Source organism: Triticum aestivum, chromosome 6D, assembly GCF_018294505.1.
Source record: "Triticum aestivum cultivar Chinese Spring chromosome 6D, IWGSC CS RefSeq v2.1, whole genome shotgun sequence".
NCBI classification, from domain to species: Eukaryota; Viridiplantae; Streptophyta; class Magnoliopsida; order Poales; family Poaceae; genus Triticum; species Triticum aestivum.
Window position 1 is genome coordinate 384,744 of NC_057811.1, and position 72,089 is coordinate 456,832.

Sequence of the window (72,089 nt, forward strand, 5' to 3'; positions counted from 1 at the left end):
AGTTCGGCATGCCCCTCTAGTTTCAGGATTGGTGAATTTTGTTGTGTTGTATCCTCTGTTTGGGCCGAGCATCCTTTGTCTCTCTGCTCCGGATGTCATGTCCACGCCTTCCTATGTTTGTGCCTTGTGTTCTATTCCATTGTACTAAATTCTATTTCCTTGTATCAATGAAATCATATGCAAGCTTTGGTGTATTCGCAAAAAAATCTCTACATGCTAGAATGTTCAGTCGGGGTCAGAATCCGGTGCGTCGAAGTCAAAACTAGACATGGATAGTGGGAAATCGGGACATATGTTCCATTAATTGATTTTTACCCCTACAAGTGGGAACTGAGCCAACCCAACTAAGAAGCCTTTTCCATCGTTGTGGAAGGCGCAAATGCATTAACCTGACCACATCAGTGCTCCCAACACTACCGATTGTTGGCCACGCACTACACTCATAAGACCACTATGGGGCTGCTTGGTAAATCAAACGACAAAGACCCACCAAGCATGTGTCGACATCGTTCCTATAAATCAAGGCCGCCATGTTGGAGGTGAGCCAAACACTCCACACACCAAACCTGCACACACACATGCATTGTTCTCGCTCCTCTCTCTGCCCTTCGGTGCCGGTAGCTAGCTAGCTCTTCTGTTCCGGCCAGGAAAGCAAGCGCTAGAGTATACGCACGGAAGAAGAAGAAGGATAAGAAATAATCCCTAGGTACGTAATTCATACAGCACGATCCATGCATGCATTTTATTTATTGTTTTGAAACTGATCCATGCATGTATTGATGAATATCTATCTGGAGTGTGACATATACTTATCAACAATTTTAAAATTCTCTGTGTTCTTATGTATGTATGCATAGAAAGAGGATATCGAAGATTCAATGTGCAGCTGGACATGATTGGAAAAAGGTGATTATGTCGTCAGTGGCAGATCCTTATATGCAAATGAGACAGATCGGCTAACGCTGCTTCAGTTCAAGGATGCAATCAGTCTGGATCCACACCAAGCCTTCATGTCCTGGAACAATAGCACCCACTTCTGTAATTAGGAAGGTGTCTTGTGCAGGGTGAAGACTCTGCCACATCGTGTCAGTTCTCTAAAACTTACAACTCGAGGTTTGGTAGGACACATATCTCCTTCACTTGGGAACCTATTGTTCCTGCATTCTCTAGCCCTGGTGGAAAACACACTCACCGGGGAGATTCCACCCTCCCTCGGTCACCTGCGTCGTCTCCAAACCCTCCACTTGAGAAATAACATGCTACAAGGAAGGATACCAAGTTTTGCAAACTGCTCAAAGCTCAGGGTGCTGGATGTTTCATACAACAATCTAGTTGGCCAATTTCCTACTGAGTTGCCTCCTGTCCTTCAGGTGCTGCGTGTTGGGACTAATAACCTTACTGGCACCATCCCAGCTTCTCTTGTCAATATAACAACACTAACCACCATTAGCTGCCTGAATAATCAAATCAAAGGAAATATCCCAAGTGAGTTTGCAGATCTGCCCAGCTTGCAGTACCTGTATGCAGGTGGCAATAAGCTGGCAGGCAGTTTTCCACAAGCCATCTTGAATCTTTCTACTCTCATTGAACTTGACCTTGGTCTCAACGGTTTAAGTGGAGATCTGCCACCAAATCTCTGTACCGCTCTCCACAATCTCCAGACACTTTTTTTGGGTGGCAACATCTTTCTAGGCGGGCACATTCCTAGTTCATTAAGTAGTGCTTCCAATCTATACGAAGTTGATTTTTCAGGTAACAACTTCACCGGATTGGTGCCCACCACTATTGGCAAACTTACCCAGCTCTCGTCGTTGAATCTTGAAAAGAATCAACTCCAAGCACATAGCAGGGAAGAATGGGAGTTTTTGGACAGCTTAGGCAATTCCACGGACCTACAGATGTTCTCCGTTAGTCGGAATCGCCTATCAGGGCATGTCCCAAATTCATTAGGTAACCTTTCCAATCAACTCCTGGAGATATACTTGGCAGAAAATCAACTATCAGGGGATTTTCCTTCCGGCATAGCAAACCTTCGCAACTTGTTTATTCTAACATTGGGGATGAATCAATTTACAGGTGTGGTTACGGAGTGGATTGGATCTGTCAAGATTTTGCAGCAATTAGTTTTAGAAGCAAACTTCTTTACGGGGGTCATTCCGTCATCCTTGTCAAACTTGTCTCAATTGGGAGAGCTCTATCTATCCTCGAACCACTTCATTGGTCACATACCAGCAAGCTTTGGAAACTTTTCGACGCTTCAAAATTTGGACATTTCCAACAACAATCTTCATGGTAGGGTTCCTTTGGAGATCTTTAAAATCCCAACAATATTTCAGATTGATTTTTCTTTCAACAATCTAGATGGCCAACTTCCTACCGACATTGGCAATGCCAAACAACTCGTACATTTGGTACTTTCATCAAACAAACTATCTGGTGATATTCCCAAAACTCTGGGTGATTGTGAAAGTTTAGAAGACATTGAGTTAGACTCAAATATTTTTGGTGGCAGTATTCCCTCTTCATTAGACCACATAACCAGCCTCAAATTTTTGAACTGTTCTAGCAATAACTTAACTGGGTCAATACCACTATCTCTTGGCAACCTACAACATCTTGAGAAACTAGATTTGTCATTCAACCATCTTCAAGGCGAGGTTCCAGCAAAAGGGATATTCAAGAATGCAACTGCCATTCGGATTGAGGGGAACCAGGGACTGTGTGGTGGGCCATCAGAGTTACTCATGCAAGCATGCGTTGTTACGCCTTCAAATTCAACTAGAAACAATGAATCTTTAGTGCTCAAAGTAGTTATCCCAATAATCAGTATGGTTTTACTTGGTATGGTCATATTTGGCATATTGATATGGAGAGGAAAGCATAAGAGCAAATCTATATCTGTACCATCATTTGCTACAAAATTTCCCAAGATTTCTTTTAGTGATCTAGCCAGAGCGACAGAGGGATTCTCAACGTGCAACTTAATTGGCTGCGGGAGATACAGTTCTGTATATCGAGGAAATCTAGTTGAAGATGAAATTGAGGTTGCCATAAAAGTCTTCAACTTAGAGACAAGAGGAGCACACAAGAGCTTCATTGCAGAATGTAATGTGTTGAGAAATGTGCGGCATCGTAATCTGGTCCCTATCCTAACTGCGTGCTCAAGCATTGATTCTACTGGTAATGATTTCAAGGCCCTGGTGTATGAGTTCATGCCACGCGGAGACTTACATAATCTGTTATATTCAACTATAGACTATGAAGGCTCTTCAGATTTGGACCTTCTTACAATGAGTCAAAGGATGTGCATCGTGGTGGATGTAGCGGATGCAATGGAGTACCTACACCAGAACAACCAAGGAACAGCGGTTCATTGTGATCTGAAGCCTAGCAACATTCTATTGGATGACAATATGACAGCTCATGTTGGAGACTTTGGCTTAGTAAGATTCAAAGTTGGTTCCGCGACGTCATCTCTTGCTAACCCAAGCTCTTCTTCGGTTGGACTAATGGGAACGATCGGATATGCTGCTCCAGGTAATGGCCTTTTTTGTATCTTGTGTTGCTTTAGCTTTTCTGCATATGTGTTAAAGGAAAATTAACTCTTTTGTTATTCATTCATTCTGTAGAATACGCAGGCGGTGGTCAAGTTTCAACTGCCGCGGATGTTTACAGCTTTGGTGTCGTCCTTCTCGAAATATTCCTTCGGAGAAGGCCAACTGATGACATGTTTAAGGATGGACTGAGCATTGTGAAGTTAACAGAGATCAGCTTCCCTGATAGGGTAATGGAGATTGTCGATCCTCAGCTCGTACAAGAGTTGGAGCTTTGCCAAGAAACTCCAACAGCTTTGAAGGAAAAAGGTGTACGCTCTCTGCTATCTATGCTAAACGTTGGCCTTTCTTGCACGAAGCCTTCTCCGCATGAACGCACCAACATGCACGAGGTGGTTGCCAAGCTACCTGAATAAGTAAGCTGTCGTATGTTTGATGTTTTATTGCATTGTGTGTGTAATGACATGTACTTTCCGGCGACACCCGACGACGAACAATGACGAAGCAACACTAGATGAACTTGGTTCCTGCCCCAAGTCGGCCTAGCCCGACGAGATACTTTACGCCGAGATGCGCTATCTGTAGCTAGCCTGATTTACTCTAGCTAGCCACGTCCAAGCTAGCTAGCTAGCTCGATATTGCTGATGGTTTCTTGCCGCCAGCCGGAATACAACAACGCACACACGCGAAACAATATTGATCGCCACGGTCGCTCCCGTAATTACTTTATTTTGCTTCTCAGGGTTAGAATTGTCAAGGGGTACAGGGATATTTATACTAGCTAGAACAACTAGTACTAATCCTATTGGGTGACTATGCTGAAACCTACACGGACACATACTGCACCGTACAGAGCCCACGTGTGTACTCGTGTGTAACTCCAACATGTACTGCAGCAGCCCAGATATTGCGCTGAAAAACAGAGATGACAATCGTTTCCATGCACCAATATTATGAAACAAATATTATAGAGTCCCGCTTCGGTACAACCCCGCCCCTCCTAACACGTATATTGGGTAGTATGGTTATTTCACATGGACGTATAGAATACCCACCCGCCTGCGTATGCCATACCGGTCACCCGTACACTAGCCCCCGTACATGGTCGCCGTATGCCCACCCGTGTTGCTGTACACTAGCGTCGTTACTTGTGAAAAAAAAAGCCCGAGCATGACTTGTTGACGCCTCATGTCGAAACCCAAGTGGCGGTAGCGTTCCAGTCGCCGCATTCCTTCCCGGCAGTCGTCGTCACCCTCCACGTGGCCCTAGTCGCCGCCCAAACAACACGCCGCGCGTCCCCTGCCGCCGCCCACAGGCTAAACCCTATTTGTGATCGTCGCTGCAGCCACCGTATTCCTTGGTCGTCGCCCGGATCGCCGTCTGCCCGTGAATCTTCATCGCCGTGGGTGCATTCATCCCCGGCCTCCACCGGCCATCATCCTCACGCCGTGGACGCCTGCCTCCGCCGGCCATCATCGGCACCGCGTGTACGCCTTCGTCTCCGGTCAAAATGGATCCATCTCTCCTCCTCGCCGGTGTCGAAGAGGTCGGTTTGACTCACTAAGTAGGTTACATTAGGTTACTCACTAAGTAGGTTACATTAGGTTACTCACTAAGTAGGTTACATTAGGTTAGTCATTCAAATGATATTATAAAAATTATCTATTGACTCAGTAACTAAGTGCTAGTTTAATGCATAAATTTGTGCAACGTACTGTTAAGCAATTTCACTGTGCACATAATTTAATTATGAAATATTGTAATTGATGAACTGATTATTTTAGGGATGATGTTATATGGTGTTCGGATTGATCTAAGAATTTGTTTAAACATGTATAGATGATGGAGGAGACTGATTATGATGGCGATGATTACATGCATTCAACCTAGCTCTTTGCATACACTGATGTGTAGTTCACGTTAAACTGCAATATCATGGCACAGCAAATCTCACCTTACTCTTCTAGTCCTTGTCTGTCGTAGCAAAATTTGAAGGTGGAGAGGAGGGACCATGCCACGGTCACCTGCATCTCATATGAGCCAACTTTAAGTGTCCCATGCCTTCTACCTGCTTTCTCGGACCACGCAGCCAAACCTAAACATCTAAAGACTTGAGGTCCCACCCAGGACGCCTGCCAGGTATGGGCACCCACCAGTCCGGCGTGCTTCTCAACCAGGACCCCTGCCGGGTATGAGGCCGCCGCAGCCACCTGCCACGAATCCATCTTCAGAGCTGTACTGCTGCATCAACCTTGGCCAGTCCAACTGCCGCCGACGCCACCATGACACCAGGCAGCGTCACCCTCCTGCGCGAGTCCATCTCCGCTCATCAGGCGCCGAGTCTCCACTGCGCCACGCCGCCGAGATCTGCCGTCATCAATGGAGCAGATGAAACACCGCTCCTCCTCTTGTCCCCTCCAACCAGCACTTGCTCCAAAACGATGCCCCCATTAAGGAGAACGATACCGATAGCACCGTCATCGTCCGATCTGGTAGACCCAGATCTAGGGTTTCCCCCGGAACTTCCCGATCAGGTTGATGTGACCTGCAACGACGATGCCTCCAGAAGGAAACGACGTCTGAGACGCCGCCATCGTCCGCCATGACCGCAGTCTGGCGTGATTTTCACCGGAAGCCACGTCTTCCCAACCTCGTGGCTTGCTGGAACCGAGCGGAACCAAGCCACGAAGACGTATGTTGTCGTCGGTACTCCGGCGGAGATCCGGCATCTCCTCACCGGTCCCTCCACGCGCCGCCGGTCGGCGAAAGGCCTCCCCGTCACCATCACGAGCAGGAGAGCCCACCCCACCGGATGGGGCGCTGCCACCGCCGCCGTCCATGCAGGGCCGCCGCTCCGCCGGCGATGGTGATCGGGCCCCCGCCGCACAGCCCGGATACTCCGTCCTAGCCGCCGCCGTTGGATCGCATGAGAAGGGCCGCCCCCGCCGCCTCAGATGGGATCCGCCGCCTCCCCCCGCCCAGAAACTTTGGCACCGGGCCCGCCGCCACCGCGGCCCACGCCGGCGGCAGCGGCGGCAGGAGGGGGTGGAGGGAGAGGTGCTGGCGGCAGTAGGGTTGGGGCCCCTGGCGTCGCCCGGGGGGAGGCGACGCGAGAGCTTTGGCTTCTTAATCTTTGCCATCTTGGTCCGACGGAGTTCGACGCAGACAACGCGGCGTGAAAGCTTGACCACATTGCTATGGCCGTCCATCGGTAGTAATTTATTGTCTTCAAACGCAAGCAACGTGACTCTCATGTGGTCCTGGTTTGTGTAACAGAGCGCTAGAGAGCTTAAATCTTACTCCCACGAAGCTTGACCACATTGCTATGGCCGTCCATCGGTAGTAATTTATTGCAAGGCTGCATGCATGCTGGCTTACTCGTGTCCTCGTAGGAGCCGCATTTTTTGGCGAACATGTCGTTCCAGAAAACACGGTAGAGACGAGCTTCGTGGGCGTTCACGTCGGTGCGCGACTCCACGGGCTCCGTCTCCATCTCCATCTCTTTTTGCTGGCGAGCCTCCTCGCCACTCCTCACCGCTGGCGCCTCGGCCTTGGTCCTCGTCGCCGTCGTGGCCGCGCTGATATCGTCGTAAAAAGGCGAGCCCATATCCGACTTCGCCGATGGATGGATCAGCTACCGGGTGCACCGTCGACGACCGACGCCACGTAACGATATAGCAGCTAGGGAGTCTGGATCCTCGATCGATCTCCAGTAATTTCTATAGATTTTTACAAAAGTCAAACATTACAAACTTTGATCATGTTTATAAAAAAAAGTAGGTACATCTAGAATACCGAATGCACATCATTGGATACATCGTGAGTTATATTTTTAGAATGTACATGTTTGATATTGTAGATGTAGATAATTTTCTTTATACACTTGGTCAAAGTTGGCAAAGTTTGAATTTCACAAAAATCTATAGGCACTATATTGTGGAATGAAGGGAGTAGTAAGTAGCAGCTCCTGCTCCGCCACTGGCCGTCTCATGGCACGGGCATACCTCAACACCGCCCCCTTCCACGACAGCCTGCTTGCCGGCATCTCCATGTTGAGGTCCATAATGTGGGCAACAACGAGATTGCCGACATCGATGGCGGGGGAATGCCAGCACATGCGCCATCGTTTACATCAAGGCCTCCGTGAGATGTCGACGGCGCGGGTGACGGCAACACCGAGTCGTCGGCGGCGGATGGCAGTGGCACAACCTTCCCGACGACCTCATCGGCATGGTTCGCCACATTATCTCCTCCCCGCGCGACTGCATGCGCCTCGCTGCCGTCTGCAAGCCATGGCACGACGCGGCGTCACGGCTCCCGGTGCAGCCCGCCGTCCCAGCTCTCATACTCTCGCCGTATGGACGTAGCAAGAAGCAGCACATGTGCGGCCCCTGCGGCAGTTGGGTCCTGCACGTCCCTGGCAAGGCTGTCAAGAAGCGGTTCATCGGCTCCCACCATGGCGGCTGGATCGCCGCCATGGATGACCACCAGCTCGTGATTGTGAATTTCTTCTCTGGTGCCGAGGTGGCGCTCACCGCCAAGCAAAAGATGATCGCTTCTATACCCACGGTCAAAGGCCCACACAACATCAAGAAAAATACGATCGGGCGGCGCTAAATCGAATCCCTCGGGCAAAATAAGAACATCACCTACATTCAACCCTCCCTTTTTTCCATTAGCAAGAACTTGTTTCAATTGCATATCATAAGAAATTCGAAGAACTGCTTCAAATACAGTATCAGGAAGCACTCCTCTGATGGCTGCATCCTTGCTGCCATTACACACGAAGGTAATAGTATTGCTGTGTGCAGAGTAGCTTGCCAGGACGGTGGATGGTCTGCACATCTTTGGCGCGGGAACTCGTTTTGGGACATAGCCTTCTACAACGGTGAGCTCTTATGGCCTCACAATGCCCTCTGAAATACTCGTCAAGGTTGAAATTGTTATTAAGGAAGACAAAACGCCCGAGATCATGGCTACCCATCCAGTCGCGTGACTGGAGTTGTTACAACCCCATGTACTACGATGCTTACATCGTGGAGTTGCATGGCGAGTTGTTGATTGCGGAGAGGGAACGATGGTTGAGCAACGGTAAGTATTTCTTCAGGGTATTCAAGCTCGTCTATGCTGACAATGGCGAGTCTCACAAGCAGAAGTGGGCACACGTGACGAATTTCGGCGAGTATGCATTATTCTTGGGGTTGTCTAAAGCAGTACATGTGCCGGTTGGTGGGCATCATGGTATAAAGAGAAATCACATCTACTATTATAGCCCTACAACTGAAGAAGAATTGCCTGATGACAAGGTGGTGTACTCTGTACGGACAGCCGATGGTGATCAAGTGTACTGCAGGGAAGACCAAGGAAGGACAGGATATTATTTAATGCATTGTTATAATAATCCCACATGGCGGGGACGTTGTAATTCTGCCAGGTGGCATTACCCTCCGGACTTCTAGCTCACGTATTCCGTGGCCTCTTCGCCATCTTGCTAACAAGCTCATATGTAACTCTTTGTCAGCGTTTGTAAAATCTTATTATACATCATTTTGTGGAATTTTACTCATCCATTGTAAGATATTTCAACTTTTCTCGACTCAAGAGATGCGTACCTAAAGTTTACAGGGAGCATGGTGCATAAAGGGAAGTCTCGACCATGGTTTTCACTTTCAGTGAGGTTTCGCTGAAATTCACTGAATTTCATTAATTTCAGCAGACACTGAAATATTACATTTCGGTCAAAATATTTCAGCAAATTCACTAGTACACAAGAAATCAAATGTTTTTCAAGATATTTTTTGAAAATTTCAAATATTTAATTAAATTCAAATGAATATTTGGCCTTTTGGCTGAAATGCAAACTGAAATAACTGAATTTCACTGAATTTCAGTGATTTCAGTTGGTGCTGAAATTTTGTTGAGACTGAAATTGAAAACCATGGTCTCGACTCAAGAAGTTAAGAACAGCGTTGCATAGACAAACTAGTACATATGAGAGGTATCATTTCAGTTAGTAGTTGTTCTCAGAGGTATCTATGTTGCATTACTATATATTGTACAAAATAAATGCAGAACAAGTTGCAGAGAGTTTCAGAAATCAAGCCCATTCCCAAAAACTGCACATATGCAACCAACAATGTTTCATGCTTCAGGTTCTAGAGAGTTTCAGAAGTTCTTTTTTCATTACGATTTTTTCTAAGCAAACAAACATGATTCTATTTGTTTATATTACGAGGATGTAGTACATGAGATGAGATCAAGAACACTGAATAGACAGATCCTTCATTCATTAATTACTAGTGATCAGGCAGAACAATCTGGAGAGCATTTGTTTGTAGAAGTACAACTATCTAAGAGCATCAGTACCATTGCTTTTGCGTCCGTATGAGAAAAAAAAGAGTAATTTAAAAACATCCGCATGTTGTGCAATAGCAACTGGCTAAGAGGACGTTATCAACAATCGTTTAAGTAAACATTTCGTTTTTTGGTTACAGCAGCCATTTCTTTGGAACCGTCCATGAAGTAGGCTGGCAATACGGGCCAATTAATGCATTTTACACCACAAGTGATTTGCTCGGAACCCGGCCACGACACCGGGGGGGCGGCACGCTGGTCCGATCTAATCTTCCTTGATTTGCGTATGCAGAACGAAGAGATATACACGCACAAGGCCTGTACAGGCAATCAGGCATGCAGCAAGAAACTGGAAGATGCATGCGTGATTCCCGCATCAGCTGGGAGTGGGTCATCTACACCAACCGCCTGCACGGATCTACATCAAGCGCTCCATCGCAGAACCGAGCGACTGTAGCGACCTCAACATGCATTGTCCACACCGGTGTGGAACCAGATGGCGACTGTAGAAGAGGCTTGGAGTACAAGGCAAGATATTGTGTGTTTAAACTAAGTCTATCTCTATCTCCTTATCTCTAGCTAATCACGTTTATACTTCTAACAAAAAGAAGATTTAACATCAAATGGAAAAAATTCTGTAATGTTGCCTCCATGTGTACAGTTTTGATAATGGAAAAACAAGTACACTGCTTCATTTATGAAACTCTCTAAAACTTGCTCTAGTGATGCAAGAAATCCGGACACTACCAATCCTTAAACATTTCTGGAAACCACATTGGATCAGTATCGCGGTGCTTGTCAATCATTTCATCTTGCTCTAGTGATGTTATTGCAGAACACCAGGGTTCTGCATTTATTTCATACAGCTGTAAAGACATAGATAGCTCTGAGAACAATTACTAAATTAAACAATGCATGCATTTATTATTATATAGAATCATGTCTCGTACCAGCTGGTTTACTCGAAGTTGTTCTGAATTTCTCGAGTTGAGTCTTCTATTGTCCTTGATGCTCCGCTATAAACTTGAGGTAGTCGTCTCTAATAGTGTGCATCTCTGCCACTGCATCTCTCGTCAGTGCTCGGTCTCGAGGCTGTTGCTTTGAGCATGAGAGGCCAAGCCTGAAGACTGAAACCAAGCACTCCTGCATTCTAATACTGGTAGTGTTAACATTCTTTCCGTTGTGCAGCCAGATTGTTGGGTCAGCTATCTCCATGGACCTATCTGGAAGAGCATCCTCGACAAACTTATGCAGATCCAATAAATCTCTGAATGTTCCTTCTGTTGGGCTCTTCCCGGTGAACATCTCAAGCAGCAATATGCCAAGACTATAAATATCACCAGCTGTTGAGACCATGGAGCCTTCTCCGTACTCTGCAGTTATGCGAACTATCATGGTTAGCAACATAGCCTATGGAGCCTTCTCCATATTCAAGTGAAAACTGAAAATATAAGATTAGAAGAGTTTCGGTCACCTGGAGCAACATAGCCTATGGAACCTCTAATTCCAGTTGAGCTATATGAAGTATGCATTCCCTCGCTTGTATTTTCTTGAAGGATCCTTGAAATGCCAAAGTCTCCAACTCGTGCGCTCATGTCTTCGGTAAGAAGTATGTTGCTTGGCTTAAGATCGCAATGGATCACCAATGGTTGACAGTAGTTGTGCAGGTATTCTACTGCGTCCATGATATCAACAGCAATATCAAGCCTTTGGAGGAGGCTGAGCCTGTTGTTTGTAGTGGGCTCTTGAGATTTTGTATGAAGCCAACAATCCAAGTTACCATTTGGCATGAACTCAAAAACCAATGCCTTGAATTCGTGACCTTGGTGGTTGACGCTCGAACAAGAAGTAACGATCTTAACGAGACAACGGTGTCGTATCCTTCTCATAGCCTCACACTCGGCATCAAAACTCTTGGAATCCCTAGATTGACCAAGATTAAATACCTTGACAGCCAATGGTCTTTCTTCCTTGTCCAAAACACACTTATAGACCGCACCATAACTTCCTCTCCCAAGTAAGTTGGCTTCTGAAAATTCATTAGTTCCCCTCAATAATGCATGATATGAGATTCTCTTATAATGGTCATCAAAAATTGATTTTTGTTCTAATCTCTTCTGACTTGGTTTGAGCTTCTTGACAAGTATCCAAACAAGAAGAATAACTAAAAGTGACAACAAGATTGCTCCAGCTGTCCCTATGGAAATTACAAGAGACTTTTGCATCTTTCTGTTGGTCTTTCTTAACGAGCTTCTGGGGCATGGAGCCAAATGAAGTTGAGTTGTACCACCACACAAATTGATATTCCCGGTGACTGCTAAGTAAGTGATGTTTCTGAAAACACCTTTGTTTGGCACCTCCCCTTGCAAATTATTGAAGGATATATCCAGTTGAGACAAAGATGTCAAATTTTGTAGAACTATTGGGATTGACCCTGATAAGTTGTTGTGTGCTAAGTACAGTTCCTGTAAGTTTCTAATATTTCCGAGGGCAGCTGGGATATTACCAGAGAACTTATTCATGGTCAGGTTCAGTTTACTGAGCCCCTTTATATATGTCAATGGTCGAGGTATGCTTCCCTCAAACAAATTACTGTCTAATGATAACCATTCCAACACTATGCAATTTTGAATACTGTCGGGTATCTTACCAGAAAACTGGTTCCCTGATAGAGTAAGTCGGTTAAGGTTTATTAAGCTACCAACTTCACTAGGAATGAGTCCAGAAAGGGAATTGTATGACAAGTCCAAATACCAAGAAAGGCTATGTAATTTCAAAATCTCTCTTGGTATTGAACCGTTAAGATGGTAATTCTTTGACAAATCAAGTACAAAGAGGTTTTTCAACTCTCCCAGGCTTGCTGGAATTGGCCCCTCCAAGTTGCCATTGTCTGCATAAAGCCTAGTCAACCGTGAAAGGTTTCCTAGCGTGGGAGGTATAAGGCCGACCAAGCTATTATTGTACAAGCCTAGATTTATCAAGTTCTGTAGCTTGCCAACACTCTCTGGAATCACTCCGGATATGGAAGTATTTGCTATTATAAGCCTTCTGAGACCGACCAAATTTCCTATGTCTGTAGGAATGACCCCAGAGACCCTATTGTCTGCTATGTATAAGTCGTAGAGAGTGGTTGAGAGGTTCACAATTGAAGCAGGTAGCTGTCCTCGAAAAGAATTGATGCCGAGTTCCAACCTCTCTAGTTGACTGCAGTTTGCCAAAGAAGTTATGAATTCCCACCCCTTGTTGTCATCTGCTTCAAGCTTATTGTCAACCAAGGTCAGTTGTTGGAGAGCTCCATGCCGCCCTAATGTGGGAGGGACGTACCCCCTAAATTTATTTTTCCAGAGATCAAGTATTGTGAGATCAGACATATTGGATAGTGATGAAGGGAGGACTCCAATGAAGTTATTAGAAGACAAGCTTAGAGCTTTCATCTTGGGGAACTTGTTCCCGATATTATCCGGAATGCTTCCGTAAAGCATATTAAACCCTACGTACAAAAATTCCAGTGATGACCAGTTGTAGAGAGATGGTGGGAGCATACCAGAGATATTGTTTCGGGCGAGATTGAAATACCGCATGCTCTGGATGCTACCGAGCGCCGGTGGGATAGAGCCCACGAGCTGGTTAGTAGAGAGGTCGAGGGACTGTAGATGGGACAAATTGGCCAGCGAAGAGGGGATGGTCCCTGTGAAGGTGTTGTTTCTCAGTGTGATCCGTGCCAGGTACGTGAGCTTCTCACCAAGCTCAGTTGGGATGTACCCGCCAATCGTGTTGTTGTCCAGTCTCATGTCAATCATGGAGACACACGAGCTCAGGTTTGCTGGTAACGTGCCTGAGAACGAGTTGTCATACAAGTGAAGGCTCCGTAGGCGGCGGAGGCGGCCAAGGCTTGCCGGGATGTCCCCGTGGAGCGAGTTGAAGCTGAGGTCGAGCATCCGAAGGAACGTGAGGTTACCGATGGCCGGGGAGAGTGCTCCGGCAATCCCGGTGCCATTCAATCTCAGCGCCACCACCCGTGCCGGCCTGCGGTGGCACGTCACGCCTTCCCAGCTACAGAAGCTGGCGCTGGTGTTCCAGGAGGCCAGCGAGTCCCCATGGCTGAGCTGTGCTTTGAAAGCAAGCAAAGCGGCCTCATCACCGGCGGCGCTCACTGGAACAATCAATTGGACAGCAACAAGTGAGCATAGCAAGCTCATGGCAATGACCCCTATTGTTTTGGTCATCTTGCGATCTTGGTCTGGTTTCCAAGTCGCATTTGCCTGGTCTTTTCCATATCTATACAAGCTTACTTGGTCATGTGGGTATTGCAAATGCTGTGGTAATAATATCTCCATCCGACAGCACAACCTTCAACGTATATATATCTATCTTGATGCAGAGTTTACCATCTGTCAACAAAGAAAAGTCTGTTACCATCATGATCCTAATAATATATCATCAAGATTTGATCGTTTCAAATAGTTGGTATGACTAAGTCAGTCAGTGTAATATTCCGGTCTCCAATGGCTTTTAGTTTACAGATAATGGCATGCTGCAACGGACGGACAGAGGCCACGTTGCCGTCTCGGATTAAGAAATAATAAGAATGACCGGCCGGCCGGCCCTGATGGGCATGTTGCACTTTATATACAACTGGAGGTAAAGAGCTGGTTGCCGGCCCCGTATAATCTAGCTTAAATTCGTAGCAAGTGCTAGACTGACGTATAATACAATTTAGCTTCAATTTGTCAGCATATGATATACATCTATATGAATCTATTTTAAGACATGTAGACTAAATGATTGCAAGTTTGTTGGAGTCATTGGAGCTAGTCACAACGGTTCAGCTTATGCAATGCAAGGATGATCGTGTGTATTTATATATCCACCAATACTGATCTATCTCATATCAACCTGTTGAAAATTGATTTTTCCAAAATGAACTATCTGCCAAATGATTTCCGCCCAATTAGCATAGTGCACAGTCTGACAAAAATTGTCTCTAAGGTTTTGGCCCGAAGATTGGCGACTCTACTGCCAAATATCATAGGTGAAAATCAAGGAGCGTTTATGAAGGGACGATTGCTGCATGAGAATTTTAAGATGGTCCAGGAATCTGCCAAGCATTTGAAGGAAAGCAAATGCAAGAGTGTATTGCTTAAACTAGACATCGCTAAAGCGTTTTACACGGTGGCCTGGCAATTTTATTTGAAGTGCTTCAGAAAGTGGGCTGTGGACCAAAATGGTGCGCTTGCATTGCTATGCTTCTCAGAACAACATTTACTAGGATTCTTTTGAACGGCATCCCTGGACAAAGTTTCTGGCATGGTCGTGGTCTCACGCAAGGCGATGCCCTATCTCACATGCTTTTTATCATTGTCAAGGACACTTTATGCAAACTGTTCGACAAGGCGGAGGAATGTGGGATTCTGGGTGGTTTTAGAAATAGATCTGCTATCCCTCAGCGCATGTTCATCTACGCTGATGATGTTACTCTCTTCCTTAAGGCAACACATGAGGAGGTAGCTGTAGCTAAGTTTCTGTTGGACATCTTTGGTAATGCTTCTGGGTTGAGATGCAACCTAGGAAAGAGCTCGCTTTCCCCTATTTTTTGTGAAGAAGATCAGATTGCAGATTTTGGAAGCACACTCAATTGTCAAATAGCTCCCCTTTCGATAAAATATTTAGGGCTGCCGCTCAGCTGTAAGAAGCTTCGTAAGGATGATTTTCAAGGCTTGATCCACATTGAGAAACAGATTAGGGCTCTGGTGTACATGATTTCTCTACCAGAGTGGCCGGTTAATTTTAGTCCAAGCGGTGTTATCAGCCATTCCAATTTTTCACTTAATGTCCCATGACCCTCCGCCATGGGTGTTCAAGGCCATTGACAAAATTCCCAGAGCATTCCTTTGGAAAGGGACTGATGTGGTAAATGGCGGACACTGCTTGGTGGAAAAAGGTTTGTCGTCCAAAAGAGAGCGAAGGACTAGGCATTTTGGGCCTGAAGATTATGAACTCCGCGCTTCAGTTGCGGTGGGCTTGGAAGGCACGCACATCAAATAATCGTGCATGGAGCATCTTACTAAACACTTTGGAAAATCATGAAAGCCGTCTACTCAATGCTGCTGCTCGTGTTGAGTTAGGCAATGGAAATAGATGTTTCTTCTGGACGGATAAACGGATCAACGGCGCCACAGTAGAAGATATCGCACCAGATGTTTTCAATTCCGTGCCTCCGGTCATCAGGAGAGAAGAACAGTAGCAGAAGCCATGATTAGTGCAGTATGGATCAAGGACATAAAGGGAAAATAAATATTCACATTTTCCATTAGGTCTTAACCTTATGGGAGGTGATTTCTGAAGTTGAAATCATATATGGTGCTGAAGACAAATGGATCTGGTCGTGGAATTCTAAAGGTACCTACTCAGCGAAATCTGTTTATAAAGCACACTTCATCAATTATGTGTAGTACTGCTTGCACCATTTGGAAGGCTGGGGCTCCTTTAAAAATGAAAGCTCTTTTTCTGGCTGGTCGTCAAGGGGCGTGTCTCGACAGCGGACCATCTAGCTAAGCGTGATTTGCCTCATAATGTTGCATGCTGTTTGTACAACATTGCACAATAATCAGTTCATCATCTCTTCATGGCTGTAGTGTCGTAACCATCATTTGGAGTTCAGTGCTTCTTTGGGCAAATCTGAGTGAGGCTATCCCTCAAAATGCTCCTGCTCTCCAGGATTGGTGGCAAGAGGCCAGAAATAGTCCAACGGTTGTCGCTCTTCACCCTGATTGGTTGTTGGGGGTGGAGCGGTCGTCATGGCAGCGTCGCTGTCCTTCCTTTCCTTTAGCTGCCATGGCAGTGGGTGTGGACGATGGGTTGCTGACAGTAGCTAGCTGCATATATACTTGATACGAGTTGTCATAATTTACTTTGAATACATTGGGCCCAAAAAGACTCACACCAATCTTTAGTACAATCCTGTGGCTTGTCCCGCATGGCCTATGCCTCGACGAAACTTCCCGCGAAACAGCCGCAGCCGCGGCCGCGGCGGCAATGCCCTCTGGCAAGAAGCGCGCATTGCCCAAGCCCTCGACATCCGGTGGCAGCACAGTGACAGGCACCAAAGTCCACTCAACCCTCCATCTCCTCCCTCAGCCCATCTACAACGCAATCTTGTTCCTATCCGTGACCAGGGTGATGGAGTGGGGAGCGCCAGGAGGGCGACATGTGAAGCGCGCCAGCCGATGGCCTCGGGAGGCGGCGAGTGAGGGGCGGCGGCGCACAGCATCCTGAAAAGGCAGGGATCGTTGCGTTAGGAAATTTATGATTTGGAATTGATTGTCATGGAACTGAATTTTATTGTTTGGTAATGTGCTATCGGTTCCTGCCATTTGTAGCGTGTCTGGTTGGGAAAGTTTGAAAAGGTTAGGAAAGTTTTTGTTGGGAGGATGAAAACACCAACGTGAGGCGCTGATGATGGGAGGTGAGACGAAAATAAATCAGACGAAAATAAACCAGTCGAAAATAAATCAGACGAAAAGAAACCGTGGAGTCTATCCTACCAAGTGAGACATTGGGAGTAGAGATATACATGTCCTGCCTTATCTAATCATAAGTGCTTTTTTAAGTGAACTCATCGTTAAGGGCCAACCAATGGTATTACTAGCTCCAGCCGAAGCGGTCAAGCATGCATAGAAGAAGAGTTTCAATTGAGACACGTCTCACCCTTTAAGACGTGCATGTGCCCATTATCAGGAGAAAAAAGACAAGCATGTGCACAGATTGCTTTTCTTCATTGTAGCTTACTCTGGACGAGCCGAGCACACATAGTGATCCACACACATGAAGTAGTAATAGGTGAATCCATGTAAATTATATTTAATCATTGTGGCGGTTTCATCACAATTCCCTAAAATGCATTTAAATTATGTATACAATATAGAACAGATCTTACTTAAAACATATTTTTTAGAGATTATTTAAAATACACATGATATATCTGTTTCAATCGGATAATATTGTGTTTACAAAGTGCAAAATCACACTTAAGTGTCAATTGGATCATGCGACGAGCTAAGCACAATGCCGTATATAAAAAACATAATAAGCCGATCACATGAATATTAGAATCATCCAAAGTACGTGAAAAATGCGTCCATCATCTAGACATCTACCATTCCATTTTGTAGGTTCTCATTATAATACGGTGATGATTATAAGGAGTGAAGATGAGAGAGGTTCTATTTTTCCACATGAAGAAATTATTGATGAGAGGATATCATGTAGGACTAGAAATTACGCTCACAGACGTTAATTAAAATATTTGCACCATCGGTTGTGGTCTGGTGCAAATATATTATTATATTTTTAATGGAATGCATAACACATACATTTTTTATAGAATATTGAGTGGACAAAAAATATAAGTACATATGGGAATTATTGCAAAAAATCCATTTCAGAGTAAATGAAATAAATAACCCAATAACACAAGTGTATTTCATTCAAATATACTAACATAATTATCAATTAGTTTTCGCTGGCCATATCAAGTGCATTAAAACCAAACTTCATAATTAACTTACAAGAAACCCTAGCAGTAGCGCGTGTTTAAAGCCTATCAGTAGCGCGGGATGCGTCGCTACTAGTAAGGCGCTACAGCTAAAGGTTAGCAGTAGCGTGTGTTGGACTGCGCTACTGCTATATCGACTTAGTAGCAGCGCTTTGTAGTATGAGCGCTACTGGTAATTAGTAGTAGCGCTTCTCCTAAAACGCGCTACTACTATTATTCCGTATTTCTTTTTTATTTCATGTTGTATTCATACACCTTTATACAAGTTTTCATACCGCAGCAATTTAAAGAATGATTTTACATCATAATGAGTTATTACATCACTTGAAACTAGTCCACGGTTCTTTCACCCAATGATATAATATATCATCATCATCATCATCATATCATTAATAACTTATCATCATAATACATCATTGTCATATAACACCTCCTCATGATCATCGTTTTCATCAATGAGACATCACATACAAGTTGGTCACTAGACATAATCACAACTACTCATCATCATCAACTCTCATAAACATATTGTACCTCATAGGACTTACTACATTATCTTAGGACCTACTACCTTAGCACATGATCATGAGTATTAGCTAGGACCTACTACCTTCTCCTAGGTAAAATAGCATAAAATAAGATAGCCCCTGACTCTCCATTATGGAGAATGGAGATTATCCTGTCTCCAATTCTTGCCTTTCGCACAATCTTGCTTCCAAGAACCTCCTTACGACTGTCCATACATTTTTTCCATTCTTTGATTACCATGTGTTCAACAGTTTTGGAAATCTGATATGGACAGGTGAGACTCGTAGGATGACCTGGCTGTATGTTCAAAACATCAAGGCGACCATTCTGATACATCAAATGAGGCACACAATCCATCGGGATTTTCTGTTGAAAAACATAGTAATAACTTCGTAGTTAGCAATGTAGTTCAGTTTTAGAAGTATGCAAAAGATGCACGGATGTCGTAATAGTAAAAAATCTTACCAGGATATCTCCATGGAAGTTATCGTGGTTCAACACGTGCACTAGTGGCACATATTGACAATAATTTGGAGGAGTTTGACAAAAGGCATTGTAATTCTCAAGATCAGTACAATATGCGACCAGATGACTTTTCTCCTGATAAGTTAACTCAGAGCCTTCGGTGTAGTTGGTTCTGTCTACCATCTTCCGCACATTCTTTGAAGAATGAAAGTAAGCTATCAATGGTAATAAGTTGTCAACTATTTTGAAATAAACAATATAAATTACTTAATAACTGTGTTGGAGAAGCTCACATAGGGGAAGAATTGGAAGCGTATCAACAAGGACCCAAATGTCCAAATTGTCTTCGGCGGTGTCAGGATCACCAAGATCCATGGTGACAAGCATACCCTCATAAAAACCCTACATCTCGCAAAGTGCTTCCCAATTCTTGCAACCAAAATGGGTTACGCTCTCAGAATTATACAGATTTACTTCAAAATCCATACCATGATGGGTCCTTAGGTGAATTTTCTTCGTTTTCATACTTTCATGGTCTTCAAAACCCATCATCTCCAAGACATAGCGTCTTGCATAGCATGGGATAAGCTAGTCGAATTGCAAAAGATGAAAAGTACACGTTGAAATAGTTGAAGTCGTGCATAATTACAAAAAAAAACACTTGTCGTCGTTGCATACCGTTTCAACATCGAAGGTCTCCTCGAGCTTAACGCTGAAGCGCCGATCTTCGTCCAGGTCAAGGAACCTGTCGCACATACCTCGTTCGTCGTGGCACCAGTCGCACTCCCCCGGGAGACTTTCGTCGTCCGAGTACGACATTTCCTATGTTCATAATTCAAAGATTAAACTTGTACAATTAAATATATGTACACAAAAACTAAATTAGAACATTATTTTCATCACGGGTTGACTATCGGTCTGTCGAGTCTTTTCTTCAAAACTCTCAGCTCACGTGGTATATATATATTCGACCGTCGGTGATGGTAGCTCCTCCTTTCGTTCCCGAGTGCATTACACCAAATTGTCTAGCACACGGGAATGAAAGAGAAGCTACCTCCACGACAACAGTCGGGATTCTTCGTCCTCTCATATATGGTGGAAACTCTCCCTCACTGATTCCTCTCTGACATTTGCGACCGTCGGTGATGGTCGTTACTCCTCCTTCCCCTAGTGCATTACTCCTCGATATTTCCTACATATTCTAGCACAAGTCATGCCAAAATCCACGAAAAATTCTGGCATGACCTTTGCTAAAACAGGACATATAGAGCGCCTAAAATTTGCCGAAACGGAAATTAATCAACACTCCGGCAAAACATAGGCCACTCGAAGGTGTAACCTGAACATGACCGGCCACTTGGGCAACCACATATCCTATTTGAGCAACACAAGATATACATGTTTGTCTGTTCTCACCTCGAGGTCGGAGGCGGTCGGTGACGGGGATGACGACAGGGATGATGGAGGGGCTCCTTGATTTCTGCAAAAACAAAAACCCTATAAGTTATCACTAATACATCCCGAATAGTATCATACATATAACATCACTAATACAACTAAAACCATAGCGAACGACGGGTATGGACGTCGATGCGAGAATAATTGCTTAAACTAAAAAAATAACAACAAATGTGACATGTTCAACTAGTTCTATTAATTCAACTAGTTCTTACTAAATATAAACTTACTATAAATAGAAATAAACTAGTTCTTTCTAAAAATAAACTAGTTCAACTATTTATATTAATTTTCTTACTAAAAATACATTAGTTGTATTAATTCAACTAGTTCTTACTAAAACTAAACTAGTTCAACTAGTTTATTAATTTACTTACTAATTATTTTAAACACTTACTAAATACAGTAAAAAAACTACATTATACAATAGTAAAAAACTACAGTGAAAAACAGAAAAAAAAAGAGATGGGGTCGGGGGAGACGGCGGCACCGAGGCGCGGCGAGGCGGGATCGGGGGAGACGGCGGCGAGGCGGGGTCGGGGGAGACGGCGGCGAGGCGGGTCGAGGGAGACGGTGGCGGAGAGCGAGGGCAGGGGCTCCGGCGAGGGCGAGGGCAGGGGCTCCGGTGGAGGCGACGAGGGGGAGAAGAGAGAGTGGGGAATTGGGGGAGGAAGCAGAGGAGGGAAGCCCGCGCGGGGGGTTAGGTCAAAATAGCTTTAGCAGTAGCATGGGAAACGAAAACGCGCTGCTGCTAAAATCCGTAGCAGTAGCGCGGTCCTCACAAACCCGCTACTCCTAAGCTGGGCCTGTTCTGTGGACAAGTTCAAACTTAGCAGTAGCGCCCTACACTAAAAGTGCGCTGCTACTAATTTTATAGCAGTAGCGCGGTTTGTATAAGGGCGCTACTACTATACCTAGCATGTCGGCAACGGTGTGGCAATTATAGTAGTAGTGCGTTTTATTCCTGCCGCGCTACTGCTAAGTGGATAGCAGTAGCGCCCTTTATGTCAACGCACTAGTGCTAAGCAGCAGTAGCGCCTCATTTTAACACGCGCTACTGGTAAGATTCTGTGTATAAGGTTTTCCCTAGTAGTGCTAGTACCAAAACTCTGTTCAGATACAAATTAGAAAAAGGAAGATAAGTAGCAATCATGGGTAGGGATTCAGAAATAATTTATATATGAAACCATCATCTAGACATCTACCATTCCATTGTGTAGGTCCTCATTATAATAGGATGTATGATTATATGGAGTGAAGATGAGAGAGTTTCTATTTTTCCACATGAAGAAACTGATGAGAGGATATCACGTAGGAGTAGAAATTACGGTCACATAGGTTAATTAAAATATTTGCACCGTTGGTTGTGGTGTGGTGCACATATATTATTATATTTTTACTGGAATGCATAACACATACGTTTTTTGTAGAATATTAAGTGGACAAAAAATATAAGTATATATTTGAATTATTGCATAATATCTATTTCAGAGTAAATGAAATAAATAACCCAATAACACAAGTCTATTTCATTCAAATATAATAACATAATTATCAATTAGTTTTCGCTGGCCATATCAAGTACATTAAAACCGAACTTCATAATTAACTTACATGAAAATAGTGGTGAGATCTAGTACCAAAACTCTGATCATATACAAATTAGAAAAAGGACGATAAGTAGCGATCATGGGTGGGGATTCGGATATAATTTATATATGAAACCATCACCTAGACATCTACCATTCCGTTGTGTTGGTTCTCATTATAAAACGATGTATGATTATATGGAGTGAAGATGAGGGAGGTTCTATTTTTCCACATGAAGAAACTGGTGAGAGGATATCACGTAGGAGTAGAAATTACGCTCACATAGGTTAATTAAAATATTTGCACCGTTGATTATGGTGTGGTACAAATATATTATTATATTTTTACTGGAATGCGTAACACATACATTTTTATTAGAATATTGAGTGGAAAAAATATAAGTATATATTAGAATTATTGCAAAATATTTATTTCAGAGTAAATGAAATAAATCACCCAATAACACAAGTCTGTTTCATTCAAATATACTAACAAAATTATCAATTAGTTTTTGCTGGCCATATCAAGTACACTAAAACCAAACTTCATAATTAACTTACATGAAAATAGTGGTGAGATTTAGTACTAAAACTCTATTCATATACAAATCAGAAAAATGAAGATAGGTAGTGATCATGGGTTGGGATTCAGATATATTTTTTATATGAAACCATCATCTAGACATGTACCATTCCGTTGTGTAGGTTCTCATTATAATACAATGTATGATTATAAGGAGTGAAGATGAGAGGTTCTATTTTTCCACATGAAGAAACTGATGAGAGGATATCAAGTAGGAGTAGAAATTATTCTCACGTAGGTTAATTAAAATATTTGCACCATTGGTTGTGGTGTGGTGCAAATATATTATTATATTTTTACTGGAATGCGTAACACATACAAATTTTATAGAATATTGAGTGGACAAAAAATATAAGTATATGTTAGAATTATTGCAAAAAATCTATTTCATAGTAAATGAAATAAATAACCCAATAACACAAGTCTATTTCATTCAAATATACTAACATAATTATCAATTAGTTTTCGCTGGCCATATCAAGTGCATTAAAACCAAACTTCATAATTAACAAATTAGAAAAAGGAAGATATGTAGTGATCATGGGTAGGGATTCAAATATATTATATCTATGAAATTCAAATGAGGAGATGACAAAAAAAGTAGTTCGGCATAATTCCTCCATATGATGTCAATGATGTATGGATTCCCAAAATACAGAAGTGTACATCCAGATTATATATATATATATATATATATATATATATATATATATATATATATATATATATATATATATATATATATATATATATATATATATATATATATATATATATATATATATATGGAATAAAAAGCAAATGCCAAACTAGCAACTTGATTTCCACTCGGTAACGTGTAATACGCCGTGATGGATGGCCAATGTTAAGATAAGACGCCAATATTCTTGGGATGTTTGTGTGCATCATCTATTGGAATTGTTTGCACAAGAGAGAATCAAAGAGTATATGCATGAATAAGGATCCAGTACAATGTCCATGATATCAAGTATGAAGAACTATATATATATATATATATATATATATATATATATATATATATATATATATATATATATATATATATATATATATATATATATATGCCAGCTTGGTGCGCATGTGTAGGAGCACATTGTGCATATCGAGAGAAATGGTGTTGTCACATCGAGAGTAAAGAATAGAAATAAGAGATGTACATGTGCTCTAAAGTAGAACACCATGGAAGAAGCAAAATCACGAAATTATGTACAAGTTATGAAAAAATGAGTGAGATAAAACATGATAGTCATACTTTATGAATAAGAAAATATTATTTACATGTACTTAGTAGTGCAATACGGGAAAGAAAGGTTAAAATACAAGCAATGCTATTTAGGTTTTTTTGGGAAGTTCTTTGAAAATGAAGAGATAAAGTTGGTGATTTGTTTGAAATTGAAGGACTATACACATTGAGTCATACGCCTTATTGGCATTGATCTTATTTTCTGCCACACCAAAGTTCTTACTAATCACCTCACACACTTCATGGAAATAAGCCTAAAGTCCAATCACTTTAGTACTTATAATTAAATGTCAATAGGAATGTGTAGAATAAGGCAATAAAACAAATGCTAACTACATCTTATTGTTGTGTATTTTGCCTACAAGCTTTTCTATAATTCCAACTGTCTATCTAAAAGGCACACCAATATCTCAGATTTAATGATACATAGCTCACATTTGAGAATTCTAGCCACGCAAATGCGCGGGTAACACAACTAGTTATTCAATAATATAATAATATGGCTGTGAGCATCGCTTGATGCAGAGTTTGGGGTTGAACCTATTTTTCAGAATAAATAAAAATAATTTGTGCACATGGAGCAACAACACCACATGTGATGTAGTGCTCCTACTGTAAGAACTGTACAGCTCCATGTGTGTCCCGTAAATTTTGTAGAGCCTTTGAAATGAATGGTGGTCCCTGACTACAGGATTTTTTCTTTTTTGCAGTGTGCCAATTTTTTTCGTGAAGGCCCATTAAGACTTGGTTAAAACATTGCCGAGTATTGTACTTGGCCAAGGATTTTCGCCTTACACCCTTCATGCAAACAAGGGAAATTTGCCAAGAACCTTCTGTTGGGCACCGGAAAAGTCTTTGCCAGGATGCAAAAATGGGCACTCGACAAAAAAAATTTAACTTGAAGGGAGTCGAATATAAGCACATTGTTTGCAACATGCGCAAGGAAATCACACAAGACAAAAAACATATAGAGAGCAGCTATTACAGAGGGATGTTCATGCCTCTGGATAAGTCCACTGGTTTGAGATCTAATCTACAATTTCTGATGGAAAAATATGTTTAGCTACAATGTTACAGAGGTACAGGCAGCACAGCATGATTGAAAATTCTACCCCCTTTGTACTGTAAGCTTAAAGCTACTACAAACATTACAACGTTTCAGCAGCTCGCTCAATTATGAAGTACAACGAAGCCCAATTTGGAAATGTTGAGTGACTTTCGATCTTATACACAAACCATACGCGCTATAATGTTTTGATTTTTAACATGCATTTGAAAAATATTAAATGTGTATAAACAAATATTGACCATGTATACGAAAAATGAAGACAAAAAAATATACAATGTGTTTGAAAAAAATTGATCATATATTCAAAATAATGTTAATCAAGCATTTGAAAAAAATAAACAAGTATTTGAAAAATGTCAATCAAGGATTTGAAAATGTTAAATTTTTCTAGAACAAATGTGACTATGTATTCAAAACATGTTAATCTTGCACTGAAAAATGTTCATAAAGCATTTGAAAAATGTTATATGTATTTAATTTTTTTTGAAAATGTATTATAAAATGTAAACCTTGTACTTGAAAAATAAATATTCAACTGCATTTAAAAATGTTAAACCTTTAGTAAAAATGTATTAGATATATACCAGAAATACATAATGTGTATGGAAAAAGTAAACATAAAAGCTATAAAATTTTGTAAAATGTTCAATGTGTATAATTTTTTTCCTCGTGTATACAAAAAATGTTGAATATGTACTGAAAACCTAGAAAAACAAAAAAAAAGAAAGGGAAAAAAGGAAGAAGAAAAATTGAAGAAAACAGAGAGAGAACCAAAAAATAGATAAAAGAAGAAAGAGAAGAAGAGAAAAAACAAGTGAAAGCCGAGGAAAAATGACGAAAACCGATGAAAAATAAAAAAAATTGGAAGAACCGTTAAAAATAAAGTAAACCATCAACAAAATAAATAAAAGAAAATAGACCGAATAAAAAAGATAAAGAAAATGAAGAAACAGGTGAAAATGTCAGCACAAAAAATACATCGAAGGCACAACCGAAACGTTGAAATGTTCCAGAGAAGCATCTGCTCACAAAAAAATCTGACGCAGCAATGAGAGCTATCGCCTTCAGCGGAGAGTAGCTTCCATCTGGGTTAAATAAAGATATAGCTCTCGCGCAATGGGCTCGTCGATACATCGATAGCACTTTACACATGGGCCAGCGGCCGAGCGGCAGCAACCACAATACCTGGTTCAGAGAACCCCTTTTGTTACAGTTTTTACATTTTAGAACCAATTTTTCTACTGGTTTTAAAAATATTTTTGTTTTATCATGTTTATCCATAAAATTCTTATCTTTTATTACAAAAATATTCATCTTTGATTAAAAATATTTATGTTGTACTCAAATTTGTTGAGCATGTATTGAAATATATTCATCCCATATTGAAAAATGTTAAAATTTGTAATTGATGTTTTCATTCATTTAAATGATTCTGTTTATTAGAATTTTTTTATCTTGTGTTTTAAAGCTCATCGTGTATTAGTATTCACGTATATTTCAGTTCTGTCACCATGTATTAGAACATGTTTACCCCGTGTTCTAAATATTCACCATGCACTTTAAAAAATTTCATCGGTTACTAATACATGCCCGCCGTGCATTAAAATATTTATAGTATATTTAGAACATGTTCATGTTTTATGTTACAAACATTCATCATGTATGAAACGATGTTCATCATGTATTAAAGTTAGAAGGATTCACTCTGTTTAAAAAGAATTCCATTCATCTAAAAAAACAAACCAAAAACTATGAAAAAATAAATTAAAATGGGAGCACCAATAGTATAAAGCACAAAAATAAGGAAAATAATGAGAAAAAGTAGGAAGAATAAATGTAGGGAAAGAAAAAAACACAAGCAAAGATGCACCACAAAAACAACCAAAACAAGAACAAAGAAATAAAAGAGGGGTGAAAACGCAAGGGGGGAATACTGCAGGCCAGAAGTATGGTTCCATCAGGACATCATAATTGGTGCCCGCGGCGCTGGTTTGTTTAGTTCACGCCTGATGACGCCACCATGCGCCGGCCCATCTACTTCTTCCTTTTGTTCCCCCTCACCGGTGCTCAGGTATTTCACGTACAGGTCGCTCTTTCTCAAGAAAAATAAAGAACGTACATACAGATCACTCGTTCCCCGACCTCGTCTCAGTAAATGAAATTGACCTTTGATGAGGTAGGAGGAGGAGGGGGGCGATGTTAGGGCATGTCTCTCTCAAAGTAGTTTTGGTGATTGTGCGTTGAGTATTTCAGATATTCATTCATTGGCGCGAGACGATTCTTTCCCCTGGGAGCTTCAAGTGAAGATGGTGTATTCCTTCGTTTTGGTTTGGTGGACTTGAGTCGTAGGAGACACTACTATCAAGAGGGGGTCCGCATTGGATAGGCTAGGGTGGAATCAACACGTACACTTCCTTTTTGCACCCCCAGCTCATTTCATCTCCTTGGAGTTTACTGTTTCAACTGGAGTAGGGTTTGTGAGGTGCTCTACCGCTGCCCTAGCGGTAGTGCCGCCTATAGTCCCCAAGCGGCAGTACCGCTGTCCAACAGTGGTAGTACCGCTCGGGTACATCGGCAGCAATACCGTCCTGGTTCGGCAATGCTACTGCCTTGATTCGAGGGCGTCTCTCTCGTGTCTGGTTGTGCGGCAGTAGTAGCGGCAGTAGCAGCGGAAGTACCACTCGTGGGCGGTAGTACCGTGGCTACCACCGCTACTAGTGCCGCCCCAGCCCTCTCTCCCTATTTGGTTGCCTTTGCTCTCAGTCTCGCGGTAGTACCGCTAGGGGTCGCGGTAGTACCGCTGCCACCAGCAGTAGTACCGCTCGACTGAGCAGTAGTTCCGCTCCATGCGGGCTGAAAAGGGGGGGTAACGGTTGGATAAGTTCCCCCCTATAAAAGGAGGTCTTCTTCTCCAAAGAGACCTACCTCTTCCCTCCCCAAGCTCCATTGTTGATCAAATCTCTATTTTCGCCTGATCTCTCTCTCTAGCCAATCAAACTTGTTGATTTTCTAGGGATTGGTTGAGAAGGCCCCGATCTACACTTCCACCAAGAGAAATTTGATTCCCCCACTAATCCCTTGCAGATCTTGTTACTCTTGGGTGTTTGAGCACCCTAGACAGTTGAGGTCACCGCGGAGCCATATTCCATTGTGGTGAAGCTTCGTGGTGTCGTTGCAAGCCTCCAATTAAGTTGTGGAGATTGCCCCAACCTTGTTTGTAAAGGTTCGGTCACCGCCTCCAAGGGCACCAATAGTGGAATCACGACATCTCGCATTGTGTGAGGGTGCGAGGAGAATACGGTCGCCCTAGTGGCTTCTTGGGGAGCATTCTGCCTCCACACCGCTCCAACGGAGACATACTTCCTCTCAACGGGAAGGAACTTCGATAACACATCCTCGTCTTCACCGGCTCCACTCTTGGTTATCTCTTACCTTTACTTGTGAAAGCCTATATTGTGTTGTATCCCACTCTTGGTTATCCGAAGAGTATGGTTGACACCACGAACGAGGTGGAGGAGCACCCCGGTGCGAATCCCGCTTTGACTGTGGCTGATGGGGGATCCTCGGTCTCTCGTGAGGAGTTCAATGTGGCCTTGGACACATTGAAAACCTCCATGACGACCGAGGTCAAAGGCATGCCTAAGAATTTCCTTGATGTTCTTAAATTATCCACCGCACCGTTGGACGTGGTCGATCCCACTAACAAGGTGATGGATGCTAACTCCAACAAGGGGGAATCTACTAGTGATCAAGTTCCTTTGACTAGTGGTAGAAGTGGAAATGGCATATTTGCCCATGTGGAACCTCCAATTACTTATGGAGGACCGGTTCCCTCCACGCATATGAATCATGTTGGTCCTCCTCCTAAGCTTGTGAAAAATGAGGATTTTGCCTCTTGGTTCTATCGCTTTAAACATCATTTAAATCATAGTTCTACTAATCTTTGGAGAACTATTGAGCAAGGTTTCTACCCGCATGACCCAAGCAACTTCTCTCCTAGAGAAGCCGCAGATCATCAATTCAACGAGTCCGCTCTCTCATTCTCCAAGAAGCAATTCCACTCAAAGATATTGCGCATATCTGACCTTTCACCGTGGCCAAGGAAGCATGGCAACATGTTGTTTCCATTTACAAGGGAAGCGCAAGCATTCAACGCTCAAACTTTGAAGTGGTGCAAGATGAAGCCGATGAGTTTGCATTGAATGAAGATGAAGAACCTCGAGAGCTTTACCGGAGATTAACCACTCTCGCAGTCTCACTCTGAGATCATGGGAGCAAGGATACGGATGAAAATTGTATCAAGCGCAAGTTTCTCAAGGCCATGATGCCTTACCATAAGGCCATGTCCTCCGTCATCCGTCAAAGGCTGGACTTTCACGCCTTGTCCTCAAGTGAGGTGTTGGATGAGTTTGTTGCAATGAGGATCTTGGACAAGACCGCCGATAATGCGGTGTTGCGTTCTCAACGAGTAAAGAAGCCCAACCTTGCTTTGAAGGCCAAGGCTAGTGTGGAAGAAGAGGGTGAAGATGAAGAAGAAGAGTGTTGCCCCAAAGAAACAAAATATGCTTATCATGAGCACATGTCTCTCGCTTCACGGAAATTTTGGAGCAAGAAGAAATCAAGGACCAACTTCAACGAGAACAACTTAAGTGGCGCCAAGGGCAAGCAACACGTGAGGACATGCTATAATTTTGGCAATGTAAACCATTTTGTTGCGGAGTGCCCATACGAGAAGAGGGAAGACAATGGTGGCAAGCTTATCCGAAAAGACAAGGCCAAGTCCTTCCCCAACAAGAACAACTTCACCAAGAAGACTCCTCCCAAGGGGTTGGTGGCACAAGAAGAGTACAATGAGGATGATGAAAACGGTGAGACGATTTCCATGGCCTCTGTTGCCATTGCAACAACTCCACGGGTGTCCCTCTTTGACTCACCCAATGAGAACATCACCGCCAAGTACCTCATGGCCAAAGCCACCAACAAGGTAACCCCAAACATCAAAACCACCATCACTACTAATCCTTCCTTGACGGATTGCATTGATGAAAGTGAGGGGTCTAAGGAGGAAGAAAATGATTTTGAGTCTTTTATGAGTAAGCTCAAGCGTAATTAAACCCAAGAAGCACTTCGTTGCTCTCTTGGAACAACTTGGTGAAGCCAATGACATGATCGAGGCTCACAAAGAAACCATCTCCAAGATGGAAGGGCATAGTCGTGACTATGCCGATGAGATATCAGATCTCTCTAATGCTCTTGAGGAAGAGCGTGGTCATCGTTTTGCTCTTGAGGAGTCACACAACGATGATCGTGCTAAATTAGAAGAAAGATCTTGATCATGCTCTTGTTGTATCTCATGTGCTCAATTCCGAGAAGGCTAAACTTGGGGTTGACCATGCTAGACTCAAGGAGGAGTTCGATATACTTGGCAAGGCTCACAAGGCCTTGAAGAGTGCTCATGCCAACCTCAAAGAGTCTCATGATCAACTCCAAGTAAACCTAACAAAGGAGAAAGCCACATTTCCTCATATGGTTTTAATTGATAATGCAAATGCTACTAACTCGTGTTGTGAGCATGTGCATCTTGTGGAGGAGAATGCCAAGTTGAAGGAGCAACTTGAGAAAGGCCTTGTGTCTTGCATACAAGGTGAGAAGAACCTCAACGACCTTTTGAGCAATCAAAAGGAAGTTGTGGGCAAGGAGGGAATTTGGTTTGCACCCAAGTCCAATAATAAGAAGAAAAATGACAAGGCCAAATGACCTTATCCTCTCAAGCAAACTTTTGTGAAGGAGGGAGAGGGTGCTTCTAAGGAGAAGAAGAACAATGTGAAGGGTGGTGGTGTCAAGGAGGGAAATGCCACCCCTTCCAACAAAGCCGACGAGTTTAACCCTTCTTATGTGTTATGTCATGCTAGTGATGGGCATGTTGATGTCAAATTTCTTGGTTCTCCTTATGAGTATATTGAATGGTGTATTTGGGTTCCTAAGACCCTTGTTACTAACATCAAAGGACCCATTACAAAATGGGTACCTAAAACCAAGCATTGATCTCTTGGACATGTTTGCTTCCGGTGGGGGATCATGGTTGCTCGATATTTGAGCCACAAATCATATGACCTGAAGCAAGGACTTGGTGGTGGACGTGCACAAGGTTTCATCTAGGACTGCTAATGTCGAGTGGGGTGATGCCTCATCTTCTAAGGTATTGGGTCTTGGCAAGGTTGTCATTTCTCATGATCTCACGATCGAGAAAGTCATGCTTGTTGAGTCCCTTGCATACAACTTACTTTCCGTTCGTCAACTCGCACTCATGGGCTTTGCCACTTTCTTTGATATTGATATTGTGGCCCTCTTGTGGAGCAAGACTCTTAAAGTAGCCTTTGTAGGGCATGTCGAGAACGGTCTATATGTGATTAACTTGTCAGAGCGATCCTTAAGACTGCGACATGCCTTATGGCTATTGTTGACGTGGGATGGCTTTGGCATCGCCGTTTAGCCCACGTAAATATGAGATCTTTTCAAAGTCTTCTCAAGGGGGGACCATGTTCGTGGACTAACAAATTTTAGTTTTTCCAAAGATTGTGCTTGCAGTTCTTGTATCGAAGGAAAGCTACATGAGAAGGCTCACCCACCCACGACTATCATCTACTCGAAGAGGCCCTTGGAGCTCCTTCACATGGATCTCTTTGGGCCTCCATCCTTTGATAGTCTTGGGGGTAGAAAGTATTGCTTGGTGATTGTGGATGATTATTCAAGATACACTTGGGTATATTTCTTCAAGAGGAAGAGTGAGACCCAACAAACCGTCATCGACTTTGCAAATTAAGCTCAACGGCAACACAATGCAAAGATCTTGACGATAAGAAGTGATAACGGCACTGAGTTCAAGAACTAAACCTTGTATGAGTTTCTTAGTGATGAGGGGATCAAGCATCAATATTCCGCACCTTACACCCCTCAACAAAATGGTGTAGCGGAGAGGAAGAACCAGACGTTGATGGATGTGGCAAGGACCATGATGGCAGAGTTCAAGTCTCGGTACAACTTTTGGGCCGAAGCCATCAACACCGCTTGTCATGCATCCAATCGGCTCTATCTCCGCAAAGGCTTGAATAAGACTCCATATGAGATACTCACCATATTCGTCCGGAAGATGATATTGAAGGTAATAGAGACATCTGGGTCGATGTGCAGACGCCTCCAGTTCTACCATTATGTGATTTTCTCAACCATATTTATGTCTTCGATATTGTTTATTCAAAATTAGTTGACAACTAATTTCTATTGACAGCTTATTTCCATTCAAGCAAACATGTCCGGCGCTTGGTAGACAGGACCGCCCACTGTCCCGGGGCTGAACTAAACTGCGAGGAGATAAGTCATTATGTTTCATGGCTTGAGGATCTTGATGCTGTCAAGAGAAATAATTTTCCTGAATTTGAAAATCTTAGTACTCAAAACGTGCGACCAATAGTGATCGTATTGAACTACGGTCAGATCTTAGTCCTGAACTTAATCTCAAAGAGTGATTTGCTTTTGTAGTGTTATGAACGCTTATAATATCATGACCATGTTAAACTCGATGATATCTTTGCTTCTGGTACGAGTGAATGTTTCTTCTTTAAGCTAGTGTTGGTGGTGATTAGATAGCGGTAATGACTATGATGATTAAATAGTGGTAATGACGACTATGATGTTTTTTAGCTAGCTAGTATACTGTTGTTGGTGATTATATGATGCAAGAGTTTTTATATTAATATGATGATGATGATGATGATGAGTTATTATATCATTTATGAAAGAAACCGCAGATTAGTTTCAACTGGATGGATCCTAGCTAAGTGATCAAGTATACCGGATCACTAATTAGCTAGGATCCACATGCATCCAGTCAAAACTAATCTGCTGTACTTTCACCTAATGATTTAACAACTCATTATAATGTAAAACAATCACTAAATTAAATTGAAAACACAAAATTAGAGAAAAATAAAAAATAAAACCAAAACACCCCCAAAACATTTAGTACCGGTTGGTGTTACCAACCGTTACTAATGTTCTACACGCACCCGGGCCTAGCTCGTGCCACGTGGTGGCACGTTAGCGCCGGTTCGTGCCAAACCGGTACTAAAGGGAGGGGGGACCTTTAGTCCCCACCCTTTAGTGCCGGTTACATAACCGGCACTAAAGGCCATTACGAACCGGGACTAAAGCCCGGTTCTGCACTAGCGATGAAATCCTCTCAATAATAAAGGCACACCTTTTGAAGAATCCCAACATGGGCGTGAGTTCATGTGAAAACATGTTTGTCAATATTTTTATTCAATTGAAAGGTGAGCAAGAGAGAGTCGATGCATTGACTGGAACAGCAAACCTAGGCAAATCTCACTGCCAATTAATGAAAGTGGACTAAGTGCAAGAAAAGAAAAGGTAATTGTACTGAGGAATGCTTTGACCTAGAAGCTCCTTAAATTTTTTCTTCATATTTGTAATAATTAATATATAAATGTATCCTTGTATCCATGTTTTTAGAAAATTGGCGTATCGGGCGTATCCCCGTATCGCGTATCCGACACGTATCCAAGTATCCGTGCAACATAGATAGGGAATGCTTGGCGGCCGACGTATTTAGTCGATTATTTTAGCTATCTTTGCCTGGGGGAAAATCATTTTGGTCTTGGAAATCAGCTGCAATTCAATAGTTGCGGATTCGTGGAAGTTGTTGCTTAGATTTCGATATTATATTACTTATGTTGCGTGCCATGTTCTAGGGCGGTGCTCTGCCCTCAAATCTAAAGCACCACAAATGCATTTCATAGGCAACCAATCGGGAAGGAAACTCCTCCTGCCCCCTCTTCTCCGCCTTCTCCACCAAGGCGGCTCACGCTCTACAGATCAACCAAAGCGAGCTATCATTTCTGATTATCTTTTGGACAAATTGATTTATTTTTCTGAGAATCAGATTTTGGGTAGGCTGCTTGTGCACCAAATTCTAGTATCTGCACATGGAAAGTGTATACTCTGCTAACAAGCAGCCTGACTTTACTACCTCAAGTCTTATTGTACGCAAAAGAAACATATGTTTGTGATTATTCTAGCGTTTTTAATCTGATCCGAAGCATTTTGTTTTAGATATAAACAAATAAAATTGGATCTTTCTGCTTGCAAAAGCGATTATAAGAAAAAATAGAAAAAAAAATGAAACTCTCTGCAACTTATGGTTTACTGAAGCATGGAGAAATAATGTTACCTCCATGTGTACAGTTTTGATAATGGGAAAACAATTACACTGCTTGATTTATGAATCTACTATTATTGCACAACACCATGGTTCTGTATTTATTGGATACAGTTGTAAAGCAACATACATAGCTCTAAGAACATACATGGTTCTATTAATAATTTTTTTAGTATGCATGATCATGTCTTGTGCCAGCCTGTTTATGCAACGCTGCTCTGAATTTCTTGAGTCGAGGCTTCTGGTTCTGCTCCATGCTCCCCTACGAACTTGAGGTATACATCTCTGATTGCGTGCATCTCCGATGTTGCATCACTTGTCAATGCTCGGTCACGAGGATGTTGCTTTGAGCAGGATATGCCAAGTCTCAAGACTAAAACCAATAACTCCTGAATTCTAATAATTGTAGTATTATTGTGTGGTCCGCTGTGCAACCACATTGTCGGGTCAACTATCTCCATGGTTCTATCTGGAAGAGCATCCTCGACAAACTTATGCAGACCCAATGAATCTCCGAACGTGCCTTCTGTTGGGCTTCTTCCCGTAAACATCTCAAGAAGCAATATGCCAAGGCTATAAATATCACCAGCTGTAGAGACTGCGGAGCCTTCTCCATACTCTGCAATTATGCAAAGTCTTGTGGTTAGCATGCCATACTCGAGTGAAAAGTAATAATAAAATTAGAAGAGTTTTAGTCACCTGGAGCAACATAGCCTATGGAACCTCTAAGTCCAGTTGAGCCATATGAAGTTTGCATCGCCTCACTTGTATTTTCTTGAAGGATCCTTGATATGCCAAAGTCTCCAACCCGGGCGCTCATGTCTTCAGCAAGAAGAATGTTGCTTGGCTTAAGATCACAGTGGATTACCAAGGGCTGACAGTAGTTGTGCAAATATTCTACTGCGTCCACAATATCGACAGCAATATCAAGCCTCTGGGCAAGGCCGAGCGTGTTGTTTGTAGTGGGATCTTCAGATGGTTGATGAAGCCAGCTATCCAAGTTACCATTGGGCATGAATTCAAAAACCAATGCCTTGAACTCTTGACCTTGCTGGTTGATGCTAGAACAAGAAGTAATGATCTTAATGAGACAACGGTGTCGTATCCTTCTCATAGCCTCACATTCAGCCTCAAAACTCTTTGAATACCTAGATTGACCAAGGTTAAACACCTTGACAGCCAATGTTCTTTCTTCATTGTCCAAAACACACTTATAAACCGCACCATAACTTCCTCTCCCAAGCAAGTTGACTTCTGAAAATCCGTTAGTTCCCCTCAGTAATGCATGATAGGGGATTCTCTCGTACCGGTCATCTACAATTGAATTTCGTGCCAATATCTTCTGGCTTGGTTTGAGTTTCTTGCACAATATCCAAAGAAGAAGAATAACTGATAGAGAGAACACGATTACTCCAAAGGTTGCTAGAGAAATTACAAGAGACTTTGACATCCTTTTATTGTTCTTCCTTGTGGAGCATGGAGCCAGGTGAAGTTGAGATGTACCACCACACAAATTCACATTGCCAGCAACTGCTAAGTAAGTGATGTTTCTGAAAACACCTTCGTTTGGCACCTCGCCTTGCAAATTATTGAAGGATATATCCAATTTGTTCAATGATATCAAATTCTGTAGTACTAATGGGATTGTCCCTGACAAGTTGTTATGTGCTAGGTACAATTCCTGCAAGCTTCCTATGCTACCAAGGGCCTTAGGAATATTACCAGAGAACTTATTCATGTCCAGGTTCAATATACTGAGCCCCTTTATATTTGTCAGTGACCGAGGTATGCTTCCCTCAAAGAAATTGTTGTCTAAGAATATCTGTTCCAACACTATGCAATTCTGAATACTATCAGGTACCTTTCCGGACAACTGGTTTCCTGATAGACTCAGTTGGTTAAGGTTTCCCAAGTTACCAACTTCATTAGGGAGGGGTCCAGAAAGGGAATTGTATGACAAGTCCAAATACCAGGATAGGCTAATTAATTGGAAAATCTCTTTTGGTATTGAACCGTTAAGATGGTAATTCTTCGACAAATCAAGTGCATAGAGATTTTTCAAATCCCCCAGGCTTGCTGGAATTGGCCCCTCCAAGTTTGCATTACGTGCAGCAAGCGTATTTAACTTCGTAAGGTTCCCTAGCGACGATGGTATGAGGCCAGACAAGCTAGTATTGTACAATAATAGCTCAATCAAATTCTCTAGCTTACCAATGCCCTCTGGAATCACTCCAGATATGGAATTGACCGCTATCCCAAGTGTTTCCAGACCAACCAGATAATCCCTGAGATCATATTGCTACTTAAGCTTAAGGTCTGCAGAGTCGTTGAGAGGTTCACAATTGTACCCGGTAGTTGTCCTCCAAAAGAATTGAAGTTCAATGACAGTCGCAGTAGTTGGCTGCAGTTTGCCAGAGAAGTAATGAATTCCCACCCCTTGTTGTCATTGGCTTCAAGCTTATTGACTGCCAAATTCACTTCTTGAAGAGTGCCCAGCTTCCCCAACATGGGAGGCACGTATCCACTAAAGTTATTCTGCACGAGGCTAAGTCTTACAAGGGAAGACATGTTGGATATTGAAGAAGGGATGGTCCCCGTAAAGTGATTACCACCCGCGCCAAGATATCTCAACTTGGGGAACTTGCTTCCTATATCATCCGGAATGCTTCCGGAGAACATGTTTTGCCCTACATCAAATGTTTCCAGCAATGACCAGTTGTAGATAGAAGGTGGGAGCATACCATTGAGGAGGTTGTTGAAGAGACCGAAATATCGCATGCTCTGGATGCTGCCGAGCCCTGGCGGGATTGAGCCCACGAGCTGGTTATCGGCAAGGGACACGGCATGTAGATGGGACAGATTGGCCAATGACGTCGGGATGGGCCCTGTGAAGCTGTTGTTTCTCAGTGTGATCACTTCTAGGGATGTTAGCTTCTCGCCGAGCTCAGCCGGGATGGGTCCGCCAAGCGTGTTGTTGTCCAGTCTCATTTCTATCATGCGGACGCATGCGCTCAGGTTCGCAGGTATTGTGCCGGAGAAGGAGTTCGTGTCCAAGTAGAGCCACCGCAGGCGACGGAGACGGCCAAGGCTAGCCGGAATGACCCCATGGAACGAGTTGGATCTCAGGTTGAGCATCCGCAGGAATGTGAGGTTCCCGATGGCGGGTGAGAGTGGTCCGACAAGGCCGGTGCCATCCAATGTCAGAGCCACCACCCGCATTGGCCTCCGCTGGCTACACACCACGCCTTGCCAGCTGCAGAAGCCCACGCTGCTGTTCCAGGAAGCCAGCGAGCCGCCATGGCTGACCTGCGCTTTGAAAGCAAGCAGTGCGGGCTTGTCACTAGCGGTCGGCGTGGAGGTCATGAGTATGGCTAGAAATGACCACACGAAGCTAATGGCGATGGCCCTCATGGCGATGACATGCTACTCTTGGGTTGGTTGCTAGATTAGCAGTTACCTGTTCCATATATACTTGCTTACCTGGTCGGTCGTTCATGCTTCCTTGCCGTGTGCGTGCTGCAACTGGTGTGCTAATATTCCAGCAATGTCTACATCACTATTTTTCGTTTCTCAGAAATGATGTACATTACTAGCTAGATCCGAAACCTTAGCTGCAGATATCTCCAGAGGCGTCACCATTAATTAATTCGTTCATAACCTATACGGCATACCAACTGGAGATGACTATCAAAATTGTGCAGAGAGTTTTCTAGGGAGAATTTCGACCACCGTATATACTTGCTTACCTTGCCGTGTGCGTGCTTCAAGTGCTGTGCTAATATTCCAACAAATGTCTACATCGCTATTTATGTCCCTTCACTTTCATTGTTGGATCATTGCTGGAATATTGGCACAGCACTTGCATCACGGCATTGCGAATTGGCGATGACCATAGAAATTATGCAGAGTATTCCACGGAGAATGTCGACCACCCCTTCGTCAGCAAAGGCTTTGAACATCCTGGTATGTATTGTTAGTCAAATAAACCAAATCAGGTTGCGTGCGTTCACGGGGGGTTAGTGCCTGCATGCGTTTGTGTTCATGGACCTGTTCGTTCAGGTACGTGCAGGCTAGCTGCATGCATGGAGGCTTGGCCGGGTCTTGTGGAGGAGCCAGTGGCTTGCCAACAGGAAGAGGTGCGTTGAGTCCTGCGGATCATGCGAGGGAAGTCCGGCGTAGAGTTCACGCGCGCGTGTGAGTAAGTCGCTGGACTCGGTTGTTCAGCGTTGAGTGGTCTGGGCTATAAAATTGCCATGTAATCCCTTGTGTGTTTTGGTTAAGCCAAGTGAATACAGAGAAAGAAAAAGGCGCCGGCGATCGTCGCCCCGGGGGTGGGGTGGGGGCCGTCCATCGCCGCGGGTGTTCGACGCCCGCCAGATCTGGCGAGCCCAGACCTGGCCGCCACCACAGCCACGAGCACGAGCCTCCCCGTGAAGCCCGCTGCGCAGCCACCAAGCCTTCGCTGCCCCTCCGCGCCTCTGCGCCCCTCACCAGCGCAAAGCACCGCGAACACCCCCGCACCAACAGCCTCCGAGCAGGATGAAGAAGAGCCCCGCCCGAGACCGGCGGCGGCGAGGGAGGGAAGGGACAAGGGGAGTTTTTTCCTTGGTGACCATATTACGGAGCTGCCCCCCCCCCCCCCACACACACACACACACACGCACGGGAGTGATGCGGGGAGGGGTAGCTCCGTAATATCGTTTTAATAGTACTAACATGGTCGCCCCCGCTCGGGCGACTCGGGCGGGATCGCAACCCTAGCCGCCAGGGGCTCCCCGTCCTTCCATCCCTCCCTTCGCCTCGGCCTAGGGCGGCGATGGTGGCGGGTGCGGCGGCCGGCCCTGCTTCGGGCAGCGGCCTTGGCTGTGTTGGGCGGCGGTGGCCGGGTCTGCGGCGACAGACCTTCTGACCTCGGATCGGCGGTGGCGGCAATGGAGGGTCTGGTGGTTGGGTCGGCGCCATGCGCGATTTGCCCTCCAGACAGATCTGATCTTGCCTGTGCGGCCTGCTCGATGTGCGGCGGCTCAGATTGGCGGCGACCCGTGCACACGATGCTTGATGGAGGTTCTTCGAGCGGATCCGGGTGAAAACCTCGTTCTCGGCTTGATGCCAAGACCGGCATTGGCGGCACTCTTTTGTGTCATTACCTTCTTGAGGGCATCGCCGTGGAGAAGCTCCAGACCTCTATCCGCTACCTTCGAGGGAAATCCTAGATCAGTAGATCGGATGACGGCGACATGTTGGTGTCTCTTCCTCCTTGGGGGCGTCATTCTTGAAGGTGTACACGGGATCGAGGGACCAGTGGGCGGCTTTTTTGGTGGAGCAGTGCTTCATCCTACACATTGATGACGACGGATCTTGGCGGCGTGGCGCAGTGGAGACTCGGCGCCCGATGCGCGGTGATGGACTCGCGCAGGAGGAGGTAGTTGTTTGGCGTCATGGTGGCGTCGATGGCGGAGTGACGTGACAAGGTAGAAGCCTCAATATTTGCTCTGAAGATGGACCTGTGGAAGATGGCGGCGACGACACATGTGAGTGTGTCAGACCAGTTTATGCCCCAGACCCGGTATGTGGCTCGGTTGGGGCTTCTGACTTTTGATAATAGGCTTAGGTGAGTGGTCTGGGTATTTGGCCCAGCTAGCACTCATTCATCATATGGATAGGAGTAGTGGCATATTTCGCCAAGATGGCGGATTCAGGCATATAGTTGTAATACTTTGTAAGGTCTTCGAGAATAATCAATAAAGTGACTGCATGTGCATGCATCTCCCAGATGCAGAGGCCAAGGGTCATCCTTCTTTTCTAAAAAAAATAGTATTAATATGTTTTAAGTGTATTCATATGTTTTCTCCATCTTATAAAACCGGCCCACAGAATTCATATCTTGTAAAACACTTTTTTGTATCCCTTTTTTCTTCTCAATTTTCTTAACTCATCATTTTCCCTGTTGATACGCATAGCTTGCGCTGAAATCTTGAGCTGAAATCTTGAGCTTTGGCTTCTTAATCTTTGCCATCTTGGTCCGACGGAGTTCGACGCAGACAACGCGGCGTAAAAGCTTGAGCACATTGCTATGGCCGTCCATCGGTAGTAATTTTCCGTCTTCAAATGCAAGCAACGTGACTTTCATGTGATCCATGCTAGTGGTGTTGGCGGTGAAAACTCCACGAAAGCCACGTGGCCAATCCCCATGAAGGACTTCCACGCTGATCGTTTCCTCCACAGAGTTGACGATGTGGGCGAATGCCAGCTCTAGCGTGCTGAGCTTGCTGGTGGCCCCTTCATGGTACATCATGTATGATTTAGGGGACAGACTATAGATCAGTCAAGTGAAATAAAATTTGTGTCAATCGACTAACCAAATTTTATTTCAGTCGATTTGCTGCCCAGAGATCGATCCCCTGGGTGGGACACATGCATGCACACCCAACCGGCTAATCTAGTTAAGCACCGGCCATTAGCACATATTAATCACAAGCAAAACACCCGTCACAACCATTATCCGAACAACAACACGATGTGTTATATGCAACGCAATTGTTAGTGGATACAATACATGCATGCACATATATCATTTTTACGATGTGTTATACGCAACCAAAAAAACATAAAATAGTGAAACGATATCGGTATTGCCTCTAAAGAAAGAAAATGTAATAAAATAAAAAAAACAAAATCAAAATAATGAAGTTTTCTATGTAAGAATGAAACCCTTTGAGAAGAAAGAAAAAAACTAAAACAAAATCAAAATAGTAAAGGTTTCTAGGGAATAATGAACCCCTTTAAGAAAAAAAAAAGGAAAAGAGGAAAATTTTGCACACAAGTTTGCCTGAAATTGCACTTTTAGTAATATGCAAGCAACGAACATATAATATTGCAATTTCGCACTCTACTACAATTTACACACATGTTGTATAGTACTTGCGTGTATAGTTATTTAAACACAAAAAGTATAATATTTTCTAAAAAATAATGAAGTAGTGCATTAGTACCACCCTTTAAGAAGAAAGCAACGAAAAACTAAATCATGATCAAATTTGCACATAATTTACACATAAGTTGCACTCTTTATAGCTATGCAAGAACTAACATATACTAGTAGAATTTACATAAAAAATAAGTTTCAAATAAGAAATGAATTAGTGGCATATATTGGTATTACCCTCAAATAAGAGAGAAGTGAAATAAAAACTTAAAACTAAAATTTCGTCAAGATTAGTACAAAAATTGTACTTTTTATAATATGTAGGAAGAAACATACAATGGTGAAATTTCCAGACACTAATATAATGTATACATGTAGTACTTGTGTGCATATATTTACACACACTCAACATCCAAAAAACACATAAAGAAAAAAGAAAAATCATCAAAAAAGAAAATAAAACTAGAATAAAAAATAAAGCAAAAATACCCACAAAAGAAAGAATGAACATGTTGCACTGGTATTACCATTTAAGAACAAAGAAAATGGGAAAAAGAATCTATAATAAACTCTGACAAAATTTGCACGAAATATACATAAAAATTGCGCTTTTAAATAATATGCAATAATAAGCATACAAAAGTGGAACTTTTGCAAAAACAAAATCTAAGAACAAATGAATCATTTGTTTTAACCTTAAAGTAGAATGAAATGAAGTAAAGACAAAAAATATCAAAATAATATTTTTTTTCTGAAATTGGATGAATTAGTGGTGTTCTATTTCCTTTAAGAAGAGAGAAAATTAAAAAAAAAACTGGGGAACAACTTTGCACCGAAGTTGCACTTTATCATAATATGCAAAAATAATCATATAATCATGAAATTTGGTCGCATATTATATAGTGTTTGTATGTATATAATGAAACTCAGCCGAAAACCAACAAAAATAAAAAACTAACAACAAGAAAAAAGAAAAACACAACCCAGAAGAACAAAAACGATCCCAAGAAGCAATTCGACTGACCCAAAACAGGGGTCAATCGATTTCACACAGCCCAACCCAACAACAGAATTAAAGAGAAGAAAATGAAAACACCACACATTTCAAAGCACATCCAACAAAAAGAAAATCAACTGACCACAAAATGATGATTTAGATGCACCCTGGTTTCTTTAACAGAGCGCTAGAGAGCTTAAATATTTGGCCTCGGATTGGACGACACCTTTCACCTTCAGATCAACCTCAACATAGGTTGGATCGACAGATAGCAAAACAGCTCGAGTGGGGCCTGTTAGTGCAAGATACGGACCCTATATGCATGCACATCACATATATATAAGGTTAGCCGACAAATAAGCAGGCCAAATAGTATTGTCGCAGAAGGAAGTAGGCGGCCACGGGGGATGTGCACAAACCTGCTTGGTGATTCTTTGGCAGTTGTCTCTTTCGCGATGGAAGATGATATTACGGTTGTGGTCCACTATGTCGCGGGCGGCGACCATGCCGTACACGTCGAGTGGCCACTGTAGGCCCCCTATTATCACCTCGACTTTGATCGAAAAGATCTGCAGAGTATCCTGCTCATGGACGAAGGCGTCGTGGCTACCGTCGGTGAAACACATGGGAGTGATAGACGCTGCAAACAACGATCACAGTGCACGTAACAAAGTCAGCGACAGAAAAGAATGATTAAAACCGTAAAGGTAGCAATTAGGAGAGGCGTGAAAGGATCCAAGGCTTCATGCTGGCTTACTCGTGTCCTGGTAGGAGCCGCATTTCTTGGCGAACATGTCGTTCCAGAAAGCACGATAGAGACGAGTTTTGTGGGCGTTCACGTCGGTGCGCGACTCCTAAGGTTCCGTCTCCATCTCTTTTTGCCGGCGAGCCAAGTATGCCGTCTGCGCCTCCTCGCCACACTTCTCCGCCGGCGCCTCAGCCTTGGTCGTCGTGGCCGCGCTGATATCGTCGTCAAAAAGCAAGCCCATATCCGACTGCGCCCATGGATGGATGGATTGATCGATCAGCTGTCACGTGCACAAACCGATCGTAAAAAACCCAGCCTCGACGCTCGATCGATCTCCTCTGGGTTGGAATATATATAGCGAGCCCGTGATTGTATTTGGACACAAACTTATCACCTCTAGCTTCTCGACAGTTGCTCAAAACCTGCAAGATCAACTCTATTTAAGCTTATGGATAGGAAGGGGTAATGAGGTGGAGTTGCAGTAAGCACTAAGCAAACATGGTGGCTAACTTACGCAAATAAGAGTGAGAAGAGAAGCAACGAAATGATCGTGAAGCTAGAAGTGATCATGAACTGATCCTGAAACTACTTACGTTCAAACATAACCCAAACCGTGTTCACTTCCCGGACTCCACCGAAAAGAGACCATCACGGTTACACACGCGGTTGATGCATTTTAATTGAGTCAAGTGTTAAGTTCTCTACAACCGGATATTAACAAATTCTCATCTGCCACATAACCGCACGCACCGCTCTCGAAAGTTTATACCCTGCAGGGGTGTCCCAACTTAGCCATCACAAGTGTAAGGGCATATTTATCCCTTAGGTGTTTTGGTGATTGATGACAATGCTTTTGCGGACTAATCGTGTGCCTTGAGTTTCTCAGACGGTTCATCGCAAGGCACAAGACGGTTTGGTGCCCATCGAAGACTATTGAAGACGGCGTTTTTTTACGTTTCTTTTTGGTGGATTTGAGTCGTAGGAAAGCCGTACTATTAAGAGGGGTCCGCGTCGGAAAGGTTTGGGTGGAATCATCACGTACACGTCTTCTTCCTTGTCTCCACCTTTCCCCTGCACTTTGGAGCATCCCCCGTTTATCCTCTATGCGATTGTCCTGGCTGCTGGTGCTGAGCTTGCGGTAGTACTGCTCCCTGGAGCGGTAGTACCGCAGGCACCTGCGGTAGTACCGTGCCACGGCGCGGTAGTACCGCAGGAGCCCACGGTAGTACCGCTCCTCCGGAGCCGTAGTACCGTGGCCCCCGGGCCTAGTACCGCTTCTTTGCGGTAGTAGGGGCGGATGTAATTTTTTACATCCGCGCCTCCGCGGTAGTACCGCGCCTTGGGCGTGGTAGTACCGCGCGCGGCCTGGTTCAGCTGCCACGCGGTAGTACCGCTCCCCTGCGGTGGTACCGTGTCGGATTTTTGCATCGTTTTATTTCTAGAGGTAGTAGGCACTGATGTATTTTTATTAATCCGCGCCCTCCCCAGGCTAGGACTTTTCTGCCTTGCGGTAGTACCGCAAGGGGGGCGCGGTAGTACCGCGCTTGCGGAAGTACCGCCCCCAATCAGGCCTGTTCTAGTACCTGCCGTTGCCGCGGTAGTACCGCATGGCACTGCGGTAGTACCGCTTGGTAGGAGCAGTAGTACCGCATGTCGCGGGCTATTTAGGTGGATAACGGTTGGATTTCGTCCACTACTATAAAAGGGGTGTCTTCTTCCTCTAGACACTTACCTCTTCCAACCCTAAGGTCCATTGTTGCTCCAAGTTCCATTTTCGCTCGATCTCACTCCCTAGCCAATCAAACTCGTTGATTTGCTCGGGAGTGGTTGAGAAGGCCCCGATCTACACTTCAACCAAGAGAAATTTGATTCCCCCCACTAATCCCTTGCGGATCTTGTTACTCTTGGGTGTTTGAGCACCCTAGATGGTTGAGGTCACCGCGGAGCCATATTCCATTGTGGTGAAGCTTCGTGGTGTCGTTGGGAGCCTCCAATTAAGTTGTGGAGATTGCCCCAACCTTGTTTGTAAAGGTTCGGTCGCCGCCTCCAATAGCACCTATAGTGGAATCATGGCATCTCGCATTGTGTGAGGGCGTGAGGAGAATACGGTGGCCCTAGTGGCTTCTTGGGGAGCATTGTGCCTCCACACCGCTCCAACGGAGACGTACTTCCCCTCAAAGGGAAGGAACTTCGGTAACACATCCTCGTCTCCACCGGCTCCACTCTTGGTTATCTCGTGCCTTTACTTGTGCAAGCTTAATTGTGTTATATCTCTTGCTTGCTTGTGTGCTTATCATTGTTGCCTCATATAGGTTGCTCACTTAGTTTCATATCTAGACAACCTACTTTGATGCAAAGTTTAAATTGTTAAAGAAAAGCTAAAAATTGTTAGTTGCCTATTCACCCCCCTCTCTAGTCAACTATATCGATCCTTTCAATTGGTATCAGAGCCTCGTCTCTTTATTAAGGACTTTGCCGTCTGAAGAGTGTGAATCCGGGCTCGTCTTCGGCTGACGGGGGAACTACGGTCTCTCGTGAGGAATTCAATGTGGCTTTGGACACATTGAAAACCTCCATGACGACCGAGGTTGAAACCATGTTTAATAAGTTCATTGAAGGGCTTAAACTTTCCACCGCACCTTTGAAAGTGGGTGATCCCGCTAACAAGGTGACGGATGCTACCTCCGACAAAGGGGAAGCTACTAGTGAGAAAGGTCCTTCTTCTAGTGGTAAACATGGCACCGGCATCTTTGCCCATGTGGAACCTCCACCGATTTATGGTGGACCTATTCCATCTACTCATTTGAATCATGCCGGTCCTCCCCCCAAGATAGATAAAAAGGAGGATTTTGATTCTTGGGTCTATCGTTTTAAGCGTCATGTAAATCATGTGAACACTAACCTTTGGAGAATATTTGAAGAAGGTTTTTATCCGCATGAACGAAGCAACTTCACTCCTAGAGAAGCCGTGGGTGATCAATTCAATGAGAATGCTCTCTTCATCATCCAAGAAGCAATCCTTCCCGAAGACCTTCCTCATCTCCGGCCCTACTCCTTGGCCAAAGATGCTTGGCACAAAGTGGTTTCCCTCTATCGGGGAAGTGCAAGCATTCAATGTTCCAACTATGAAGTGGTGCAAGATGAAGCCGATGAGTCTGCAATGAAAGAAGATGAAGAACCTCGTGAGCTTTATCGGAGAGTTACCAAACTCGCGGTCTCTCTCCGAGATCATGGAAGTAAGGACACGGATGACAATTGGATCAAGCGCAAATTCCTCAAGGCAATGATGCCTTACCACAAGGCCATGTCATCCGTCATTCGTCAAAGGCCGGACTTCCACACCTTGTCCTCAAGTGAGGTGTTAGATGAGTTTGTGGCTATGAGCATATTGGACAAGACCGCCGACAATGCGGTTTTTCGCTCTCAAAGAGCCAAGAAGCCCAACCTTGCTTTGAAGGCCAAGGTGTGTGTCGAAGAAGAGGAAGAGGAGGAAGATGAGGAGAGCAACCTTGAAGATACGAAGTATGCCTATCATGAACACATGGCTCTTGCTTCAAGGCAATTTTGGAGCAAGAAGAACTCAAGGCCCAACTTCAACAAGAACAATTCAAGTGGCGCAAGGGGCAAGCAACGAGTAAGGACTTGTTTCAATTGTGGCAATGTGAGCCACTTTGTTGCGGAGTGCCCGTATGAGAAGAGGGAAGACAACGGTGGCAAGCTCATCCGAAAGGACAAGGCCAAGTCTTTCCCCAACAAGAGCAACTTCACCAAGAAGACTCCTCACAAGGCGTTGGTGGTACAAGAAGAGTACAATGAGGATGATGACGATGATGAAGATGGTGAGACGGTTGCCATGGCCTCCGTGGCGATTGCGACGACTCCTCGGGTGTCTCTCTTCGACTCACCAAATGAGAACATCACCGCCAAGTGCCTCATGGACAAAGCCACCAACAAGGTAACCCCCAACATCAAAACTACCATCATTAATCATCCTTCTTCGACGGATAGCATTGATGAACATGTGGGAGCTAATGTGGAGGAGAATGAGTTTGAGACCTTTATGGGTAAACTCAAGGGTAAATCCAAGAAGCACTTCGTTGCTCTCTTGGAACAACTTGGTGAAGCCAATTTCATGATTGAGGTTCATGAAGATACCATCTCTAAGATGGAAGGGCATAGTCGTGACTATGCCGATGAGATTTCGGATCTTTCCAATGCTCTTGAGGAAGAGCGTGGTCTTCGTTTGGCTCTTGAGGAGTCACACAACGATGATCATGCTAAATTAAAGAAAGATCTTGATCATGCTCTTGTTGTTTCTCATGTGCTAAACTCCGAGAAGGCAAAGCTTGGGGTTGATCTTGCTAGACTCCAAGTGGAGTTTGACATTCTCGACAAGGCTCACAAAGTCTTGAAGGGTGTTCATGCTAGCCTCAAGGAGTCTCATGATCAACTCGAAGTAAAGCTAACCAAGGAGAAAGCCACCTTTCCTCATATGGTGTTGATTGATAATGCAAATGCTTCTAACCCTCGTTGTGAGCATATGCATCTTATTGAGGAGAATGCTAAGTTGAAGGAGCAACTTGAGAAAGGCCTCGTGTCATGCATACAAGGCGAGAAGAACCTCAACGACCTTTTGAGCAATCAAAAGGAAGTTGTGGCCAAGGAAGGAATTGGGTTCGCACCCAACCCCAAGAACAAGAAGAAGAATGACAAGACCAAACGACCTCCCCCTCTCAAGCAAACTTTTGTGAAGGAGGGAGAGGGTGCTTCCAAGGAGAAGAAGAACAATGCGAAGGGTGGCGTTGTCAAGAAGGGCAATGCCACCCCTCCCAAAAAGCCGGCGACTTTAACCCTTCTTATGTATTGTGCCGTGCTAGTGATGGGCATGTTTATGCCAAATTTGTTGGTTCTCCTTATGAGTACATTGAATGGTCTATTTGGGTTCCCAAGACCCTTGTTACTAACATCAAAGGACCCATTACAAAATGGGTACCTAAAACCAAGCATTGATCTCTTGTAGGTGTTTGCTTCCGGTGGGGGATCATGGTTGCTCGATAGTGGGGCTACAAATCATATGACCGGAAGCAAGGACTTGGTGGTGGACGTGCACAAGATTCCATCTATGGCCACCAATGTTGAGTGGGGTGATGCCTCATCTTCTAAGGTATTGGGACTCGGCAAGGTTGTCATTTCTCATGAACTCACGATCGAGAAAGTCATGCTTGTCGAGTCCCTTGCATACAATTTACTTTCCGTTCGTCAACTTGCTATCATGGGCTTTGCCACTTTCTTTGATATTGATACCGTGGCCGTCTTTTGGAGCAAGACTATTAAAGTAGCCTTTGTTGGGCATGTCGAGAACGGTCTATATGTGATTAACTTGTCGGAGCGACCCACTAAGACCGCGACAGGCCTAATGGCTAAAGTTGACGTGGGATGGCTTTGGCATCGCCGTTTAGCCCATGTCAATATGAGATATTTGCAAAGTCTTCTCAAGGGGGGCCATGTCCGAGGACTAACAAATGTTAGTTTTGCTAAAGATCGTGCTTGCAGTGCTTGTATCGAAGGGAAGTTACATGAGAAGGCTCACCCTCCCACGACTATCATTTAATCAAAGAGGCCTTTGGAGCTCCTTCACTTGGATCTCTTTGGGCCTCCATCTTTCGATAGTCTTGGGGGTAGGAAGTATTGCTTGGTGATTGTGGATGATTATTCAAGATACACTTGGGTATATTTCTTTAAGTGGAAGAGCGAGACCCAACAAACCGTCATTGACTTTGAAAATGAAGCTCAACGTCAACACAATGCAAAGATCTTGACAATAAGAAGTGACAACGGCACCGAGTTCAAGAATTACACCTTGGATGAGTTTCTTAGCGAGCTCAATATTCCGCACCATACACCCCTCAACAAAATGGTGTTGCGGAGAGGAAGAACCGGACGTTGATGGATGCGGCAAGGACCATGATGGCGGAGTTCAAGTCTCCGTACAAATTTTGGGCCGAAGCCACCAACACCGCATGTCATGCATCCAATCGGCTCTATCTCCGCAAGGGCTTGAACAAGACTCCTTATGAGATACTCAGCGGTAACAAGCCCAACCTCAAGTACTTTCGGGTGTTCGGGTGCAAGTGTTTTATTCTCAAGAAAGGTGTTCGGTTGTCTAAATTTGAGGCTAGAGCTTATGAGGGCATATTTGTTGGTTATGCTACAAACTCTCATGCTTACCGTGTCCTCAATAAGTCCACGGGACTTATTGAGGAGACGTGTAACGTGGAGTTTGATGAGAATAACGGCTCCCAAGTGGAGCAAAGTGGCAGTTGTGATGTAGGTGATGAAATTCCTCCCCAAGCCATAAGAAGAATGGGTGTTGGTTTCATCCTACCCATTGAGGAACCCCTTTTGGCCGAAGGAGAAGGACAATGCTCCACTCAAGTGGAGCCATCACCAACCCAAGGCCCACACGCTTCTGAAGAACAAAGTGAAGGCCCTCAACCTCATGAACAAGACCAAGGGCAAGATCATACTCAAGACGGTGTTGACACACCAAGTGATGCCCACGGTCAAGTCCTCTCCCCCGAGCAAGTTCAAGATCAAGAACAAGCTCAAGACGACGCTCAAGATGATCAAGTTTCCGCTCCTCATTTCTCTCATGAGGAGGAATTGGAGCGTCGTGCCACCAAGGTTGCATCAAAGCTCTCCACCAAAGGTCATCTCATGGAGAATGTGCTTGGAAGCTTGAAAAAGGGGGTAAGCACTCGTAGACAATTGGCAAACTATTGTGAACATCACGCGTTTGTCTCTTGTGTTGAACCCAAAAAGGTCTATGAGGCGCTCGAAGATCCGGATTGGCTTAATGCCATGCATGAAGAACTTAACAACTTCGAGTACAACAAGATGTGGAGATTGGTGCCAAGACCAACGGGGAACCACAATGTCATTGGAACCAAGTGGATTTTCAAGAACAAGCAAGATGCTCATGGAATCATCATCTGGAACAAGGCTCGCTTGGTAGCACAAGGCTGCTCCCAAGTCGAGGGTATCGACTACGGTGAAACCTTTGCTCCCGTTGCTCGTCTTGAGTCCATTCGCATGTTCATTGCTTATACTGCTCATCATAACTTTAAGCTGCAACAAATGGATGTGAAAAGTGCTTTTCTTAATGGTCCTATTAATGAGTTGGTATATGTCAAGCAACCCCCCGGGTTCGAGGATCCCTAATTTCCTGATCATGTGTATCAACTCGATAAGGCACTCTATGGCCTTATACAAGCCCCACGTGCGTGGTATGAGCACCTTACCGAGTTGTTACAAGATCGTGGATTTGAAGTTGGGCTCATCGACCCCACTCTTTTTACTAAGAAGGTCAATGGGGAGTTGTTTGTGTGCCAACTATATGTTGATGACATTATCTTTGGTTCCCCTAACAAAGCTTTCAATGAGGAATTTGCCGCACTAATGACCTCAAAGTTCAAGATGTCTTCCATGGGAGAGTTGAAGTTCTTTCTCGGTTTCGAAGTGAAGCAAAGAAGAGAAGGTACCTTCATCAACCAAGCCAAATATACTCAAGACATGCTCAAGAGATTCAAGCTAAGTGATGTCAAGCCGGCTTCCACTCCAATGCCCACCAAGTGCCAACTTGACATCGATCCCAATGGTAAAGCGGTGGATCAAAAGGTATATCGTTCCATGATTGGATCCTTGCTTTACCTTTGTGCATCTAGAACGGATATCATGTTGAGTGTGGGAATTTGTGCACGGTTTCAAGCCACACCTAAGGAAAGCCACTTTGTGGCGGTCAAGCGAATCTTTCGATATTTGGCTCATACCCCAAACTTTGGCTTATGGTACCCAAGAGGAGTAAACTTCAAGCTTGTAGGATATTCGGATTCCGATTGGGCGGGAGACAAAGTGGATAGGAAGTCCACTTCCGGAGGGTGCCAATTCCTTGGTTGCTCTTTGGTAAGTTGGTCTTCTAAAAAGCAAAGTTGTGTGTCTCTCTCGTCCACCGAAGTGGAGTATGTGGCGGCCGGTAGTTGTTGTGCACAACTCTTATGGATGAGGCAAACTTTAAAGTATTACGGTGTCATTTGTGACAAAGTGCCTATTTGGTGTGACAATGAAAGTGCCATCAAGATTTCCCACCATGTAGATGGCTTGGAGAAGGGGGTGTGGTGCTTCTAGGCGGCTGCGACAGAGAGGAGGCATATGTAGCGTTGGGGGTGCACGGTGGTGCGGTGCCCACCATGCTAGATCAGGATCCATGGCTGGCTGGAGGAGATTGGAGAGGGATGGGGTTGCATGGAGAGGCAAAGTGGTATTCTGCAAATGCCAAGAGCAGAGCGGCGGGATTCTTTTTGTAAATAAAAGTGCCACCGCTGGCCTGGCATGTGCTAGATATAGATCGTATGGTCGAATGTGTGCTTGGACCCCTGCTCCTGCGGATCTCATTAAATAAATGTTGTCTAAATTTGGTTCAATTTGGTTTGGTAATACTTGGCTTCGTTTCCTTGTGATGTACGATGGATAGATGTCCAATCACACGTTGCCCCGCCTCAATAAATAAATCCGTTGCTCGCTCATGGTCCCATGAAATACGTCTTGTGGTGAGGTCAGAGCAGAGCGTTGCTGATGTTATTTTTTTCTTGAAATATTGGTCTCTATTGAAAGTTCACATCCACATTGACAATGGTAGCAAGCAAGTTCAGACTGCACAACGAAACCCTCGGCACACTAAATGCTCAGAACTTTTTGGGTCCGGATCAGGTTATCCACCCCAAACCCTACACTATCTATGGGTGTGTGGATATGGTGATACCAAGAAATGTATGCATTGAAAGTAACAGACAGCGAGGCATCAACCATACCTACCAAGGAGCTTTCGTCAGGATGAGGCAGCATCTCGACATACTTGATGGAGTTGCCAAGGACCGAAATATTGCGAGGATATTTTGGATCGCCACCTCCCATGTCGGGGCTGACTAGCAGTGGCAGGTCTAGGTAGCTGAGCTTGGGGCGTTAGGCAAGCACGTCACACCAATATAAGATGTTTTTGGATATTTCAATATGGACCACATACAAACTCAAATGAGTGAACAAACACACTAAAACACGCCTAAATACATCTGATTCAAAAAAAGTTAGAATATCTTATAATAAAGAAAAGATACCGTCAGGAATGCGTCAAAATCGTCAGGAATGAGAGCTTACCGTCAGGAATTTCCCGTTAGCAACAGCTTGTCAGGAATAATGCGCGTTCCTGACGGGCCCCCCATGATCGACAAACTGTGATGCCTGACGGTGGCACCGTCAGGAAATGCCTTCAGGAATCTGGCCGTCAGGAATGCTCTCTGCTTTCCTGAACGTTACTAGGTCGCCATGAGGAATGAGCACCTCCTAATCATGAAGGCTGGCTATGTCAGGAAAGTGAAACATGGTAGCACAGTGACCCCGTCAGGAATGATTATTTACCCCAAAAAATCAAAATAATATTGAATTAATGAAATTCACAGCCAATTGTGGTACAACAATTAATATTCATGCACAAACAAAGGTCACATAGCCTAGTTTAAGATGGCATCCCATTCATAGCTCACAATATATACCCATTACACAAACCTCCATGTTCACCAGATTCGCGTAATTACCAAAAAGCTCAACTTAACACTAGTTATTAGCCAGACCCAAAGACATACTAGAGTCCTAAATTTCCATCAGTAGTAGCGATTGACAAATAGAAGGGTCCGTGCACATAGTTACCAATACAAGCACTAATTATAACTATGGCATTCCTAAATGATTTTCATGTGTTGGACCAGAACCATGATCATCCATTTGAGTACCAGCATCAACATGCCTTTCATCATCTGAAGAGTCTGTCATTGGAGTACCACCATCTTCTTGGTCTTGGGGTGTTTCATTCATCTGCAAAGTGTTAATGCAATAGATTTCAACATAGTGAAGTAAAACAGCGAACACACACTAAAGCAGAACTTGCACATTTTACAAGTATTAGAACAGGCTATTAATAAAGCAGGAGCAACTGATTGCCATAGATTGATTTTCCTAATCTTCACTACATGCAATTGTATTAGGTGATATATTCTGTCTATCCCATCTGTTTTGTGAAACAGGAAAAAGAAATAGTATTCTCACTTTATACGCTAGTCAAGTGCATGGTCAGTAGATATAAGCACATGAGTAACTGATGTAAACGAGCCAAAAGCCCAAGTTATCTTTCTGAGATCAGATAAAAAATGTGGAAGATATGAAGTGCATCAACATCTTGTGTAATATGAAAAACGCTAACTGGTAATCTGGTATAGTGATCATTAGATCAAATAGAGAGTGAAGTCGTGGTCAGAAGCTTGCACCTATTCAAGCAATTCAGATCTACTGCACAATTTGACATGCAAGAGATTATGTAGCTTCAGTGTCTAATTTAGAACTCGGAGTACATGGAAATGAAACTGCAAGTATAGTCTAAAATTGAACAAGGCTAGTCAATGGTATTATCATAGAACATGGTATTTGTGATTAGAATAGGCTCAAGTTTGTTGCATAGAGGGGTTGAGTGTCATGGTGTACATACCAGATCACCGCCATCCATCAGCTCATCTTGGTAGGCAAGAAGATCTTCGGGTACTTCCCATCCCAGCTTGCCATAAAACCCCTACAGTGCAATAAATGGTGAAATCGATGTGCAAACCATCAACAAGATCCATAATGCAATCAAAGCAAATTTGTGTAAAAGATGAGCAATACCGGTACATGTTTGCTCAGAACAAAATTATTCTTGCAGCGCCTTTTAAGTTGAGCATTTTCCTTCAATAAACAATGGTATGATATGGAGTTTGATGGCCTTGTGTCATTCTCTCTAGCTTTTGCAACGACCACTGCTTTCTTTATAGCACCATCACCTATTGCTAGTCGCCCATGGGGCATGCCACCAATGGAGGAGTACATGATTTCTGGATCGAGATCACGGTCCTTCCAATGTAGTGGATCTGCTGCTTTCAGAGCTGTGTAATATGTGTTCTGAAACAATGCAATAACAATATCTCGCTATTAATTTCAGATTAACAAGTTTTGAAGTTCTGAAGGAAGAGCAAACATGCATGAACTTACAAGACGCTCGTTGACCTTAGTGTTGTTGATGGGGCCACTTTCTCCACTCTCGGTACAATTTTTAACTCCTGCCTTCATGCACTTGTAAGTGTTCATCCTCATCAAAGCTCGTGACACAAACTCCTATGTTACATGAACCCAAATATGTTCCAGTCTTCTCATAGATCTCTGAGCGAAACCTATACCCATTCACATCATAAATTCCATAGGTTTTCACTCTTGTCGGAAACCCATATGACATTTGACGCAATGCATTATGAACACCTGAAGTTGTTTGACACTGCACCAAAATGTTTACTTATATTAGTTTTTGCTTCTATGTAGTTGAAAAAATAGTGAGTGGAATAAGTATGGGGCACATTACATGAGATTTGAACCAGCTGAAAAAGTTAGGGCACTTGTTGCCAAGTATCGAACCATTTAATCTTAGTTCACACTGTTGTTCATCAGTTTGTATGCTTTCTCCCCTACAATGTTTTGTATCAAATTCACTACAAGGACAAAACAGACCTTGGTCATCAAGTTATTCCAAAATAATTATTTATGCTACTGAATTTCTACAAGGACAGAAAACACCTACGTGAAGAAATCATCCATCTCTGGCATGTTAGTCAGAATATACAAGAATGCCACCTTGTATTCTTGTGTTGTGAAATCATAATGACCCATATAGCTCAAGCATCGTCCAGGATGTTGAAACATCTCAAGATCACAAGTGGAATGAAATGATAATCTGCCATCATCATATCTAGGTGGTCGGTTTCTAACTGAGTGCACATCAGATTTAAAATAAAGGGAGAAAAGATTTGTGGCCTCATCAATAAGGAAAGCCTCAGCTATTGATCCCTCGACTCGTGACTTATTACGTACTTTCTTCCTTAGTTTTCCAATACCCCTGAATCAAAGAAAAACAAGCTATGAAGAAATGCATTTGCCAAGTAAACAACTTTTTTTACTTTCATATAAGATATACCTCTCAAATCGATACATCCATGTATTCTGGACAGGGCCTGCTAGCCTGGCTTGGCGAGGTAGATGAATCATTAGGTGTTGCATGGGATTGAAAAACCCAGGAGGGAATATCTTCTCTAATTTGCAAATAATCACCACGATGTTCTTTTCCAGACTTGCTACTATGTCTTTGCTGAGTTGTTTAGCACACAACTGCCTATAGAAAAAGCTAAGCTCGAAAAGACAAATCCAAATGCCTTCAGGAAGAAAACCACGGAAAGCAGCTGGGAGTAAACACTCAATGAATATGTGGTAATCATGACTTTTCAGTCCAAACAATTTCTTATCCTTCAGATTAACCCCTCTTCTGAAGTTGGAAGCATACCCATCAGGAAATAATAGCTTTTTGAACCAATTCAAAATGATGACCTTATGCTTCCCCTCAATGCTGAAAAGTGCCCTTGGCTTATCCCACTTGCCATTTGGCTTTTCGACTAGATTCATCTTAGGACGTTTGCAAATCTTAGCTTGATCTTTCCTCGCTTTGACATTATCTTTTGTTTTATCAGTTATGTCAAAGCATGTGTTCCAAATAGCCTCAGCTACATTCTTCTCATTGTGCATTACATCAATACAATGCCGAAAAACCAATTTGTTGGAGTAAGGCAGATCCCAGAAACAACTAACATGTGTCCAGTTGTGTTCTTTTCCATATGTTTTGGTGTTTCCTACTTGGGCTCTCATTTGGGCTTCTACTTCTTTACCTTTCAAATGCCTAGGTGGTTCATCTAATATTATTGTGTCTTTCCGAAATGCATCAGCCTGGGTTCTAAACTCATGGCCTACCGGAAGAAACCTCCTATGACAATCAAACCAGCAAGCCTTTCCACCATTTTCTAACCAGAATGCTTTGGTATCACTCATACAATCATAACAACAAAATTTTCCATGGGTGCTCCACCCAGCAACCATTCCAAAGGCTGGAAAATCATGGACTGACCATAGATAGGCTGCCTTCATCGGGAAGTTTGCCTTCCCATATGCATCCCACGTTTGAACACCACCCTACAACTCAATCAATTCATCAACCAAAGGTTGCATAAGGACATTGAGTTTTTTTAGGCAAGCCAAAAGCTAACGGCTTTAGGCAGGGTTACATTCAGATAGAGACAGAGCAACTAATTGACTTGGGACACCGGCAATGACTCTGCATCCGCCATTCTTCCTTACCCAAGCGGCCAGCGCATGTGCTAGTTGGTTGCCCTCTTGTTTGGTCGCCGACCAGGAGACGGATTCGAAGAGCCCCATCTGATCTCTGATGTCTTGGACAATGTGGTGCAGTTGTGATTTGTCCACTCCTTCCGCTTTCAGTCGATTCACTATGGTTAGGCAGTCAGATTCAATGATTAGTTTGCCTTGGTACAAGCCTGACAGCTCGCTCATCCCCAATTTAATTGCCTCCGCTTCTGCTTCTTCAGGGCCTGCACTTGCCTTGATCTTCCTACAAACTGACAAGACCACATCTCCCCTGTGATCTCTGACTACCGTTCCAAGACAGGTATCCTCTGATTTGCCGACGAACGACGCATCTGTATTTAGTTTCCAAATTCCGACAGGAGGGGGGTTCCATTTGCAGATCGTCTTTGGAGTATGGGTGGGAGTGTTCAGTTTTTCAGGGAACAGACTACCTTTCCCTCGGTCATCTGTCAGTTCGCACATTGACTGGTGGATCTCTTCCTTGTACCTCTCCAAGAAGTCAACCGATACAGAAACTCTTGCTTTTCCTTCTCCATGTATGCAGTCATCGCGTAGGAACCAAGCTCTCTAGAACAGTAACATTAGCTTCTCCCTTGTGTCTTCATCGCACGTCGCTAAGAGGCATTGGAGCCAGTCCCTTCCTGTGTACCTGAGTTCTTTCTCTGTGGGTAAAGCCCAAACTTTCCTCATCTCACTCCGGAGAGCTTTAGCTTTGGTGCACGCCACCACTGCGTGGAACTCATATTCATCCTCCTGACCACAGATGGTACATGTTGCAATCTTCCCCAAGGTGCGCCTGACTTTATTTTTGATGGTGGCCAGAGAATTTGTTGCGATTCTCCAAGCATTTATCTTTATCTTCTGGGGAATTTTGGACTTCCAAATCAGATCCCAGCTGCTCCTATTATTTGCTGAGCCTAAAGAGCTAGATGCCTGAGGCTTATCCCTCACTTTGATTTCCTCGGCCAGTTTATACGCACTCCTTATAGAGAAAATACCCGTATTTTCATGATGCCAAGCAATGCTGTCCGTAGACCTCCTGGTGGGCAGTTTTATCCTACAGATTGCCTCTGCATCGTATACAGGGAAGATTTGGTGGATGAGTTCTGAATTCCATTCATTGGCGTCCGGTTTGATGAGCTGGTTCACCCAACGTAGGCGTGAATTCCTTACAAAGGTGGCCGCCTTTAGTCCATTAAGCCTGGGGATCCAATTATCCCTCTGTATCCTAATTTTCGGGCCATCACCGATCCTCCAAATGACTCCTTCTTTCAGGAGTTCCAGCCCAAATTCCATCCCTCTCCATACCGGCGATGCGTCAGTCGCAAAGACTGTATCTAGTAACTCCCCATTCGGGTAATATTTGGACTTTAGAACCCTAGCACACAGGCTATCCAGATATTGGAGTAATCTCCATCCTTGCCTCGCAAGCAAAGCCTGATTAAAGGACAACATATCACGGAAACCAATTCCACCTCCAGGATAACAAGAGCAAGAAATATGTACTCAGAACGATTTATGACTTCAGGAGGCCGATTTAAACTAACCACAAACACTAGCCAGCATGAATAAGAAGCAGCGGACAAACTATAAGGAGTGAAGCCATCTGTGGATACAACTACTCGCTGATTCCTAGGATCTAATGCAAAGTCTGGGTAATCCTTATCAAGTTGTTGCCATGCTTCACCATCACGTGGGTGCACCATTTTACCAGGAGTTTCTTTGTGCGATCGCAACATTTTTGCGGTCTCCTCATGTGCAAACAATCGCTGCAACCTATCTTTTATAGGCAAGTGCCGCAACACCTTACGTGGGATCTTTTTTGAACCAGCCTTGTACCTAGGGGTCTTACAAAAATCACATTTCTGCTTATTCTTATTGTCCTTGTAATACAACATGCAAGTTTTGGGACAAACATGAATTTTATGATATGGCATACCAAGACCCTCTAGCAATTTCTTTGACCTATAGAAGTCCTTTGGCAGTGAGGAATTGTTAGGCAGCAGCTCATGGATCAGTTGTAGTGTATCATTATAACAAGATTCAGGTTGATTGTGTTGTGACTTTATTGTCAAGAACCGTGCTATGGCAGACATAGTTGAGTGGCTTGTATTTTCATGCACCAACTCTTTTACATTATCAATCATTCTATAGAAAGCTTGGGGGGGGGGGGGGGGTGGCACGCGCAGCTAGATCATTCAACATAGTGTCCATCCGATCAGCCTCCCAGCATCCACATAGTCTGTAATTTCGACATGCCCTTCACCATGTGCATTCCAGACAGTATAATTCCACTTGAAACCAAAATGACACAGATCTAACTCTACATCATCCCTGTTCTTGCTCTCATAGTTTCGACATTTAGCACACGGACACTTAATCTTTCCATTCTGGACTACACTTGGCATAGAGAAGGCAAAATCTATGAATTCTTTTGTCTTATTATACCACTCATCAGTTGATTTACTGTGAGTCCAACCACTATACATCCACTCACGCTCCGTCATTCAATAATGCTGTTATTGCACAATTTGGAATGTATAACAGTTAATGATCTAACATGGCAATGAAGAAATTACATAAACAAGCATAGAGATGTGGAAGAGTGGACATTGTACCTGTCAATGGAGAGGGTTGCCGTGCAACAATATCACTCCTCAAACTTGGCCTTCGAAGAACTACAGCTTCCTGATTTTGCTTCTCTGCAGACATATGACAACTAAAATATCAATTCATTTGCACTGGGATCATAAAACAAATTATTTAAAACTGAATCATATACTCCCTCCGGTCCTTTTTACTCTGCATATTAGGTTTGTCTGAAGTCAATCTCATCCAACTTTGACCAAGTTTATACAAAAAATTATTAACATTCACATAACAAAACCAATATCATTAGATCCATCTTGAAATATATTTTCATATTATATTTACTAGATATTATAGATGCTAATAATTTTTTATATAAATTTGGTCAAACTTAGCATGGTTTGACTTTCGCCAAACCCAATGTGCAGAGTAAAAAGGACCGGAGGGAGTACTAATCACAGTCTCCAGTAATGATGCGGCCACTCTTTTCAAAAGAACAACAAAAGATAGCATCTTTTACCTCAAGAAAAGTGTCAAATACTAAACAACGACCACTGCCTGCTGTTACTAGTGAACTCTGCTTTTACTAAACATGAAAGGTCTACAAGATGTTACCTTTTTTGGTCGGTTTGCAGGCGCTGGACTGCAAGGAAAACAGATGGCGAGGCAGTGAGTCGGATCTGGAAGACGAGGAAGCGACGGTCGATGCAGAGGCGCTGGAGTGGCTGGACGACGAGGGGGACTGCTGGACGTCGATGGGGTGGCGCTAGAAGCGCCGGTCGATGGGGGTCGAAGCGGCGCTGTATTCAGTGGCGGAGCCAGGAAAAATGTATCACCGGGGCCAAGTGCTGTTAATACTCATCAGGGAGGGCCAAACCATTGAAAGACTGATATTTAGCAGCAAATAATCACTATTTTTTCATTGTTCATTAGCAAATGTGCACTAAATCCCAAATGTTAGGGGGGGGGGGGGCGATTTTGACCAGCCGTTCCTGACGTTGGGCCCATCCACGTCAGCGATGGGGGCACAACTGGCGCGAAAACTACGCCCGAGCAGAAAAATCGCGCGCCTTGCTCGCTCCTTGCCAAAATTCGCGCGCCCTGCTCACTCCTCGCCACGTTCCTGAAGGCGGTGTACCGTCACGTAGGGGCGCAAGATTTTATTCCTGACGTGGATCGGCTCCCTTCACGAATATGGGCCACGTTCCTGAAGGCTTCTCGTATTCCTGATGGTTAATATGCGGCCCTTCCTTCAGGATTGACTCGACCCATTCGCCATTCACGTCGCACGTTCCTGAAGGAGGACTCGTAACCTTCACGAATCATATAAACCGTCACGAAAAAGTCTGTTTGGGGTAGTGGAGTAGCTTGTAAGAAATTCCTAAGATTCCAGAAATAACATACTCGATCCAGTAATCAGCAGTCAGTCACACTGCTAATTAACAAAGTATATTTGGAGAGAGTTGCCTCCGTGGCGTCTGGCGTAATGCCGTTCTAGACCTTTCCCACTCCAGTAGCATCTCCTGATTCAACTCTTTCCTATTCCCAATCTTTCTCCGCCAAAATCTAAGCCCAATCTATTCCCCTCTTTAGCAGTTTTGCTGGATTCTTGCATCTCCGCTGAGATCTACTCATGGAAGGAAATCAACTGGCTGCTATCCAAGAAGAAGAAGGGGAAGAAAGAGGAGCCGGGCAAACAGAGGAATATCAAGAGGCAGAGGTTCCAGATCTGGCTTTGAATCTGCAAGTAATGAATATCTCTGCACCAAGGGTTCATAATCTGCGGGCAACACAGGTCAGTCAAGATCCACAGATTGAGTCTGGTTACAATCTCTTAACCAAAGTAGCTTGCACAGGAGGTACCCCGAGGTCCTTATCTCAGCAAGCTATTTCTCAAGCAATGGCCCGAGCATGGAGACATCATTTTCATGCGATTTCTCAAGTATCTGCAAATCTTTTCATGCCCATTTTACCTCTCAAGAATCAATGATGTTTGTTCTTATGCGTCAGCCATGGACAATGGGTTCAGATAATCTACTCATTGAATGGATAGACCCGGCAGATGAATCTAAGACGAAGGATGATTACAAGTTCGACCACATATATGTGAGTGTTCGTGTTTATGGGGTACCAAAAAATCACAGATCGCTCCAACTTTTACAGCAAATCCTCTCTACTGTTGGCAAGCCGTCTGAATTTCACCCTTTGCAAGAAAGCATGTTGTTTGCTAGTAGATCAGACTATATTTGGGGAACTACAAAGATTAGAATTAGTGATTCAACTGTGGACAAAATCAGTTTGACATTGGATGAAAAGAACTCTAAAACGGTCTATCTTTATTATGAAAAGGTTGGCAGAATCTGCTTGTTTTGTGGAGTGATGTTTCATACAGTCCAACATTGCCAGAAGAGGAATAACATTATTATGGAAAGGGTGAGAAGAGGACAATCAACAGATATGGTGAATGGGTAATGGACTCAGCGAAAATTCCATCACAGGCCATTGAAAAAGAAATAGCCACAAATCCCATTCTGAGCAGATTTCAAAAGATGTTCCAGGAGGATCAGAATAAGGAAAGAGGCAAACAAGTCCTGGGTAAAACAGATTTGCATCCAAGTTTCCCTACAAGGCAATACTACTATGGTAGCACTGGTCCAACTTTGACTACAGAGAAGCAATGTTTTAAATAGCGGGCTATGGAAAATAGCGGCGGGCCTCCAAATCAGCTAAAGCAGGCTATAGCGGACTTTTTGTGAAGGCGACCATTTAACGGCACCCTGCGAAACTATGCAGAGAAGCAAAGTAATCAGGTAAGAATACATGATTTCATCACAGAGGGCAGGCAAGAGAACGAACGTACTCAGTTACCTACTATCCACAACCATCCAATTCAGAATCTGTACACAAGAGAGAGACAAGTCAAAGGTACTGGTGGCGCCGAAATGCACAGGACAACTTCATTTAATAATTCTGGAATTCATGACTATGAAATGGAGGATTTGCCTGAGAATGTTCAGTACGGACAGAAGCTTGGGCATAAATAGCCCGCCTGTTGTACAGATGTCAATCCAATCCTTGGATAAACCAATGGCCCATGAGGAGAAGCATGTCCAAATAAATCAATCCAAGACAACAAACCCTTCTAGCCAACTTCAACAGCCACTGACCACTCATGATGGCATGCGCAAAATTCTGCAGCACCAAATTGATGTTGGCCATGGAGATACCGGGAATACAGGTGAATTGCAGTGTTATGCGATACAGACCGAGGCCACTAGTGGTGAAGGAAGAGAGAGAGGGAAGGATGCAGAGCAATTTGAGGGAAAAGAGGAAAAAGGAGACAACCGTGAAAGTGATGGAGGACAAGTTAGAGAAGCAGATGTACATTACAACCTAGAGGAGGAGAAGGAGGAAATCAAAGACAACAACATCCAGGTCGGCCTAGTGGGTGGGATGTTCCACCCCCTGGATTTGGCATTCTCGACGCCAACCTTCATGGGGCTGCTCTCTTTGGGGACGGTTCTGTCTGTGATTGTCGTTCTTACTCATCAAGGAAGATGGATGTTGGACCTTTTGCGCACAGAAATAAACGTCAGACTACGGGACACATGGGTCGTCCCTATCCTCCTCCTCGTAAGAGAGAAGGTTTGGTGATGAACACCAATGGTAGTGATACAACTCCATGCAGGCTTCCTTGTTCTTCTTCGCCAGATTCGAGCGAAACTTCTTTCAGCCCTCCTGTCCAAGTTTTCTCACCTCCTCACACTGTTGGACATTACCAAATGGATGTTAATATTAATACTTATAGGGCCGGGACTCCAAATTCTCTTCAAGGTGAGAGTGAGACAACCTCAAATATACATGGGGATCCTATGGTCGCCTCAGAATGCCTACGTGATGAAGATATGGAGCTGGATAGGGCAATGGTGCCAGCCCATAAGGCACCACGGGCGCCATGAAATTCATAGCATGGAACTGCCGAGGCAAAGGCAAGGGCCTAGGCAGTGAAAAGATGACTTATCTTGCCAATCTCATGCGTTCTACTAGTGCTCAGATAACCTTCGTTTCTGAAATTAAATCTTCCAGGACTAACAGGCTGACCTTCTTAATCGTTTTGAAATTGTAGATAGCGTAGTCGTCCCATCAAGAGGCGAGTCAGGAGGTCTTTGGCTGATCTGGACGGATGAAGTTCAAGTCAATGTGCATTTTGCGGACTTCCACGTGATCCTTGCCTCTGTAGTTAACCCAGTCTCTAGTGTTTCTTTTGCTCTTGTTTGTATATATGGTGACCCGTACCATCGTAACACTAGTGATATCTGGGATCGTATTGCCTCTTTTGTGTACGATAACCAAGGCAGCCCTATCTTATGTATGGGAGATCTTAATGATATACTTTATGATGCTGATAAAAGTTCTCCCTTTGTGAATCAATCTCGTGTGTATGCTTTTCGTCACATTGTAAAACATTGTAGTCTGATTGATCTAGGATATAGTGGACCTGCTTATACTTGGACAAATAAAAGGTATGCTTCTAACCCGACCATGGAAAGACATGATAGATGTTTGGTTAATGCTGAATGGTGCGCGGTTTTTCCCATTTCTAACGTTTATAATTTGCCTATTATTCTAAGTGATCATGCTCCTATTCTCCTTTCTACTGATGCTCATATGCGTAAGCCTAAAAGAAATTTTAAATTTGAAAACTGGTGGCTTATGGAAAGTGATTTTCATGAATATGCTAAAAGTACATGGTTTGCTTCCAGGAACAAAGTTTTCCACAATAGGACAACTAACCTTGCAGGAGCTTTAAGAATATGGTGCAAAAGGAAGAAGCCAATTCAGCAAGAGCTCGATACTTTAGGTGAGCAAATAAAAAATATCCAAATGAAACCTCTACAGGTACAGGACCACTCTCTAGAAGCCTCCTTGATTTCTAAGTATGAGCAGAACATGACTAGATTAACAGAGTATTATAAGCAAAGAGCTAAAAGGCATTGGGCTATCAATTGTGATAGAAACACAAATTATTTTCATCATGCTGTTCTTAAGAGGAGGAGGAAAAATAGAATTATTTCTATTAAGGATGAGAAATACAACCTTCAAGTTGAGCCTCATGCTATTGCTAAGACCTTCATAAATTAGTTTCAGAATATTTTTTCCTCCTCTAACATGAGTCATGGCAGGCCTTATATGCACACATCCTACCAGCAAGGAGGTAATGATTTTACTTATTGCATCCCAGATAAAAAAGAGATTTTGGATACATTGAAAGCCATGAAAAGTAATGCTTCACCGGGACCGGATGGATTCAATGTGGAGTTCTATTTAGCTGCATGGGATTGTATAGGTGACGACATAACCAAGCTACTCAGAGATTTCTACATACAAGGTACTATCCCAAATCATTTGAATGATACTCATATTGTTTTGATTCATAAGAAAATAGCTAGCTCCTCAGATTCCTCAAGATTTTAGACCCATTAGCCTTTGCAACGTAATTTACAAAGTTATTGCTAAAACTCTAGGAAATAGGCTTTAACCGCACTTGCCTAGCTATATTCCACTAGTAGAAAACAGGGTTTGGTTCGGGCAGGGCAAGCCCATTAGTCCTGGTTCAGTCACGAACCGGGACCCATGGGGGCATTGGTCCCGGTTCGTGAGCCCAGGGGGGCGGCCGGGGCCTCGTGGGCATTGGTCCCGGTTCGTCTGGACCTTTTGGTCCCAGTTGGTGGGACGAACCGGGACCAATGGGTCTGGCTCCTGGCCCACCACCATTTGTCCCGGTTGGTGGCTTGAACCGGGACCAAAGGCTCCCCTTTAGTCTCGGTTCATGCCACCAACCGGGACCAATGAGGTGCCTATATATACCCCCTCGTGTAAGAGCAGAGCACACTGCCCTGTTTTTTCGGCCGCCGAGGGGGAGAGGGCTTGGTGGTGCTCTAGCTCACCTCCTATGCACACAAGGTGTTCGATGGAATGCCTGAGCCACACTACTTAAGCTTTCTCCTCTCCAAGCTCGACCTCCAAGCTCCATTTTCCTCAATATTTGTCTAGGTTTAGCGGTCCGTCACGCCCCGTCCCCGTCTTCGCCGCCGTCGATCACCCGCGCCGATCTCATCGCCGGCACCACCTTGGTGAGCCTCTTGTTCTTATCTTCTTTCTGAAAAGAAAAATATTCTTACTTGTATGTTTAGTTAGATACTTGTATTATTTTCTTACTTTTATTATTGCATCTTATATAGTGCGATGGTTTTGGTATCCGCCCCCGTCGGCCCTCGTCCTGTCTATGATTCGGATGTGGTATATATTATCTTTATAACTATTGGTTCATTTATATTTTATGAACATTATGCCGACCAACGTGACATAGATTTTATTTATCTAGGAGGTATGTGAACCGGAAACTCCAACCGACCATATTGTCGAGAGGTTAAATTTAGTTGAAGAAGAAAACAATTTCTTGAAGGAAAAAATAAAAAAAAATGAGGAGGAGAAGATGATATTGGAGTTGCATGTTGCGGATGTCGTCGATGATGACAAAATCAAGATGGATGCAATGCGCTTGAAGATTAGAAAGATTAGAAAATATGCCATTCATACCGAGGCTTGGTATCATTATGTCGTTGGATCAATTGTTACCTTGGTTGCGATTATGATCGCATTTGTTTTCGCATTGAAATATTTTACATAGTTTCAATGTATGGTTTAATTAATTAGATGCTCTGGAGAGCTATATGTTGTTAGATGAGAACTATGTATGTACTTTGGTTTTAATGTGATGATGAACTTCTATTAATTTGGTCACTTAATTATCTATTCATGATGTTCTGTAATGGTTTTTGGACCACTTAATTATATATAATGCACGCACATGAACCGGCAATGGATGTACGGTGACAGACACACCTCCGAGTACATTAAGGGCGTGCATGAGTTTCTCGAAGCGGCTGAGGCAAACAAGCAGAATGGTTTTATGTGTTCTCCATGCACTAATTGTGGGAATATGAAGTCTTACTCTGACCGGAAAATCCTTCACACCCACCTGCTTTACAAGGGTTTCATGCCACACTATAATGTTTGGACGAGGCACGGAGAAATAGGGGTTATGATGGAAGACGGCGAAGAAGAAGAGTTTGATGACAACTATGTGCCCCCTGAATACGGTGATGCTGCAACGGGGGGAGCTAGTGAAGATCAAGAGGAACCAGACGATGTGCCCAATGATGCTGCAACGGGTGAAGCTGCTGAAGATCAAGAGGAACCAGACGATGTGCCCGATGATGATGATCTCCGCCGGGTCATTGTCGATGCAAGGACGCAATGCGAAAGTAAAAAGGAGAAGCTGAAGTTCGATCGCATGTTAGAGGATCACAAAAAAGGGTTGTGCCCCAATTGCGAAGATGGCAACACAAAGCTCGGTACCGTACTGGAATTGCTGCAGTGGAAGGCAGAGAATGCTGTGCCTGACAAAGGATTTGAGAAGCTACTGAAAATACTGAAGAAGAAGCTTCCAAAGGATAACAAATTGCCCGACAGTACATACGCAGCAAAGAAGGTCGTATGCCCTCTAGGATTGGAGGTGCAGAAGATACATGCATGCCCTAATGACTGCATCCTCTACCGCGGTGCATACAAGGATCTGAACGCATGCCCGATATGCGGTGCATTGCGGTATAACATCAGACGAGATGACCCTGGTGATGTTGACGGCGAGCCCCCCATGAAAAGGGTTCTTGCTAAGGTGATGTGGTATGCTCCTATAATACCACGGTTGAAACGACTGTTCAGAAACAAAGAGCATGCCAAGTTGATGCGATGGCACAGTGAGGACCGTAAGAAAGACGGGAAGTTGAGAGCACCCGCTGACGGGTCGCAGTGGAGAAAAATCGAGAGAAAGTACTGGGCTGAGTTTGCAAGTGACCCAAGAAACGTGTGGTTTGCTTTAAGCGCGGATGGCATTAATCCTTTCGGGGAGCAGAGCAGCAATCACAGCACCTGGCCCGTGACTCTATGTATGTATAACCTTCCTCCTTGGATGTGCATGAAGCGGAAGTTCATTATGATGCCAATTCTCATCCAAGGCCCTAAGCAACCCGGCAACGACATTGATGTGTACCTAAGGCCATTAGTTGAAGAACTTTTACAGCTGTGGAATGGAAACGGTGTACGTGCGTGGGATGAGCACAAACTGGAGGAATTTAACCTGCACGCGTTGCTGTTTGTAACCATCAACGATTGGCCCGCTCTCAGTAACCTTTCAGGACACACAAACAAGGGATACCACGCATGCACGCACTGTTTAGATGACACCGAAAGTATATACCTGGACAGATGCAGGAAGAATGTGTACGTGGGCCATCGTTGATTTCTCCCGACCAACCATCAATGTCGAAAGAAAGGCAAGCATTTCAAAGGCGAGGCAGATCACCGAAAGAAGCCCGCCATGCGTACCAGTGATCACGTACTTGCTATGGTCAATGATTTACACGTAATCTTTGGAAAGGGTCCCGGCGGACTAGCTGTTCCAAATGACACTGAGGGACGCGCACCCATGTGGAAGAAGAAATCTATATTCTTCGACCTACCCTACTGGAAAGACCTAGAGGTCTGCTCTTCAATCGACGTGATGCACGTGACGAAGAACCTTTGCGTGAACCTGCTAGGCTTCCTGGGCGTGTATGGGAAGACAAAAGATACACCTGAGGCACGGGAGGACCTGCAACGTTTGCACGAAAAAGACGGCATGCCTCCGAAGCAGTATGAAGGTCCTGCCAGCTACACTCTTACCAAAGAAGAGAAGGAAATCTTTTTTGAATGCCTGCTCAGTATGAAGGTCCCGCCTGGCTTCTCGTCGAATATAAAGGGAATAATAAATATTCCAGAGAAAAAGTTCCAGAATTTAAAGTCTCATGACTGCCACGTGATTATGACGCAACTGCTTCCGGTTGCATTGAGGGGGCTTCTACCGCAAAACGTCCGATTAGCCATTGTGAAGCTATGTGCATTCCTCAATGCAATCTCTCAGAAGGTGATCGATCCAGAAATCATACCAAGGCTAAGGAGTGATGTGGCGCAATGTCTTGTCAGTTTCGAGCTGGTGTTCCCACCATCCTTCTTCAATATCATGACGCACGTCCTAGTTCATCTAGTCGACGAGATTGTCATTCTGGGCCCTGTATTTCTACACAATATGTTCCCCTTTGAGAGGTTCATGGGAGTCCTAAAGAAATATGTCCGTAACCGCGCTAGGCCCGAAGGAAGCATCTCCATGGGCCATCAAACAGAGGATGTCATTGGGTTTTGTGTTGACTTCATTCCTGGCCTTAAGAAGATAGGTCTCCCTAAATCGCGGTATGAGGGGAGACTGACTGGAAAAGGCACGCTAGGACCGGACTCAATAATATGCAGGGACGGACATTCTTGGTCTCAAGCACAGTACACAGTTCTACAGAACTCTACCTTGGTGACCCCATATGTCGATGAACACAAGAACAGTCTGCGCTCCAAACACCCGGAGCAGTGTGACGACTGGATTACATGTGAACACATCAGGACTTTTGGCAGTTGGTTGGAAACACGTCTCAGAGGTGACAACACTGTTTGTGATGAGCTGTACTCGTTGTCCAGGGGACCATCTTCGACTGTATTGACTTACAAAGGATACGAGATAAATGGGAATACATTTTACACGATCGCCCAAGATCAAAAGAGCACCAACCAAAACAGCGGTGTCCGCTTTGATGCAGCAACCGAGAGGGGAAAGGACACATATTATGGTTACATAGTGGACATATGGGAACTTGACTACGGACATGATTTTAAGGTCCCTTTGTTTAAGTGCAGATGGGTCAATCTGTCAGGAGGCGGGGTACGGGTAGACCCACAGGACGGAATGACAACAGTGGATCTGAAAAATCTTGGGTACACCGACGAACCGTTCGTCCTAGCCAATGATGTGGCACAGGTTATCTATGTGAAGGACATGTCTACCAAACCGAGAAAAAGAAAAGATAAGGAAGCGAATACATCATACGATGAGCCAAAGCGCCACATAGTTCTTTCAGGAAAAAGGGACATCGTGGGAGTGGAGGGCAAGACAGACATGTCTGAAGATTATGAAAAGTTTCATGGAATTCCTCCCTTCAAAGTCAAGGCTGACCTAAGCATCCTGATAAACGATGAAGATTATCCATGGTTACGGCGCAATAAGCAAATGACACAAGCGATGAAAAAGTGAAGACTTTCTCCCGCAACTATTATGATGATACCATGCCAACTTTGTAATAGACGAGTATGATACCATTGTCCGTTTTGTACATGCACATGGTATGTGTGTGAAATTATGATATCATGCAAACTTTCAACTTTTTCAGAGTTCATTTGAAATGCTTTAATGTCTTATGCACGGTTCGTGGCACCAACCGGGACCAATGCCCCCCTTTAGTCCCGGTTGGTGCCACCAACCGGGACCAAAGGTCCCTTTTCAGCAGCCCAAAGGGCGGGAAGCGGAGGCCTTTGGTCCCGGTTGGTGGCACCAACCGGGACTAAAGGGGGCATTGGTCCCGGTTGGTGCCACGAACCGGGACCAATGGTGTGGGTATATAAGCCCGCACTTGTGAAATTTTCAGCAGTTTCTCATTCTCCGACGCCGACGTCGCCCTCTGCCCCGACGCTGACGCCCTGCTCCTCGTCAGGCTGCCCGATTCAGCTCACCCCGCCGACGCCTTCGCCGCCCCGGTCGCCGCCCGCGCCTCGCGCCGTCACCACCTCGCGCCGCCATCGCCGCCCCGCTCCACCGCTTCCCCGACCTCGCGGCGCGCCTCGACGCCACCGCTGCCCCGCGTCGCCCCGATGTCGTCCCTGCCCCACGCGCCACCGCCTCTGCCTCAGGCCGGCCCCGACCCCTTCCCGCGCCCGTCGTCGCCGTCGCTGCGGGGAAGAACCACGCCGGCTCCCACGACCCGTTCATCCCCGAGGCCGTTCGTCCGCCGCCGCACCGATTCCAGCCAGCGACCTCGACCCCTCGCCGCGCTGTGAGCCCCTGCCTCCTCCCCTTTCCTTCTCATTGTCGTCCCCACACGCCACCCGCACGCTATCTTCACTGTATGTATGTATACAGTATAATGCTCTGTATAAGCTCTGTATGTATGTATGTATGTTATGATCAATGTATGTATGTATGTATGTTCACTGTATAATGCTCTGTATATGCTGTATAATGCTCGTTTTTGCATTTTTTTTACGAAGAAAAAGGTCTATTTTTTGGTGATATGTATATATGTTCATATGCTCATTAATATTTAAGAAAATGTTCATATGCTCATTAAGAAAAAGGTCTATTTTTTGGTGAAATGAGATGTGTTTTGTGTTGGAGAAGAAAAGAGGAAGAAGGAAGAAGGAAGAAGAAGGAAGAAGAAGGAAAAGGAGGAGAAGAAGGAGAAGAAGAGGATAGGAAGAAAAAATAGATTAAATAAATCTATTTTTTCTTCTTCTCCTTTTTTTCTTCTTCTCCTCTTTTTTTTGTCTTCTTCCTCTTCTTATTTTTTATCAGGAACGAGAGTGTCGAGGATCGCCGAGCGGTCGAGGGTCTGGAACTAGGGTAGAGGGTAGAGGGGGGGGGTCGATATACCCCCTCCCCGATAACATTTTTTTCCATGTATATATGCAAAAGCTACATTTTTAGAAAAGTTTTATATATCTAGCTAGGAAAGGAAGAAGAAGAAAAAGAATGAGAGGAAAAAAGCGTTATACCAATATTGCCGATTATGGCCTCTGTTTGTTGCCCATCATCGACAGAACCAATAAATAAGAAGAGGAAAAAAGAAGAAAAAGAAGAGGAGAAGAAGAAAGGAATAGAGGAGAAGAAAAAAATTTAGAATATTTTCTAAAAAAATTTCTTCTCCTCTATTCCTTTCTTATTCTCCTCTTTTTTTTCTTCTTCTTTTTTCTTATGTTTTATCGGGTCTGTCGTCGTCGATATACCCCTCCCGATAACTTCAACACGAGGGGGGGATAACTTCATCACAAGGGGGGGGGGTCGATATAACCCCTCCCCGATACCATTATTTTCCCGTAATAATTGCCATGTTGTAATATTTGCAGAAACAATGGAGCACGGACGAGACGAGGAAGCAGAAGAGGTGTTGGGGGACATAATCTTAGCCGGAGGTGATGTCATGTCGTATCTTAACGACAATGATGGTCTGGAAGAACAGGGTGAAGAAGCAGGTTACGATGATCGAAGAATGGAGGAGGAAACACATGATGATGATGGCTCCGGTGACCCAATGCTGGTGCAAGAAGGAGCCCGTGTTGACGGCTCCGGTGACCGAACAGAGTCCGGCCAGGTAAATATATTAGTTAAGCCTGTGCTGACTAGCTAATTGGTGCATTCATTGTTTTGGTATGTACACATATTAATTAACTCTCGTCTTTCTTCTTTTTTCTAGCCCTCCGGATCGAGAACAACTTCGGTAAAGAGACGAGGCTCGAAGAAAAAGTTGTGCGCGGATGAAAGGTTTGAGATCACATCAATCGCGCGCGACGGCCAACCGATTGAACCCATCTGGACAAAGGAAGCCTTTTCTGCTCAGTGTGGGGTTCTTGTTAGGGACAAGATCCCGATCAGCATCCATCAATGGTATAAGCCTAAGAAAGAAGACCCTGAGGTGTCTTATGTGAATGATATGCAGAAAGATGATCTTTGGACTGAGCTGAAGGCAAATTTCACCCTACCGCCAGAGGAGGATCCGGAGAAGCCAGTTATAGAGCAATTAATCAAGTCTCATGCTCTTAAGAAGATGGCAGACCTATTCAGGAGGTGGAAGAATGAGCTGAAAAGG

The 72,089-nt window shown here is 44.0% G+C and overlaps 4 protein-coding genes and 1 pseudogene across 4 annotated transcripts; 1 reads left to right on the forward strand and 4 right to left on the reverse strand.

The window, feature by feature from the left end:
- The first annotated feature begins 1,256 nt into the window (after positions 1-1,256).
- LOC123140920 (probable LRR receptor-like serine/threonine-protein kinase At3g47570) lies at positions 1,257-4,034 on the forward strand. The gene is made up of 2 exons (XM_044560184.1): positions 1,257-3,537; positions 3,630-4,034. Exons 1-2 carry the CDS (start codon positions 1,257-1,259, stop codon positions 3,968-3,970), a joined length of 2,622 nt encoding a protein of 873 aa, XP_044416119.1. The 3' UTR covers positions 3,971-4,034.
- Positions 4,035-10,904: 6,870 nt separating this feature from the next.
- On the reverse strand, positions 10,905-14,107 carry LOC123142273 (receptor kinase-like protein Xa21). The gene is made up of 4 exons (XM_044561260.1): positions 13,233-14,107; positions 12,266-13,112; positions 11,383-12,043; positions 10,905-11,281 (listed from the first exon to the last, which is right to left on the reverse strand). The coding sequence occupies exons 1-4, from the start codon at positions 14,105-14,107 to the stop codon at positions 10,905-10,907; spliced, it is 2,760 nt and encodes a 919-aa protein (XP_044417195.1).
- Positions 14,108-34,856: 20,749 nt separating this feature from the next.
- Positions 34,857-38,073, reverse strand: LOC123140643 (probable LRR receptor-like serine/threonine-protein kinase At3g47570; annotated as a pseudogene).
- Positions 38,074-52,799: 14,726 nt separating this feature from the next.
- On the reverse strand, positions 52,800-54,540 carry LOC123140645 (uncharacterized). The gene is made up of 4 exons (XM_044559931.1): positions 54,451-54,540; positions 54,088-54,360; positions 53,915-53,995; positions 52,800-53,247 (listed from the first exon to the last, which is right to left on the reverse strand). Exons 1-4 carry the CDS (start codon positions 54,526-54,528, stop codon positions 53,104-53,106), a joined length of 576 nt encoding a protein of 191 aa, XP_044415866.1. The 5' UTR covers positions 54,529-54,540; the 3' UTR covers positions 52,800-53,103.
- An 8-nt stretch (positions 54,541-54,548) lies between these two features.
- On the reverse strand, positions 54,549-56,436 carry LOC123140644 (uncharacterized). The gene is made up of 2 exons (XM_044559929.1): positions 55,031-56,436; positions 54,549-54,941 (listed from the first exon to the last, which is right to left on the reverse strand). The coding sequence occupies exon 1, from the start codon at positions 56,419-56,421 to the stop codon at positions 55,366-55,368; it is 1,056 nt and encodes a 351-aa protein (XP_044415864.1). The 5' UTR covers positions 56,422-56,436; the 3' UTR covers positions 54,549-54,941; positions 55,031-55,365.
- Positions 56,437-72,089: the final 15,653 nt, after the last annotated feature.

What these genes read in the sequence shown, in the direction of transcription:
- LOC123140645 (XM_044559931.1), bottom strand. Translation starts at nt 54,528, where the DNA reads ATGAAGGCAGGAGTTAAAAATTGTACCGAGAGTGGAGAAAGTGGCCCC. An exon ending in TTCTGAGCAAACATGTACCG is followed by an intron (nt 53,996 to 54,087) that starts GTATTGCTCATC and finishes ATTGCACTGTAG; the next exon opens with GGGTTTTATGGCAAGCTGGG. An exon ending in TGATGGATGGCGGTGATCTG is followed by an intron (nt 53,248 to 53,914) that starts GTATGTACACCA and finishes AACACTTTGCAG; the next exon opens with ATGAATGAAACACCCCAAGA.
- LOC123142273 (XM_044561260.1), bottom strand. Translation starts at nt 14,107, where the DNA reads ATGAGCTTGCTATGCTCACTTGTTGCTGTCCAATTGATTGTTCCAGTG. An exon ending in TGGAAAAATAAATTTAGGGG is followed by an intron (nt 13,113 to 13,232) that starts GTACGTCCCTCC and finishes GGCAAACTGCAG; the next exon opens with TCAACTAGAGAGGTTGGAAC. An exon ending in CATAGGCTATGTTGCTCCAG is followed by an intron (nt 11,282 to 11,382) that starts GTGACCGAAACT and finishes GCATAACTGCAG; the next exon opens with AGTACGGAGAAGGCTCCATG.
- LOC123140644 (XM_044559929.1), bottom strand. Translation starts at nt 56,421, where the DNA reads ATGAAGGCAGCCTATCTATGGTCAGTCCATGATTTTCCAGCCTTTGGA.
- LOC123140920 (XM_044560184.1), top strand. Translation starts at nt 1,257, where the DNA reads ATGCTACAAGGAAGGATACCAAGTTTTGCAAACTGCTCAAAGCTCAGG. An exon ending in GATCGGATATGCTGCTCCAG is followed by an intron (nt 3,538 to 3,629) that starts GTAATGGCCTTT and finishes TTCATTCTGTAG; the next exon opens with AATACGCAGGCGGTGGTCAA.